Raw genomic sequence first — 72,089 nt, 5'->3', positions numbered from 1 at the left:
TATCTTCTTTATGTTCTTGTTGGCTGCCTCGACTGCTCCATTCGCCTTGGGGCGGTATGGGTTGGAATTTCGATATGTAATCTTGAACTATTGACACACTTCCTTCATCAGATGACTGTTAAGATTAGAACCATTATCTGTGATGATCACCTTTGGGATTCCAAACCGACAAATGATATTTGAATGAACAAAATCGACCACTACCTTCTTGGTCACAGATTTGAAAGTTTTAGCTTCAACCCACTTAGTGAAATAGCCAATGGCCACCAAAATAAACTTGTGTCCATTGGATGCTACTGGCTCAATTGGTCTGATGACATCCATACCCCAAGCAACAAAGGGCCATGGTGTGGACATTGTGTGCAATTCAGATGGCGGAGAATGAATCAAATCTCCGAGTAACTAGCATTGATGACATTTGAGCACAAAACTGATGCAATCTCGCTCCATCATGAGCCAATAATACCCCAATCAAAGAATCTTCTTTGCCAGAACATACCTGCTCATATGCGGCCCGTAAACTCCGGAATATACCTCGGTCAGGATATTCGTGGCCTGCTTACCATCGATGCACATCAACAGCCCAAGATCTGGAGTTCTTTTGTACAAAATTCCCCCACTCAAGAAAAATCCACTAGCCAAGCGTCGAATCATTCTCTTCTGATCACCTGTGGCTTGTATCGGATGTACCCTCATTCTGATGTACTCCTTGATATCATGGAACCACGGTTCACCATCAAGTTCTTCTTCTACCATGTTATAGTAAGCATGCTGATCGCGGACCTGAATATGCAAAGGGTCAATATAAGCCTTATCTGGATGATGTAACATTGACACCATAGTAGCCAATGCATCAGAAACCTCATTGTGGATCCTAGGGATATGCCTGAACTCCACTGATCTGAACCGCTAACAAAGATCCTGCAGACATTGTCGATACGGTATGAGTTTCAAATCTCGGGTCTCCCATTCTCCTTGAATTTGGTGCACTAACAGATTTGAATCTCCCAACACCAGCACTTCTTGGACTCCCATGTCCACAGCTAACCTTAAACCCAGAATGCACGCTTTATATTCGGCCATGTTGTCGGTATAATAGAAACGAAGCTGAGCTGTGACAGGGTAGTGGTGCCCCATTCAGAGATTAGTACAGCTCATATTCCAACGCCTTTCATGTTAGCAGCCCCATCAAAGAAGAGTTTCCATCCGGGTTTTTCATCCTTCTCGACCCCGTCAATATGCATTGCCTCTTCATCAGGAAAGTAAGTTTTCAAAGGTTCATATTCTTTATCCACCGGGTTCTCGGCCAAGTGATCGGTCAAATCTTGGGCTTTCATCGTCGTCCGAGTCATGTATACAATGTCAAACTCTATGAGCAAAATCTACCACTTTGCGAGCCTTCCTATGGGCATGGGTTTCTGAAAGATATACTTTAAAGGATCCAGGCGAGAAATGAGGTAAGTAGTGTAGGATGACAAATAATGCTTCAACTTCTGTGCTACCTAAGTCAGGGTGCAACATGTCCTTTCAAGAGGAGTATACTTAACCTCATAGGATGTAAACTTCTTGTTGAGATAGTAGATGGATTGCTCTTTCCTACCAGTGATGTCATGTTGACCCAACAAACAACCAAATGAATTATCCAGGACTGTCAAATAAAGAATCAAAGGTATCTCGAGCTCCGGTAGGACCAACACAGGTGGGTTCAACAAGTACTCTTTGATCTTATCAAATGCCTCATGGCACTCATCAGTCAATTTGACTGCAACATCCTTATTTAGCAACTTAAAGATGGGCTCACAAGTTGTCATGAGCTGAGCAATAAACCTGCTGATGTAGTTCAGCCTCCCTAGCAGACTCATCACCTGAGTCTTGTTCTTTGGCGGTAGTAACTCCTAGATAGCTTTGATCTTTGACGGATCTAATTCAATGCCCTACCGCTGACTATAAACCCCAATAGTTTCCCAGATGGAACACCAAACACACACTTTGCAGGGTTGAGTTTAAGATTGTACCTACGGAGCCTCTAAAAAAACTTTCTCGAATCTCTGACGTGGTTAGACTGCTTCCTGGACTATATGATCACATCATCTACGTAAACCTCAATCTCCTTGTGTATCATGTCATGGAATATGGTAGTCATTACCCTCATGTAAGTTGCCCCAGCGTTTTTCAAACCAAAAGGCATGACTCGGTAGCAATATGTTCCCCACGGCGTGATGAATGTCGTCTTCTCCGCATCTTCCTTATCCATTAAAATCTGATGATACCCCGCATAACAATCCACAAAAGACCCAATCTCATGCTTGGCACAATTATCAATCAAGATATGGATATTTAGCAGTGGGAAGTTGTCCTTTGGACTTGCTTTGTTGAGGTCACGGTAATCAACACACACTCTGGTCTTACCATCTTTCTTTGGTACAGGCACTACATTGGCTAACCACGTGGGATACCGCGTGACTCGAATGACTTTTGCATCAAGCTGCTTTGTGACTTCTTCTTTAATCTTCACACTCATGTCAGTTTTGAACTTTCTCAACTTCTGCTTAACGGGAGGGAATGCTGGATCAATTGGCAATTTGTGGACCACCAAATCGGTACTCAAGCCTGGCATGTCATCATACGACCATGCAAAAATATCCTTATATTCCAACAATGCTTTAATTATTATTTCCCTGATTTGCGGTTCGAGATGGACACTTATCTTAATTTCTTTGACATTATATGGATCCCCTAGATTGATTGCTTCTGTTTCATTCAGAATAGGCTTGGTTTTTTCTTCAAAATGACTTAGTTCCTTACTAATCTCTTCAAAGGCCTCATCCTCATTATATTCTGATTCATCATCACACTCTATTTCTTGGATTATTATTTCAGAATTAGATTGACTTTTAAGACTTGGCCGAAGATTTCTCATGCATGTCATGTCATTGAAACCAACATAAAAATAAATGTACAAAGAAGAAAAGAAAACAAAAATAAGAGCTATCAGGAATGATGGAAAAAGGGAAATTGCATTTCACTGAAAATAAAGGATAACAGGGTTTGTACATCAACAAGCGAAAAATAAAAAATCTGGGTCACAACCCTGGAATGACCCAGATAGAAAGGAAAACAAAACAAACTACCAAGACTCCTTTCGAGTAGGGAGGGGAGTAGCCTTCCAATTGTTAAGCTTTACATTCGGCCCGACGAACTGCATGTCCGCTTTGCTAGAACCTTCTCCGACTTCTACCATGTTTACATCATCAAACAACCTCTGGAACCTTTCAACTAACTCTTCATCAATGTTAACCACAGAACTTGGAACTGTCGTCACTGGGTGCTTCCTGGCACCGGGCTTGACAAAAGACCTGGAGAGACGCGGGATAGGCTTCGAAAGTGCCCACGCCGTCTGTTTCAACCTTTTAGCCCTTTTCACATCTGCCGCTGTAGGTTTGAATCCAAGATCGAACGTACCCAAGTTTTCAGGGAGGGACACTGGTTGTATGATACCCTGCAAGGATGCACCCAGACCTTTACCTGGCACAAAGCCATTTTTCAGCATTTCATAGGCCACCATGATGGATGCAGAGGTTATCTTTGGAGTTCGAATACATTTCTCTTTTGGAACCTTCTCGACTAGCATTGTTTCAAAAACTTGATAGACCCAAGGCCCTTTGTCATCTTCAGCCTCAATGAACGGGACAGAGGCATCACTGTGAGCACACAAATTCTCTTCACCATGCACGATGATCTCATGCCTATCCCACTCGAACTTGACCATCTGGTGCAAAGTGGACGGGAATGCTTTGGCAGCATGTATCCAAGGCTGACCTAACAGCAAATTGGAAGAGATAGCCACGTCTAGTACCTCGAACTCCATGGTGAATTCCACCAATCCTATTGTCAATTCAAGCATTATATCACCAACCGAGTCTTTCCCTCCACCGTCAAAACCTCGGACGTAGATGTTATTCTTGTGAATCCTCTCATCACCAACTTTCAACAAGTTCAGAGTAGAGAGAGGGCAGATGTTTGCACTGGAACCATTGCCAACTAACACCCTGGTGACCACAGAATCTTCATATTTTAGCGTAAGATAGAGAGTTTTGTTGTGTTCAGTACCTTCCACAGGCAACTCGTCATCATAGAAGGTGACCCTATTCACCTCAAATATTTTGTTGGCGATCTTTCCGAGATGGTTACTGAGATTTTGTCGGGGACATGAGCCTCGTTCAAAATTTTCATCAGGGCCCGACGATGCTCGTCTGAATGGATCAGCAATGATAGCAAGGAAATCTGAGCAGGCGTCTTTCTCAACTGCTCCACGATGGAGTAATCGTGTGCCTTCATTTTTCTCAAAAACTCCTCTACTTCTTCTTTAGTGACTGCTTTCTTTACCAGAACTGGATTATCCCTGGATGTTTTAGCTTTTCATAACTCTTCTGGGGCAAAGCATCTCCCCGAACGAGTTAATCCATGGGCCTCGTTGACTTCTTCTTTCATTTCTTTTCCCTTATAGGTCACTATCACCCTTTCATAGCTCTATGGGATAACCTTGGTGTTGACTACCGGTAACTGGGTTACGGACTTGATGATGACAGGGTCCGTACGGGAACCATCTACAATTATGATAGGCTTATTTGCTAACCTTGGCATGACCACTTTTGACTTTTCTTGCTTTGCTACAACATCACTTGGGGATCTTTTCTTAATTATCACAAATGGCTCACCGTTTGTCATGCTCAACTTGTTCACTGATCCTCCAACCATTGGTTTTTTGACTGACCTGGCCTCACTGGACCGAATCATCATGATGGACTGTGAAGGCTTCTTGGGCTCCCCCCCCCCCTGTGTACTATCTCGATCATATTTGTTTCCTCATGGTTTGGCAATGGGTTTTGATTGATGTTGGGTGCCTCTAGAGATTGGACTTCAATCTGGTTTGTGTCGATGAGCTCTTGGATGGCATTTTTCAAGTGCCAGCACTTCTCCGTATCATGACCCGGAGTACCATAACAATATTCATAGCTCAAGGAGTAATCAAGATTCTTTGGAGGAGGGTTTGGCAATTTCGACTCAATTGGCCTCAGCATATCCAACTGCCTCAATCTATGGAATAAACTGGTATAGGACTGCCCCAACGGGGTTAAAGTTTTCTTCCGCTGCAACCTCTCATTTTTGAATGCTGGATTGGGTTAGAAACTTAGGCCGGCAAGGTTTCAATAAGCTCGTGGGGGTGGGTAAGCATTCTGTGGAGCTGGGTAGGTGTTTTGTGAGGCTAGGGCACGCCATTGTGAGTAGGAAGGAGGTTGAGTATATGACTGGGCGTGGTGGACAGAAATCTGAGGGTCTGGTGATGGGAAGTAATGCTGGGGTGGATTATATGGGGTTTGGGTGTAGGTTCGGTGATGGGGTCGAGGCTGGGTATAATGGTGTGGCGGGACCCTCGGTCCAAACCATGATCCCGAATCAACTGTTGCAATATCTTCTTTCTTCTTCTTCTTTTCGATCACTCCCCCGGTACCATTCTGAATGTCTTGGGTAGTTTCTTTGATAGCCGAGTAACTCATGATTTTTCTTGATTTATGCCCTTTCTCCCACCATACCACCCATCTTTACTACCTCGTTGAAAGACTTTCCTATGGCCGATATCAGATGGCCAAAGTAAGTAGGCTCCAGAGCCTGCAGAAAGTACTCCACCATTTCGCTCTCCTCCATCGAGGGGTTAACTCTTGCCGCTTGTTCTCTCCAGCGAAACCCATATTCCTTGAAACTTTCACTCGGATTCTTCTCAATCTTAGTCAGAGACAAACGGTCTGGGACAATCTCAATGTTGTATTGGAAATGACGAGCGAATGCTTGGGACAAATAATCCCAGGTATACCATCTGCTATGGTCCTGACGAGTGTACCAATACAATGTCGAGCCACTCAGACTCTGGCTAAAGTATGCCATCAATAGCTCATCTTTCCCGCCGGCTCCTCTCATTTTACTCCAGAAACCCCTTAAGTGGGCCGCCAGGTCTCCATGCCCGTCATATAGATCAAATTTAGGCATCTTGAATCCCACAGGCAACTGAACATCGGGAAATAGACACAAATCTTTGTAGGCTACGCTCACCTGGCCTCCCAATCCTTGCATGCTTCTGAATGATTGTTCCAGGCTTCTTACATTCCTGAACATCTCCTCCTGCTCTAGGTTTTGAGGTGGTTTCTCGGTCTCAACTGGGAGGTCGAAACAAGGAGTGTAGAAGTAATGATCTAGGTCCTTGAAAGTATGCTCCGGGGGATAGTATTGGTTATCTTAGGTCTGGAATAAGGGCTCACTGGAGGACCGATGGAGTGTAGCGGGTGGGGGTGCCACAAAAATAGGGGTGGCTGGTGGAGGGGGGTATGGGATTGGTTTAGCTGGTGGTGCTTGTGTGGTTTGGGAAGTGGTGTCTTGGTAGTGATGGTAATAGGGGAAGCCTGGAGATGAATCAATAATGGGAGGTTCTTGGGATTGGGCCAGTGGCGGGATGAAAGCAGGGTTGGCGGGGTATGAAGGAGGTGGATGCCCTTTCATCCATGCCTGATACATCTCTTCCATTTGGTGTTTCAACTTATATATCTCCTCTTTCAGACTAACATCAGACTCCTCCCCCTCCCTTGACGGATCAATAATGCTTGCATCCAGTTCTTGGCCAGCCATGATCAACTTGTCTTTGGACCTGGTGTTGGGTGAGTTGCTAGAATGCCAAACAAAATAACCACCTGCCTGGACTTGATGACAACATGCAAACTTGTTAGCGATTAAGAGCGTAATGCACTTAAGCAGTTAACCATTTCTATTATGCATTTGAACGGCTGCTTACGTTATCCCGGCTTTCACTAATTCCCATTTTGCAATTTCTTTCTCTCTTTTTTTCACTCCTGCTTTTCTTTGCTTGATTCTTGTTTTTATTCTTTTACTCTCTCATTTTTTCCCCTCTCTTGTTTTGTCATTGTTTCCTTCCCACAGTTTTTCTTGTTTTCTCTCTTCTTCTTTTTTCATTTCATGGTTATGATCGAATCCTATGAGAATTGCCTACGTATCATGACGCCGCATGAATCAGACCAAGCGTAGTTATGGGGATAAGTGTAAAATAAAAGAAAGATACATTTTTTTCATAAAATAAAAGTAAAACATGCTGGTTACAACAACTTCTCCTACAAAATTTAATCATAAAAACTAACAGACTCGAAAATGTAGACTAATAGACTCCAACAAAAAAATGAGAATACAAACTCGAAAATAGACTAACAGACTTTGGCAGAAATATGAAAATACAGACACGAATGAAAATCATGAATACATAAGTGCCTCAATTACTGCTCTAAGGGCCCGCATGACATCAGTCGGTCTCGCTGCGGGCCTATGCGCCATATCTTCTTGAAGGCTAAATAGGTCATCCATGATCTGTCGGACAAAAATCATAACGGAAGCGAAGAACATGGACCTGGTCATGTCTTCACATTCGTTGCACTTCATCACAATGTAGTCTGCAATGCCCCTAACCCTTTCTCTGATAATACCCTTCTCTTGTAGCAACCGCCCGATCTACTGAGACCTGGCCCCAAAACTTATTCGGCTGTATGATTTTGCTCTTGAAGCTGCTGCGGGTATTTTTCTAGCTACGACATCAGTGCATTGCAGTGTTCTCTTTCTACTTTGGAGCTCTTTGTTTGTTTGGCCCTTTCGTTCTCGAGGGTAGTTAGTTTTTTCTTCAAGTTGGTGGCTTCTCCCTCATACTTCCTTTTTAATTGCCGGACAAACTCTGTTTGTCCCTCTGCGTTCTTTGCTAATTGTGCCCGTGCTCTCGCCAGATTACCCTCGAATTTTTCCAAATCATCCTCGCACTCAACTATTTTCCTCCTAAGACCATTTATGAATCTTTCATCCTTTCGGCTCCTTTCCTGATTCTCAGCAGCTATCTTCATTTTTTGGAAGGGCCTTATTTTCTTGGGCCAATTTATTCTTCTCCCCTTCATCAGCAGTAGCCTGTACACTTTTATCAAATTTAAGATCTCGAATTTGCCCCTCCAATTTGCTTATTGTGGCTCTGTAGCTTGCCTCTTTTGCCAACCAATCACATTGCTCCTGCGCTCCATTAGTGAATTGTTGGACATAAGGCCTTTTGGCGGGCCGTTCGGGCTCTTGATGGACTTAAGACCTTTTACCATACCAAGTTGGGTAACTAGGCTCCAACTCGCCTCTGGACAGATCCCGTACTTAATTCTTTGGCTCTAGGAACCTACATTGATGCCAAATTCGACGCACCCTTTCTTCCGGGAGAGCAGCTTTGGGTCCCAGTTCGATGACTTGTCGACTCAAATCCTCATCATGCGGGATAGTCTGGTACTTGCCTAGCTGGCGTAGAACTCTGTACGGGGCATAAGGCTAAATGCTCCGGAGACCCATCAATAGAAGAAAACATACTTCGGCCGACATGTAAATGACTTCACTGACCGGGAGCCACCCGAATGTCCATCCAATCTTGCTTGCAGTCAGGGAGCTCAAATGTGCAAACCATGCTTCTGTACTATCCGGAAACTCATAGCCTCCACCCGGTTTTCATGTTTTTTGATGCATTTAAGACCGGTCATACCACAGTTCATGTACCCCGAATAGTGGCATAGGTGTTCCTCCATGTAGAGTTGTAGAAGCATATTGCATCCCCCAAAAAACTTTCTTCCTTCTCAGCAAACAGTTAGAGCTCGGTAAATCTCTGCCAAGATCATCGGTACAATGGTTCCATTAGCCTTTTTAGTCATGAAGTCGGTTATTCCCACAAGCCCCAATTCTATGTTTCCATCCTTTCTTGGGCAAATTAAAACGCCCAGGAATTCCACTGTAAAAGCTAGTCCCCGCCGAGCTTCCCACTTATCTTTGTTCCCCGAATGAGTAAGACTGGTATCTGGAATCTCAAAATCGCGGGGATTCCCGTAACGTCGGTATAAGAAGTAGAATGTGCAGAATCCCTCAGCCAAATTTCCATCTTTAACTTCCCGACTGATGCTTAGAAGATCCAGAAAATATGAGGAGTCACAGTTCTAGGTGCCACTGGGTATTGATTTCTGAGATTCCCACTAAAACCAGTATAGCCCGCTATTTCCTCAAGCGTATGGGTTAGCTCAAAATCAGCAAAATGGAACACATTATGCGTTGAGTCCCAAAAGGGTATCAAAGCCTCAATTATATCCTTCCTCGGCTTAATCTTCAGAAGACCAACAAGACCGCCCAAAGCTTTTATCACAGTATCTCGGCTGACTTCCCCTAAATCATTCCACCACATATGGAGTTCTAACGGGATTTCCTCGAGGACTGTGAAAGGTTCATTTTCAATCGTGCTCATCCTGCACATTTATTTAAAGTGATCGGTTAAAAGACCATGATTTACTTTGACTCAAAAGAAAATTACCAATTTCGAAAATTGCAATTTAAAATAAAACACTTTTGCGAATACAGCTCTTCAGACCCTCAGGAAAGAAGATTTGAGGGCTGTGTTTGCTAATCAACCAAAATTTGAAAAGGGACCTTAGGTGGCTATTCTTGCAAAAGCAGCCTTCTGGTGCCCTTTTGGGGAATTTGGATATTTTGTACAAGAACAACATTACCTAAATGATTTATGACAAAATAGCGACACTTCATATTTTTTTGGGTTATTTTTGTAAAAATGGAGTTGGACCCGATGAGGGTTGCCTACGTATCCCACATCCGATGAGAATCAAACTTGCGTAGTTCGGTCAATTTTGACGCAACAACAAAAAAGAAACATAAACATTTTGAAATAGCTCTTTTTTTTCGAAAACTTTCGGCAGAGTTTCGGGATATTTTGGACACCAGGTTTTTTTCACAGGCGGGTAATTTCCTCTCGCTCACCTCAATTTGGTTTTTCTCAATTTTTTCTCCCCTATTCTAGAAGCTGGTCAACATGCAATCCAAGTCAAATAAATGTGTACGTAGCAGGTAAAATGCATCAGGATGGTCTTTTGATTTCGGGTGCACCTGTCCTAGACGGACCCGACCCGTGTGTTGAGTCCCCAAAGTCAAATGCACGTGATGTAAACAAGCGTTCCTACTAGGGATACGACATGAGGCTATGTTATACTAGGTTTAAAAACCTGGGTTTATTTGTTCTAGACCTGGCTTACCCGAGCGGACAGCTCGAGCTGAGGGGGGGCAGCGAACCGGGAATACAAAAGCTTCACTGGCTTTGCAACTTGTCTGAACCTCGTTCTAAAATTGGGATATGACTCTAACAAAAGAGAAGCTACATGAAGTGCACCCTTCCCAGATGATTTAGAAGACTCAGAGAGAGGAGGGTTTCGTAACAATTTATATACAGTCCAAACAATAACAAAGCGGTAAAAAGCGGCAATTAGCACATTAGGCTCAAATAGATAAAAATTATATAATAAATAAAATCTAACTATAACAGTTATTCTAAGCTCGAATTTTAAACCCTGAACCAGAGATTCTGGGTTCAATCCCCAACAAAGTCGCCAGAGTTGTCACACCTCCTTTTTACTACCCCCGAAAAGGTATAAGGGAGTTTTTTCCAATTTAAGTGACAATCGAAATGGGATTATTTATATTATTCAGATTCGCCACCTGGGATAATTTATGGTGTCCCAAATCACCGGTTAAAAATCCCGAATCGAGGAAATTTGACTCTATTTATGGTCTGCGAACACATAAATCCAGGTAAGAAATTTTATTAACCTAGGAGAAGGTGTTAGGCATTTCCGAGTTCTGTGGTTCTAGCACGGTCGCTCAACTGTTATTATTGGCCTAATTATCTGATTTTAAAATACTTTTAAACCTATGTGCATTTTTAACTTTAAAAACCCGCTTTTATTTATTTAAGGAATTATTTCAAGGTTATTTAAACACATCGCAAGCCACACTACATGAAATGCACACGTAATTCACGACACGTTCTATTTAACCTTGTTGAAAATTAGAACCTGGTCACATGAAACGTACACCCGAATTTTAGTAAAAGCCGTGATAATTATATAATTAACGCGCCTAAAGAAAACTACGAAATTTGTTTTTTTTTTAATATCTAAATTATAACATTTGTGAGGGCCATAAGTGATTTAATGGGGATGGCATGCCTCAATCCATTCATTCTTTAAGAAAGTGGTACTCAATTAAAGTCATCTAAAGATGTTTGGATTCTTATCTAGATTAAAAATTCAATTTAAAGCTGTTCAACAAACCTACATGGGATAGTACACTTAAACAATTAAGTATTTGGGTCAGGTTTTGAGGCTTGCGATAAGCCTAGAAATGCCCAGAGGTCCTAAGAGGGAAATTGGGCTTGAAATGAGGCCAGAATCAAAGATGAATCAGTAGGAGGCCTTGGGGTTCAACTGGGCCAAACACGCAGCTCAGTTATTTTTTTAGACACATTCTTAACATGAGGCTCATTACAATCGGACTATGAGCATGCTTAACAAAACTCAACAATGAAATTAATTCGAACCTTGAGCCAAACTCCACATTGAATTCCCTTTATTACTGAATTAATCATAGAATTAAGAAAAACAAACTAATGTTTGGACTCCAAATTAAGCCCACAACAAAACCAATCCGGCTGGTCAGGGGCTGCTTCTTTTGGGTCAATGTTAGGCCCAACAGCCCCCTATAAATGCTTCAACGTTAAGGCCTTCTGAGCCTAACTAACTCAATGCAAACAGCCTAACCATTTTGAGCATCACAATAACTGAACTTGGCGACCTGCAATTAATAGTGACAGCCCAACAAAAGACAATGAATAGGTGGACATAGATTTAAATAAACTGGAGCAGAGTGGAAATAATCAAAACACATGCTTAATCTCCAAATTTACAATATTACTCATATGAAGCACAAGATATGATACTAACAGGAGGCCTTAACCCAGATTTATACAATGCATAAGCTTCATGAATGAATGCAAAACTAAACCAACAAATTCACTCCATATTGAAGGACTTGTCGAATGAGGCAAATCCTCTTGGAGAAACTGAAAGCCATAACAATAGACCAAACAGAATTAAATCAAGTGATCCCAATGTAGACTAAGACTAAAATCGGTACACATTTCCACATAAAATCAGATCCAAGTCCTGAAATTCATTTATACAATGACAATTCTTATAGTCTAGCATCATTTACATCTACTGATGTATGAAGCAGAACAGTGACTTAGAAACTAATTACTAAAAGAAACGAAATCATATCAGTCTTAAAACATGCATTGTTTTATTCACTTCATCTTCCAGGGATTCAAAGAGGTACCTGAATACAGGAAAACAAGAAAACCAAAATGTGTTTGAAAATCAGCTCGCAACGACAATACAATAATAGGTACGGCAGCAAAGAAAAGCAATGATCAACAGCTCAATCAGCTTCGATATCCAGATACATTAGAAGACCAGAAAATCCAAGAAAAACCAACTCCAAAAAACTTTTCAACCAAGGAAATCAAACCCCAAACTAGAGTAGTATTTTCTGAAGATTTTTCAGCTATTTCTATTTTTTGGATTCTTAATCCCTGCCCTAGGAATGAATGAAAAGAGCCTTTTATAGAAAGGTTCTAGGGCAGCAAAACCTGATTTTTTCATTCAGTATTACCTCTCTTGAATTCCCTCTTGTTCATTTCAGACCCTAAATTTTAAACATGTGTATTAAACCTCCCAATTCCTACCTTCCTAGAAACTTCCTAGATAGTTAGGGAAGATTCCTTCTACTCAATTCTCCTAACTACCCCTCAAAAGATTTGGTAATTACTTTAAACATACCATACGTTTGAAACAAACTGCCCCAATGCCTTTAGGCTTCTGCATTAACAAGCTACAACAGTCTCTTTTAGGCCTCTTGCACCAGCAAGTCCGATCCCAAATCTAGGCAAAACAATTTCACAAGGAATCCAGACTAACTAAATTCTGAACCCTACTAACATTTGACTTTCTAAAGAAGCAGAACCAAAAGAAAAAGAGTAAAAGGAAAGGAGAAACTTAACAAGTACTAACAATGAGACTAACTGTACTTCTTAACCTATTACTACCAAATAAATCGATTGAAAATTTATGCTTTCTAAACCTAACTGAGATAAAGAAAAACACAAGCATACCGACTAGATCGATGGCTCAAAGATGACATCCAGCGAGAAAACCTCACCCATGGTGTGAGCTGTAATACGAGCACTGGTCGGAATTTCTTCAATGGCTTGTGCTCTTTGTCACAGCCCTCAACACGGGTCAAGAACGAAAAAGAAACACAACTTGAAGTAGAGACACATCGGGGATCGTTATCCCGGAATTCGGCTGCCATGCATAAATTGAAACTTCAACCAATTAGACTTTCCCATCGAAACTAATTGATCTGCACATGTTCAACATCAAAGAGAGGACGGATTGGGAGGAAATTACCAAAAAAAAAAAAAAAGACGAGAAGGATTTTATTGTTGTTTTCAGATTTTTATTTCAAGGAAACTGAGTGATTTTTGGAAAGAAATAGAAATTGATTCGGTATGAGAGGACGATGGGGGTTATATGGTCAAGATTTGAAGGGGTTTGGAGAACAACCGCCACCACTGGCGATTTTCGGTTGGCGGCGAACGGTGGTGAGAGATAAGGGTGAAAGAGAAGATAGAATAGGAGTCCTAAGTTATTCTTGAGGGTATTCAGACATTTTTAAGTAAATGGGATGAAGCCTTCATGGCTGTTAAATAAGAGAAGATGCAGGGTTGGGATATCTTTTAAAACACTTGAACTCAAAACGACGTAGTATTGCCCTCATACTACGTCGTTTCAAGCATTTTAGAAGCTGAGGACTTAAATCGTGAAAGTGGGCCGGACCGGTAGACTGCACGTTTGGGCCTGGTTCTTTTGGAGAGAATCCAGGTGTAATTGGCCCAAATTCAACATCTTAAATTAAACTCTCTTATTAACTCCTACTTTTCCTTTTCTTTTGCTTTTTCTTTTCTTTTTCTTTCTTTTTCTTAATTAATAAAGATCCCAAATTGAACCCTAAATTAATCTAATATAAAATTAAACTAATTATTTATTATAAAAATATGAAAAATCATTTAGTCCTAAATCAAAAAGAAAAATTACTATTCTAAAATTAAAAGCTGAAAAATGTAAAAGTAAGCCAATTTTTGTGATTTTTAAATTTAATAAAGCAAATAATTAACTAATTAATACTAATAGTGTAAAAATAAAACTTAAATTCAATGCATGGTATTTTTGGCATTTTCATGATTTTAACAAAGATAAACATGCACAAAAATGCAAATAATTAGCACAAATTCTCACAAAATCCTACAAAATGGAAAAAATTATTTCTCTTGTATTTTATGGGAGTGACTCCTATAGGGCAAAAATCACGTGCTCATAGGTGGAAACTGAGAGGGAGAATTTCTCCTCCTCTGGGGATCTGCAGAAAGGGGCGAATAGTTATGCCCCAAATTCCCATGGTCCGGGGAGGAGGGACATCCTCCTCTTGGGTGTCTGCGGCCGGTGGGATGATGTAGCAGTTTGTGGTGATGAAGGTATGGCTGGCATAGAAGGAGAAGAAGCTGATGGAGCTGTGGGTTGAGAAGCAGCTATGGCAAAAGCAGTGCTAGTTATTGGTTGATCATCCCGATATCCAGCCTCACAGTATCGGGAGCAGCAACTGGGACTCGGAAGCAAGAAGTAACATCCTCCCCTATATCACACTCTTCCTAGAGCGCTTGGATGTCATCCTCGCTTGGTGTTATTAGCTCTTCAGATTGAGCATTCTGTTGAGCTGATGAAGGTCGTCATCTTTTCTATAGGGAAGCCCCTTCATCATCGTCTTCCCCATCGTCATCAATCACCACAGTGGTTGCGGTTAGTTTGGGCGCAGTGCTCTTCATCTTTTTACTTTTGCGTTCGGCCGAGGAGGAGCGTCGCCTTTTTGGTTGCTTGCTCTCTGGCCGGGGACTCCAAGAGGAATCACCTGCACCAAAAGCGGGTCCGATAGCGCCTGCCATACCTTCTTTTTCCGAGATAATAGGAAGTTTTTTCCAATTAAAATGACATTAATCATAATGTAATTATTATTTAATTTTAGAGTCGCCACTTTGGATAATTATATGGTGTCCCAAGTCACCGATTTATTTTAGATCCCAAATCGAAGAAAATTTACTATGTTTTAAAGTCTGTGAAACCAGAAGACCGAGTAAGGATTTCTGTTAACCTGGGAGAAGGTATTAAGCATTCCCAAATTTTGTAGTTTTAGCACGGTCGCTTTAATCATACCTGGCTTAATCAATTTGTTTAATTACTTAGTTTTAGAACCTATGTACTTTTACCTTTTACCGCTTTTAATTATGGCGTTTATGGATTTATCTTGAAAATGGATTACATGTGTGTAAATCCATTTTATTTTGGGCGTTAAAATCATGTCACGCGTACGTGTACACGATTAATCACGCTTTATTAATATTAGATTGTTTGGCCAAAGTTGCACGAATGCATACTTTGATTTATTTGGGGAGAATCATAATTATGTTACGCGAACGTATACATAATCACGACGATAGGTTAGCAAACTATGATGTTTACACATTTTAGTCCTAAATTGGAGATTATTGGAGACAAGCCTCAGAGTTATTGTGGACAAAACTCTAATGCAAAGCGAAAGTTCGAATCTTTAGCAAAAAAATGTTCGTAATTAATTGGATTCAGTTACTGATTAAACTATAACGTTATAGAATAGATGAACACGTTCTATAATTTCAAGTCAAGGACAAATTATGTTACTAGTGATGATTGAATGAAATTGATTACCAAATTTCTGCCTAACTTATTATTAAAACGTGGGCTAATAACTAGAATAGCATTGTGGGCTTAATTGTATTAGCATAGAACCTCTGATGAGCAAAGCAAACTGCATATAGATTTTAAGGCGAGGCCCAAATGTGCTAACCCCTCTTAAAAGCATCAGCACATGAAAATAGGCTCGAAATTGAGCCCAAGTAAATGGGAAAACTCCAATTGCCAACTGGAGATGGGGTATTTTCAAGTTGCCAGACACATTCCAACAAAATTGACTTGACATGCGCCAGGCTTATAAAGGATAACAAACGGACACTTTTTAAAAATGAATACACAATTTTACGAACCTTGAAAAATACAGTGCCAATTTGTAAGAATTACAAGTTTCAATTAATCTAACTACAATTCAGAATGACCACATGGATCCGGAAAATAGAGTAACAATGACAATTGGACTAGATAAGAGCTTTTGGCATTATTTAAATCAACACGTCACTGCACTGGAGTACACAAACACTTCTGGTGTTTCCTTCTTTTTTGCTAACTATTGGTTTAGCCAAATCAGTTAAGCAATCTGAATTAGAGCTATGTGTGCAGTCACCACCACTTCGCCTACTAACAGTATTTTCAGAGAGGCTCTCTAGCTGGCATACAAAAACAGCAGTCATTACTGACAAATTTTACAAATTAAACAACCATCTTATCAAGTGTTAGCTATCACAGCCCCTAATTCTAGCTGGTAACAACATATAAACTTCATGGCTAAAGATCAAATTGTGTAGGCGATTAATTTCATATAAATCTACAGATAACTTCAAATATACTGATTTTAATCATTGTTTAACATGATGCATGCAATAATTTAACTCATAACTCAAGGTTGTATCTCAAACAATACACAACTTGATGAATATCAGGCACATTCACAAAAGAAAATTGAAAATTGACAGAGCAAACAAACCATTTTATATTTCAAGCAAGCTGGAAATTACATTATTTGATCAAGAGTAATACCTTTGTAGGAGCCAAAACTAAAGAAACAGAAAATAAATCTCTGAACATGAGAAACAGCTAAAAGCAAGATTCCACCACAGTTTGATGAAAACTCAACACACAGCAACTAACATCAGTAAATCCCAGAAGAAGGCCTCAATTTCAGTCCAAAACTAACTTTAGCAAAATCAAGAATCAGTGGAAAGAAATGACAGAGTCTTAGAAGCAACCCCTGAATTTTAATTTTCCAAATTTGGAATTCACTTTGAATTCCAGAATTTTCTTTAGCTTTTGCTTCAGCAGAAGATTAAAAGAAATCTCTATGTGGTATATTTGTCTATCCCTTCAGAATGCAGAATGAATCCTATTATATAAGCTTTGTGTATGCTAGGGGTGTGCATTTCAATCGGTTTATCGATAAATCAAATCATTTATTTGTTATCGGTTTATCGATATCGGTTTATCGATTTGGATTTCGATTTCGAAATTTTTCTTATCGAGTTATCGATTTCGATTTCGATTTTGTCCTCTTCGATTATCGGTTAATCGATAAACCGATAAGATATACTAAAAAGACAAAAAAATATTTCTTTTTTTTACTTTTTATTTTTACCCTTATTCTATAATACCCTTTCCTTTATCCTAAGTCCCTAACCCTATTATTTCCTCTACCACATTTAAGGAATGATCATATTTAAAGATCAAGGGAATGAAGTTCAAATTAATGGAAAACAAAATTAGCCGTGATGATGTATTTTGTTTTGTTTTTTTTATACCGTTGGAGTGTTGGTGACATACATTTGATCCCTTACTTTAGTTTTGTTGCATGTGCTTGTTGACATAATTTTTATGTTATAAACGGTGTTCGTCTTATTTTAGCTTCTTTTTGTCCATATTAGTTAGGCGTGTTTATAGCGATATACTTTCCGTGGAATCCCGCAAATTTTCTTATTGGTGTAATCGATAACCGAATCGATAAGCCCCCAAAATCGATAAATCGAAATAGAAAAAATCGAAACCTTATTAAAACGATAACGATAAACATATGTACAAATCTATAATCGATAAGTAATTATCGATAAGGATCAAAATCGAATCGATAAATCGAATGCACACCCCTAGTGTATGCTATAAGAGAGAATGAGAGGGAGTCTAGGAAAAGAATATGCCAGCTCCTAAATTTTAGGGAAAATGACATCTTTTCAACTGAATTGGACAACTGTCCTCTTATTCTCAGATATTTTCCTATTTTTCATCATCTTATCTTAACAATTTTGGACAGCTGTCCTATTTCCAGAAGTTTGCAGATTTTTTCACCCTTTAAACTTCTGAAAATTCATTCTTTTAAACCCCAATTTTGGCCTAATTCTTTCATTTTATTGCACTTTAATCCCTTTCTAGAAGCTTCCCACATAACCAACTCAGATTCTCTATTGTGTTTTCCCAATTATCCCCCCCCCCCAAATTTTCTGGTAATTACAATTAGCTAACCAAAGAGAATTCACACAGATTAAGAATAAGGGGAAAGAACAAAAAATGCAGAGATCAAACCGTTTAAACAAAGATCTAATTAATTCAAAAATTGATTAAACTAATTTAACTTGTGCAATTAAACCTAATTATCGAGTAATTAAACCACTAATCATGCAACGAACTAGTAATCCAAACATGGTCATGACAGGTTATCAGTAAGTAACACGTTCTAAACTAAAAAAGAAGAAGCAGATTCATGCAATACCTAGACTAATTAAAATACAATGTCGCAACCAAAAAGAAGAGAGGGGAAAAAAGGCTAAATACCCAGTAGCGGATAGATGCTAGAATGTCGACCTCGAGCCGGTCAATCTCGACCTAAATCAGGTGTCTTCGGAGTGAGCCAAAACCAACATCAATCGATTGTTCTTGTTAAGAACAATCGATCGATGTAAGTTTTAGGTCAAAAGGGGTTCTGCTCGCTGAAGACAAAGAACAAAACAAAGTTTAGGTTTTCTGGGGATTTTAGATATGAAAATCGAGCAATCTTAGGGTGTTTTGGAGGAAATTAAAAGGGGATATGGGATGAGGAGGAGGTGGGGATTGTGGGGGTGAGGATTTGGGGTGGTTTGGAGTGGTGGCCGTCGATTAAGGAGGTGGGGGATTTAGGGGCGGCTAGGGTTTTCTTGAGAGAGAAGGGGGAGGATGGGAAATGAACGAGGTCTCTAGGGTTCTGGGGGGAGGGGGGAGGAGTAGGGTCCGACATTTATAAAGGGGAAGGTTATTAGTTCATGGCCGTTGGATCAAGGGAAAATCAAGGGGTGGGATTGTTTTGGTTAATGGGGGAAGCTGGACCGGATTATGGAGACTGGGCGTTGGGGCGAAATTTGGACCTTGCATGGATATTGGGCTGCCGAAATTCGTTTGGCCCAAATCTAAAAAGCAATTGACAAAAAATTGCACGGGCGCCCAAATTGGTCGCCCCCATTTAACCTATACCCATGTTTTTTAAAACTTTTAACTTATGCTTATTTCTTAAATAACTTCAGCCCCCCTTCTCCTCCTTCTTCTCCTCCTTCGTTTTCTTCTTCTTCTGAAATAAATAGCTGAAATATGCAAACAAGCAATTGACTGAGTTGTCAAGCAAAAAGACGATCATCCCGTTGCCTTTTTAAATATTAGTTCTTCTATTGTCTTCCTATAAATCTGTGTTGTAGAATCTGAAGATTTATAGCAATCACAAATTATGGATATTGCAAAAAGAGTAACTGTTGCACAGAAGAGAATAGTCAAAGGACCGGTTATCCATCCTAATTGTGATATGCTCCATGCAAGTGATAGGAATCACCATGTCTGAAGCACTCATAGTGCTGGGTACTACATTGTTTCTCCTATATTCTGCACTATAGAATTCTGATATAATGGATCCACCACCTTTGCTCATAAGCAAATCTTCAGTATTTGATTGGATAACTAAATTAGATGTACTATTTGATCTCTTCAGCCTAGTCTTAGCCTCATATGCAACAATGGAAGAAGCATTGTCAACATTAGATTATGAATTTCTAAAACTTCAGCTCTAGAGCTGAAGTTTTCCAGTTACAACACGAAAACTTTAGCTCTAGAGCTGAAGTTTCCCAGTTACTATACGAAAACTTCAGCTCTAGAGCTGAAGTTTCCCAATTACTACACTAGAGCTGAAGTTTCCCATTTACAAGACAAAAACTTCAGCTCTAGTATGTAATATTAATAGGTGGTAAAAAAAACTTCAGTTCTAGAGCTGAAGTTCCTGGAAACTTCAGCTCTAGTATGTAATATTAATAGGTGGTAAAAAAAACTTCAGCTCTAGAGCTGAAGTTTCCCATTTACAACACAAAAACTTCAGCTCTAGAGCTGAACTTCAGGCCCGGCTACTAGAATGCTGAAGTTTTGCGTGATTGTCTTTGCTACTTCAGCCCCGTATGCTGAAATTATGCGAAAAAGCGGGTACGCTTGTAATTTTTTTTGCAAAGCGGGTACAAGTTAAAATGTGGCACAAAAAACGGGTATAGATGCAAATTCCCCAAAAAGCAAGCCAATGTAATCTATTTCCTTCTTTATTAGGCTTTTTGCAAAATTAACCACTTCAAACTCAAATTCTAATTAAATCCAATTTTTACATAAATAACCTATTCAATCTAATTTACCTAATCGTTAATTAACATTGAAAAATATGATGCAAGAATGTCTTTGGAATTTTATATTTTAGTAATACAATTAATATGCGATTAGATGCTAAAAATGTAATTAAAGTCTAAAACGTAAAAGATGAAAGATAAAAATATTTTTGACTTTTTATTCATGATTTTAAATGCTTATAACTATGCTAAAAATGCAGGTAAATGCCATAAAAATACAAATAACAAAAATAGAGAAAACTCTTTAATAATTCTATAAATCTTAAAAAAATTAATTAGAAAAAACCATTTTTGGGAATTTAGGAGCGTCTTTATGCAAGACAAAAATTAGGTGCTTACAGCGCCCGTGTGGGTGTAACCTCGCCTCCTCTGTGGGATCAGCCAAAACGTCCTCCTCGAGGACGGTAACAGATCCCTGTGGAAGATCTGAATTCAACGGAAAAAGAAGTTTGTCAATTTTCTTATATATGAGGTAAAAACAAGATTAGTTCGAGAATCAACTTACCATACTTTTTGGCTTTCCACCTATATTTAAGGGCCAGTTCTTTCCACCGGCGGGTCTCAGGCGTGGTAATATCCAAAATCTTCTCGACTCACTGGTCCAAGCCTTCAACCTTGGTGGTGTCCACCAAGTTGCTGAAATAGTGAAAAGAGAAGGATCAGTAATAACATAAAATAACCTTTAATCAGAGAAAAGATAGACATTGAACTTACGTGTATGAGTCCATAACTTAGGGAAATATGGAGTTGTGGCCGGGATGATGTCCCTGGTGGCAACTACAATGAACCGCTCCATCCATCCATGGCCGTTATCATCATCCATGCTGGTAAGCAAGGCATGATGACCACGTTTGCTAAAGTTTATTACTCCCACAGGAAAAATCTTGGGGGAGTAAAGGTTCAGCATGTGGGCCAAGGAGAGGTCTTCCCCCGTCTCCTGGCATAGTTGCTATAGACAGGCTACCGTCCGCCACACAGAGGGGTTCACCTGTGCCAAACAGACTTAATACCTGTAGGAGAACTCCAAGATTACGGGGTCAAGTCCCCCACTCAATGAGAATGACCTCAAAGTGAAGGGGTACATGACAACTACGGTACTCCTTTACAACAGAAATACTAGAAGGACGGATGGAAGAAGGGTACACACTAACAACCCATGTGTATAAGTTAGTAGAAGGAAACTTCTCATCAAAATCCTTGGCTGTACTGAGCCTTTTGGGATGATGCTGCTCACAGTAGGAGGGCAACATCATTGGTGCTTTCTTTGCTTTTTAGAGAGCTTGATTTCTTGGAGGAGGAGTCCATGGTTAGCAGAAGATAATGAAAGTTCTTTGAAGAAGAAGATTGAAGAAGGGTGAAAGCAAGAGAGAGTTGAGTGCAAAGAAGTTGATAGAGTTTGAAAAATTGTGAAGTGTAAAAGAAGAAGAATGAGGCGTATAAGTAAAGGAAAAAGCGGCTAAAATCATGGCCATGATTACCTCGAGAACCGGTGAAAGTATTGTTAAAATCATAGAGTGACGCATGTTCGGTGCATTAAATGCGGAGAAACGTACGTCTAATCAAGCGTTAGAAACTTTTTAGAGGGAATCAAAAACTTTTCCGCCAAAAAAGGTATCTTTACCAACTTTCTGATAACACAAGGATGTGCTACCGAAAAGCAGGAAGACTATTTATATATTGTAAAATCGGTTCGTACTAAATACTCGTATAATAGAACGACATGTGAAATCGAAGACAGACGGAAAGCGAGACGAGTGGAAACCAAGACTGGGGACAGTATCTTTGGTTGGCACCGGGAAGACCCGAAAGGAATATTGCTAATGAAGTTAAACGAATGTCTGCCATCCGACGACATTCAATGAAGAATATTCTGCAGTATTAAATACACAATCCGTTATAGAGATTTTTGACATTCATAGTCGAATGTTACACATTCATCAATGACCCTCATATATGTCATTTAAAATGGGCTTGATCCTAGGGCCTTATTCATTAGATGCAGCTATAAATAGTGCTTCAACAACCATTGTAAGGGACACAAATTTTCTAACAAAATAAGGGCTTGTGAAGTTGGTTGAATGATAATGTAACATTGAGTTGGGATGTCAGAAACTCTTGTGTGGGTAAAAACTTATCTGCACCATCAAATATTTACACCCAATTGAGTTAAATTAACCATGGAAGACAAACTAAAGTATTTTCGTATGCATTTGGACAAAAAAATTGTAATTTTTTTTTATAGAAAAAGTAGTATTTGGAGTTAAGTTAAAAAATAATATTTGAAATTTAAAATTATGTTTGGACATGTATTTCACTTGAAAAAATTATTGAAATTTTGTTATCAGGGAAAAAAATTCCGAAATTTTCGAAAAAATGGTCAAAGCCACTTTTTGGTTGTTGAAAAATTTATTTTTAGAAAATCTTCAAAAGCTTACAAAATTTTATAGACAAATACATTTTTGAAAAATAATTCCTAAAAAAAAGGAAAATTTTTTATGGACAAACGAGTCCTTAGAGTGCTATTTTTAATAAGTAAAAAATTTATTGCCTAAGTCAACTTGGCTTAATTTTTCAAAAGGCTCTGCCTTTCTTCAGTTTGATAATAGGGAGACAAGTTTTAACTCTAGCTCTTAAAACATAAGTTTGAGATTTTCTTGTCCAAATTTTAGTTTGATACTTTTTTAAGATTAAGTAAGATTGTGACTAAGCAAAGCCAAGTGCAATTTTGTGAAGCGCGTGAGTCTATTAATTTTTTGATGTGTTAAAACAAAGGCAAGTGTTTTTTTTGTTAATGTTAAAATATTTATATTGCTAAAAAAAGTTGATTGAAAATACTTAAATAAACTATTGAACAGTCATTAAACTTGGTTTGTCTAAACTAGGGGTGGACATAAAATCCGAAAAATCGAATTCCGAACCGAACCAAATTAATTTGGTATTTCGGTTTCGGTTTTTTCGGTATTTCGGTCTAATTCGGTACTGGATTTTCGGTATTTCGGTTCGGTTTTCGGTTTTATAATTGTACTATTTCAGTAAACCGAAATACCGAAATTTGGTAATATACCATACAGCCCAAACCCAATTACCTATTTTATAGGCCCACGCCCAGCCGCGTCCCACTCCCACCCAGGCCCATCTCCCCCAACTCCCAACCCAAGCCCAATCCCAATCAAATAATCGATTACCCAAGTCAGACACTCAAAGTCTCAGACTCAGTTAATACACTAGGGCTGGGATGTTTACATTAGGGTTTGCTTACTGTTCAGTGCTTAGGAGATATCATCGAGAAGAAGAAGACGAGAATCGACTGCGAGTCTAGGATATCAGTCTGCGAGTCGAGTTACGACCAGTCGACATTCGAGCTCGAGTCTCATCTCATCTTCACCGGTTAACTTCACTACTTTTGTAAGTTTTGTAAGTCTCATCTCATTCTCATGATCTCATCCCAGTACTCGACTACTCTCTGAGGTTTTTTTGAGTTTTTATATTTTTAAGTTTTGAGTTCTACTCTCGACCAGTCGCATAAATTTTTTAATTTCTGATTTTCTGCATCAAACTAATTTAGGGTTATAGGCGGCGATTTCCAGCTCGATTCGATTCCTCACTCCTCACAAATTCCGGGCAAACGAAGTGTCGAAGACGCTGCTGTCCTGTTCCAGTGTTCCGAGCTCGATTCAATTTCAATTTCAAAGGTATGTTTCACTTTCTTTTGGTTGTATTGCTGATTGAATGAACTGTTGTTCCGAGCTTTTCCCTTTAGTAGGAAAATATCATCTGTATCACATTCATACTGTTTAATTCATTTGCTTGTATAATAACAGTTGTGAGTACACGACTATGTGTTAGGCTTACCATATGATTACTTTGTTTAGGTCTGATTTTTAGAACTTTACCATATGAGCAACTAACAATAGCAGACTGCTCTCTTTGAAAATCATAAAATACAGTATCTTCTAGTATGTTGGCTTCTAGAATTTCAAGAAAAGATTTAGTCACTCTCTTATTCTTTAACCCAGGATCATTTGTTGAACAATAGAGTCATTGAAACCTTCAACTTTTTTTGACTTTGGGCTATGAACTACTTGAACCTTTTCCTGTATTCAATAAAAATTAATGGACCTCAAATTTGGCCCCCTCCCTTTTATGTAGATTTTGGTTTCAAAATAACAGTTACTGGGAATTTATGTTTGTATTTGTTTAATTTTGTATGGTAACAAGGTAGTTAATTTGTTGATTGTTACTGATAGCAAGGTAGTTAATTTGTTGATTGTTAATTTATGTTTATATTTGTTTAATTTTGTATAGATGGAAGATACAAGTAAAGTAAGTGATGTTGGTTCTAGTGAAAGTTTACCTATTACGGTAGATAGTAACACCAACACCATTGATAGTCAAGATTCCAAGAAAAGGAAAGCAATGCAACCTAGGTCTGACGTTTGGAACCATTTTGATAAATTTGAGGTTAATGGGGTTGGGAAAGCACGGTGTCGATATTGTAAACAAGCTTATGCTGCTAATTCATCTAAGAATGGAACAACAGGATTGAAGAATCATTTGCTTAGATGCAAAGAATACCCACTTAAAATTGCAGAAGATAATAGTCAAACAAAGATAAATTTTCAATCTTGCCAAAATGATGAAGGATCAATTTGGAAATTTGATCAAAAAGTGGTTAGGAGGGCCTTAATTGAGATGATAGTTACTGATGAACTACCATTTAGCTTTGTAGAAAATGAAGGCTTTAAAAAGTTTATGAGAAAAACTCAACCACTATTTCGTATTTCTTCTCGTAGAACAATAACAAGGAATTGTTATGAAGTTTACGGTGAATTGAGGCAAAATCTAAGAAGTTCTTTTAGAGAAGCACAACCAAAAATTTGCCTAACAACAGACACTTGGACTTCATTACAAAGAATAAATTATATGTGTTTGACAGCCCACTTCATTGATAGGGATTGGAAGTTGCATAAAAGAATACTTAATTTTTGCCCTATCACTAGTCATAAGGGTGAAGAGATGGCTAAAGCTATTAGGGATTGTTTGCTTGAATGGAAATTAGACAAGGTTTTCACTATTACTGTGGACAATGCTTCTTCAAATGATGTCACTGTCAAAGAATTGTCTAAACAGTTAGATATGTGGAAAACTAATATGATGAGTGGTAAACATCTTCATGTGAGATGCATGGCTCATATACTAAATCTAATTGTGCAAGATGGTTTGAAAGAACTTGATGCTTCTGTGACACGTGTTAGAAATATTGTGAGGTATGTGAGATCTTCGCCTGCAAGGACCTTAAAGTTTAAACAGTGTTGTGCACATGTAAAGGTAGAATGTACCAAAACGTTGTGTTTGGATGTTCCTACCAGGTGAAATTCCACCTATTTGATGTTGGATACAGCACAACACTTTGAAAAAGCCTTTGACAAGTTGCATCTTTTTGATGATGGATTTTCTGCATATCAATGTTCTCATCTTTGTGAAGATGGTAGTAATGCAGGTCCTCTTGAATCTGATGATTGGGTGAATGTGAGGAATGTGATAGAGTTTCTTGCAAAATTTCACGATCTAACTAAAAAAGTTTCAGGTTCACGTTATGTCACTTGTAATTCTCATTTTGAGGATGTATCTGAACTTTATTGTCATTTGAAAATGTGTTTAGCTAGTGAGGATGGGCATTTGAGAAAAATGGCTCAGCAAATGCAAGAAAAGTTCAAGAAGTATTGGGGTGAGCCTGAAAAGATGAATAAAATGATTTTTATTGCTTCCGTCTTGGATCCACGTAACAAATTTGAATATGTTGAGGGAGCACTTGAAGAACTTTTTGGGGAGGAAAAAGGGAAGAAAATAAATGCTGAGGTGTATGCTTATATGAATTCTTTGTTTGGAGAGTATCTAAAAAAGTATTCAACCGAATCTTGTCCTCAATCTCCATCTAGTTCTACTGCATCTAACAACACATCTAATACACCTAGTGGGAGTGTTATAAGTGCATCAAAAATAAGGACTAAGCTTAACTTAAAGAAACAAAAGGAAGACAATGGAAGTGGGGGTGCTAAATCGGAGTTGGATAAATACATTAGTGAAGAACAAGAGCCTTTTAGTGAAGAATTTGATATCTTGAGTTGGTGGAAAACACATGCTCCTAGATTTCCTATTCTTTCGGAGTTGGCTCGTGATGTGTTGGCAATTCCAATTTCTAGTGTGGCGTCGGAATGCGCGTTTAGCACTGGTGGCCGTATTCTTGATTCATTTAGGAGTTCATTGACTACTAAATGTGTGCAAGCTCTTATTTGTGTTCAAGATTGGCTTAGAAAAGAGAAGAATCCTATTAGTGTTGAAGAAGACTTGAAGTATCTTGAGGAACTCAAGCTTGGTAAGCTTTAATATTTTGTGTGTATTTTAATTCAAAATAATATATCATGCTTTTTCATTTGTATGACATATTTGATCGTATTATCTTTAGATATGGAAAATAATGGAAGCACTACTAGCATTGTTTGATGTATAGTTGCAACTTGCATCTTGAGTGGTAAGTTTAATATTCTATTTGTTTGGTGATAATGATATACTTAATAGTTTGTAGTTTTGTTTTATTATCATCAAACTATAATATTCTAACTTATGATTTATATTTTTTTAGGTTCAAGTGCAATCATGCCCCGTGCTACTGCTCAACACTCCGATATTTGGGAATACTTTGTGGTGAAAGAAGATAATAGAGAAGTTCGCAAAGTAGAGTGCAAACATTGCTCTCTCTATTTTTGTTGCACTATGTTTAACTATTTAAGACTTTAAGTATTAAGACTGTTAAGACTTAAGACTTAAGACTGTTGCAGTTGCAGACTTGCAGTTGCAGTTGGCCAGTTCAGTTGCCATGTGTTTAAGTGTTAAGACTGTTTTTGTTGGACTGTGTTTTTATTGTACTGTGTTTAAGTGTTAAGTGTTAACTGTTAAGTTGATTGCCAGATCTGGCGTGCAAGTTTGCAACTGCAGATTGCCAGATTGTGAAGTTGTTGTCTGGAGCAGAATAATATGTTATTCTTGTTTCAGGCTTTTAGCCATGATCCATGTGCACATTGTGCAGTTGTGCAAACACTTTAGCATTGATTATTCATTGATTGTTAGCATTGATTATTTGATTATTCATTGATTCCTGCAGTTGTGCAAACACTTTAGATCGTGCAAACACTGCAGTTGTGCAACCACTTTAGAATTTAGATTGTGCAAACACTGCAGTTGTGATTCCTCTTCCAATTGTGCATGTGCAGTTGTACATTGTTAGGTTAGGCGTTAGCATTTAGCAATTTAGCATTGATTATTCATTGATTGTTAAACCGAAACCGTACCGAACCAAAATAATAAATACCGAACCGTACCGAAATATTTTGGTATGGTATTTGGTATACACAATTGATAAACCGAATACCGAAATACCGAACCGAAATTCTTACATACCGAACCGAAATACCGAACGCCCACCCCTAGTCTAAACTGAGAGAAAGGTATAATTTAGGGAATTTTACACCCTATAGAAAACCTTAGTACCCTATTTATTTTAAATAAATACCATTTTAAAATATTACATCCTATAAATACCTTTTATCCTTTATAGCAAACTATCTAATTATAGTTACATCCTATATTTAAGGCACCATATATGCTAAATAATATTTTTCTCTCTCCTTTTTAGTATTTTCTCTCACATAATTACCGTATATCTACTCTAAACACGTTCTCTCTTTCTTTTTGCATACACTTTACTCTCTTCTCCCACAAACCCACGTTTCATAACTCTTCTCCCACACAAATTCTCTATTTCTCCGCCATTATCAATCCCACATTCAAAATATATCTTAAAATTTGGTAAGTTTTCTCCTGGTAAGTTTACTTCTTCGAACTTTGATATCATTAATTTGGTTCTCTAATTTTTATACAGATTTTTCATAAATTTCTGAAACAATAACCATTGGTATTGTTTGATCACCAGGAAGCTTTGGTTTTTCTCTTCAATGGCGAATTCAATGCCACACAAGATGATAATCAGAAGTATACCCACCAAAATTCTCAATTTTGATGGGCCCTCTTTCTCGTTGCAAATAACTCAAGGGGAGTCGGATTTTGCAGGTAAGTTAGCAACTACAGTTTCACAGAGAAGAATTAAATTACACAATGACAAGTCGAAAGAAGTCCAAGTTGAGAAATCTTCAAAAGAAACAAAAAATCCAGTTGTTTCAAAGATGAAAAGACCTATGAATGATTCTTCATGTGTCAATGTAAAGGAAGTCGCTGCAAAAAAAAACATCATATACACGACACCAAAAGGTAATTGCTATTGTATCAATATGCATTCAAAGAAACTTATATGTATTCATAATTATTCAAGTTATTTTACATGTACAATGTTGTATTCGTATGTATCTGGTTGTATTTAAATATATTTAGTTTTATTCAGTTTCACATTTTTGTACTATTTGGTATTACTGTATTCAGTTGTATTTATAAGTATGTATATGTATTCTTATGTATTTTGATAGTTTGTAACTGTTCAATTTTCCAGTATGTTTTTAATTGTATTCATATGTATTCATCTTAGTTATTTTTTGTTTGCAATTGTTCAATTTTTCAGTAAGTTTTTAATTGTATTCATATGTATTCTGCTTACTTATTTTTTATGTCATGTGTGTTGTAGCTAGTTTTTTAATATGTATTTAGCCTTGTCAATGTATTTAGTTGTATTTGTAAGTATTTATGTCAGATGTACTGTAATATATTCTGTGTATTCAGTTATATCTATACTTCTAAGTGTATGTAGTTGTATTCATATATATTCATGCAAGATTTACTATGAAATATGCTTTGTATTCAATTGTATTTACATGTATTTATTCTTGTTAAATGCAGGGAATTAATTTTTTTGTGAAACACCAGCCAAAATTTGCACCCCATATCAGTGTTTATACTAATACTGATATAGTCTCCCAGCTAAAAGAGAACCTTACTCCTGATCAGTACCAACAACTTGACAATACTTGCTTTGGCTCATTTCTTCAAATGAAGCGCTGTGAAGTTCAACATCAACTCTTTAGATGCTTCATGGCTCTCTAGTTAGAAGGCACTCCTAACGATGTATTTGCATTACACGTCAATGGTACTTCATTACATTTCACATTAAGGGAGTTTGCGATTGTGACTGGCCTCAAATGTGTTGGTAATAATGAAGATTTTGAGTTTAGTGAAAAGTTTCCTAACCGGCTTATTGAGACTTACTTTGGAGGTGCTAATCTTGTCAAGAAGGAACAATTGATGAAATGCTTTGCTGACAAAAACTGGGGTCCCGACAATGATGGTGATGCCTTGAAGATATCTTTGTTGTATTTCATACACACCTTCATTTTTTTATCCGAGAAGAATAGTACAACTATACCAAGGCTACATTTTGACTTGGTAGAGAGTGGGCGCTATTCTGAATATCATTGGGGTTTAAAAGCATTTGAAATGCTAACAAAATCGATTAGCATAAAGATGAATGCTGAGAAGAAGTATTACAGGATAGCTGAGATGCCACTGGCTATGCAAGTATGGTTTTATGAGTGTTGTTCAGTTGTTGATTCCAAAATTGCACTCCGAGTTGATGACGTGGTCCCCAGAATACTCAATTGGAGAACCACCGGATATCAGCCAACCTTTGCTTATCTGATGAACGACATATTCAATGACACCGAGAACATGGTAATATACAAATTGTATTATTGATAGTTTATATTTTAGTAATAATTAATAGGCATACATTTGCATATAGAAGTATGCAGTTGCATTCAGATACATTTTTGGTGATGTAATACCTGTTGTAGTTTCAGTTGTCATATTCCCACAAATATGCTGCATACAAATGCATCCAGATTACTCATACATTTGCATACAAGAGACTGCATTCATTTTCAGGGGATGCATACAGCATAATACATTTGTATACAAATACATACAGATAGAAAATATTTGTATTATCAGCTGCATACAGACACAAAATACAGTTGCATACATTTTTAGGGGATGCATACAACAATATACATTTGTATACATATGCTTACAGATATAAATACTTGCATACAGATTCAAGATACATGTATACAAATGTATAGGGACTAATAAACAGCAGCATACACTTGTATACAAATGCATACAAAAACTGTATACATTTGAATACATCTAATGCATACAAATGCATTCATATGCATACAACAATATATAGTTGTTGTAGCCTTCATTATTAATTTTTTATACAATTGCATATTATTTCCAAATCATTAGTGCTGCCAGATCTGCATTTGTATACAATTGCATTTTATATTCAATACAAATTTCAGTTTGTATTCCAGATCTGCATTTGTATGTTTCTAGTAAGACTTTGATTGTATTTCGTTTTTCAGATTGTTTACAAGGACATCAGTCCAAGCAATATAGAGCTTGTCATTATTCAGAATCCTCCTGTAGGCGCCGATGTTGAGAAGAGACCTTCTCCTGCTCATTTAGACAAATCGGGAGATGATTCGGATGACTTTTCTCCTACACCCGAGCTTCAATGTAAGAAGAAACATGTTACAAGTGTTGGTCCATCTTCATCACCACCCCATAAAAAGCGCAAGGAACACGAAAGGCATCCTAACGAAACAGAATATCAACCCAAGATTCCTCTTGTTTGTGTATCCGAATTTGGACATAAAGTTTTGCATGACAATCAGCTACAAGATTCCCAAAATGACGAAGTATCTTCTTTGAGGAAAGACCTAAATTCATTCAAAGAATACGTGAGTATTTAACCACAAATTAAACATTACAGTTTAATGAATAGCATTCATATATTTTTGGCGCAATCTTATAATTATTTTTGTATTGTTAAGGTTGTGGGAGAGTTCAAGTCTTTAAGAACATTGATCAATGATAACTTCAAGAATCTTTTTGACCATCTTCAACAAAATCAGCAAACTGAAAGTTTACACCAGAGAAAGGAACCCATAGGGAGACGTGATGATGGCACTGACACAAATGTCAGAGATAATGTTGAGGTATACCATTCTTAACATATTGAGCATTTGTTTATATCTCCTGCTTGTTGTTATAATTAAATAATTGTATTTATAAATGTTGTATGTATTCGACTAGCCTTTAACTGCCTCACTAAACTGATAAATGCATCGGCCAACACATGTATTTAGTTGTATTCATATATGTGTTAACCTTAATATGTAAATGGAACTAACTACTGTATTTAAACATATTCAGTTGTATCTTGATGTATTCTGATTTTTATTTCTTGAATATGTGTGATGTATTTCAAACTCCCATTTACATTACCAAAATCTATTTTCTTACTACACTTATATGTATTTAACTGTATTGTAACATTAAGTTAATACACTAACAATGAAACATACAACTAACAGAAACAAGTGCTTAATGATCAATGTTTGGAGTATAGAGGAGAGGGGAAAACTACATCAGAGGTGCCGTCCAACATACCATCTACTGGTCAAGAGGGTGTATCTACAGAATTCTATGTATCTCAATTTGAGCTGGACGACAAGTTTCTTCCCGGTCAAATTCCAGAAACTAGAATTGTGATTCACAATAATGAAAAAAAGCTGAATCAACCCCAATACCATCTCATAGGAATCGGCGACCAAGTAGATGGTACTCTTCGCCTTATGAGTCTAACTTCGACTCCACAGGTTAGTATTTTTGTAAAGTAAAGATTCAGCTTTCCTCAAGGTTTTTAAATTTAAAAGTCTCTAATCACGAATTCAATGAACAATAGGTACCTCAGTAAAGTTGACTCCCATTTTTAAAAAAAGACACCCTTTTGAGGATGATTCAATAACGGGGCCACATCCTACGTTAATCATTCAGGAATATGACAAATGGGTTCGTGATGGTCTTCTCGCTAGACATGATCAGAGGTGAGTTTTCCCCCGGTATGTGTATTAAGTTTTTATATTTTAAAAAATGTATATAATATTTTTTATACCATACTTGTAGAAGTAATTTGGAAGACCATTACAAGAAGAACAAGTTAACACTTCATATACCATTGGATTTTGGAGTTGATCAAGTTAATTCAAAAAATTGGTTTTACCTTCTATCGTTTGATGGGAAGCTATGGGATGACAACGTAAGTTTTTTTCCCATAACTGACTAATTTTATTTGAATAACAACATGCTGTTTTATTCAGCTATATTCAGCTGTATTATTCATTTGCATTCAACTGTATTAAGCTGTATTCAACTGTATTCAAGCTATAGTCAGTTTAATTGAACTGTATTAATCAGCTATAGTCAGCGAATTCAATTGCTATATTCACCTTTATTCAACTTCTGCATTTAGTTGTATTCAGCTGTATTTTGGTGTATTCAGATGTATTCAGTTATAGTTAGTTGAATTGAACTGTATTAATCAGCTATAGTTAGTTGTATTCAATTGTTATATTCAGCTTTATTCAACATCTTTATTCAGTTGTATTCAGCTAATTTCAATTAAATTCAACTGTTTTAATCAGCTGTAGTCAGATGTATTCAACTGCATTTCTCTGTATTTAGCAGTATTCAACTGTAGAAAGTCATATTGAAGTCTTTAAATCATAAGTAGTCAATTGTATTATTCAGCTATATTCAGTTGTTTTCAATTGTTTTAATCAGATGTAGTAAGTTATAGTCAGTTGTAGTCAACAGTTTTATTCACATACAATATGTTGTATTCAACTGTATTTTTCATATGTATTTCTCTGTATTCAGCTATATTCTTTAATAGTTTGATTAATTGGACTCACACCATGTACTTAACTTTGTGTATAGCATATTGAAGTCATATTCTACTATTTGAGAAAGAAGGGAAAGTACAATCAAACAAGCAACTTCAAGTATACAACTGTTGATTGTATATTCAAGACAAGAATCGCTGAAATATTCGACAGGTATGCTGATACAGATAGTAATGCTAATGTAGCCAAAGAAGAGGATGTGGTATGTGAGTACATGAGAGGCTACAGATTGCATGCAAATGTACATTGGCATACTGTGGATAATGTCATGATACCAGTCAACTTGAAGGACAAACTAAACTGGGTATTGGCTGTTGTCTCATTCAAGGAGAGATGTATCAAAGTGTATGACTCGTATAGATCTGCAGGTCATGATGCTTATGTAGTTTCTGAGATTGATAAGCTAGCTAAGCTTGTACCTCTATATCTATCAATCAGTGGCTTTTACAGAGATAGTCAAGGCATAGATTGGTCTACTTACTCAGCATACACTGACAAGTCACATAATGATCCCTTTGAAGTTTTTTTCATTTCAGATCTACCTCAACAGAAAGTTGGTAGCATGTAAGTATTCAAGCATCATTATTGTATGTTATATACAAATCTAATTGTATGCATTATTTTTAATTGTTTCAATTAATTATTTTTTAGGGATTGTGGGGTGCATGTTGCAGCATACGCAGAGTTTCTGAGCACTCTTGGAGAGATTCCACAAATAACATTTCATTCCTCTCTACTTCGTCAAAGATATGGTGCTCTCCTCTGGGACTATGCTATGCGGAAGATAGACGTTGATGCCATAAGCGAGAATGGAGCACCTTCAAAGATTGCTAGGCAAATCACGGAGTCAGATTCAAGGATGCAGATAGTGTTAGAGTAGCTTTAGGTTATTGTAGTTTTGGAGTGTAGTTTCAAGATGAATACTATTTTGAGTAGTTTTTGGTGTAAATGGTATTTAGTTTGAAAAACTTATCACTTTATCAACAATGTTCGTGTATGACAATTGCAACTTTTCAATCATTGTTTCACTGATTTGTTCATAAGTATTCATGCTTATTCTTCAGTTTGGATACATATTTATCTTACAGGATTCACGTATGTGTTAATACCAAGCAACTTTACTTGAACACGTTTTAGTTAATGAACATGTTAATGTCAAAGTCAGAAACTTTATGTATGCTGATGGTAGGTTATATAAAAGAATTCAGATGTATTTTTTCTGGATTCAGTTGTATTTAACTGTCAAGTTCAGTTGTATTCAGTTGTATTAAGTAGCATCCATTTAGATGTATCTTCCAAGTTCAGATAACACATATTAAAAAACACAATTTCAGATATATTAAACAGGTTTTACGTAATCAGTTGTATTCAGATGTACTCAGTTGTATTCAACTTGTTTTATTCAGCAGTAGTTAGTTGTATTTAAGTGTATTATTAAGCTGTATTCAATTGTATTTTGATGTATTCATTTACATTCAGTGCTACTCAACTGTATTATTCATAAAAATACTTCAGTTGTATTTTTTAGTATTCATCCATACTGAGTTATACTCAACTGTATAGTGCATATGTATTTATCTGTATAAAAATATTTCAACTATATGTATTCAGAAACTATTCACGAAAGTCATTTCAGAATATATTAATTGACAATGAGAATTTATTACTTGACAATGTTAACATAAGTATTGACAAATCGTTGAAGCACTAATACATGTCAGAGTGTTAACTATTTATTACGTGGAGCATTTCTACACGTTCGCTTGTTATGTCCTCCCTGCCCACATATGCTACATGAATGTTGATTTTTCGGCTGCAGCAATTCACTTAATGTTTTATCGCGCTTCTTCTTTGGCCTTCCAGGAGGTCTTTTCCATTTGGGCGGTAATACAACCTCCTCTGCAACATGTTCTGGTATATTCCAGTCATTTCTGTCCGGTAGCGGGTACACTGGCAAATCATATGTCATTACAATTGTATTTGGTTTGTAATAGTTAGAGCAATATTCTTCTGGCATTAGAAACTTGCTCTTCAATACAGCCCAAGCATGTGGGCATGGCAATTCATCAACTTGGAACCTCCCACAAACACATTTTCTCTCTAACAGGCAGACTGTGTAATTCCTCCCACCATCGTTTTTCGTATGTAAGTATTCAATTGATGGTACCACCTACATTTAAAAATAGAAATATAAGTTTTGAGCACATATATCTAAATTACCAAATGTATAATGCTGAATTAATAAGTTACATACAACTGAAATTTTTGCATATAGATGAATACATCAAATATTTAGACCAGCACAATACCAACTGCTATTAGTGCAGAACTTATCAGAATTCTGTTGTACTTTAGGCAACATGATGCTAACAAAAGCATTAGAATCATACTTTAGAAGCATTTGAATTGAACTGTATTAATCAGCTATAGTTAGCTGTATTCAATTGTTATATTCAGCTTTATTCAACATCTTTATTCAGCTGTATTCAGCTAATTTCAATTAAATTCAACTGTTTTAATCAGCTGTAGTCAGATATATTCAATTGCATTTGTATTCAAGATGTATTTAGCTGTATTCAGTTGTATTCAATTAATCAACTGTTTTAATCTGCTGTACTTTAGGCAACAGGATGCTAACAAAAGCATTAGAATCATACGTATTGACAATACATATTAAAATTACATATAATACAACTTTGTTAGTTATATTCTGATGTATTCCAATAGTTTTTGCAGCATGCTTTTAGTTATATTCAGTTCTACTCATATCAGATCTACAGAAAAATATATCTTTTATGAGTTTGAATATAATTGTATTCATATGTATTAATGGTAGTTCTACTTAAAAAATCATTGTATTCAGTTGTATTCATGCCATTAATTCAGTAACAATTAAGCTATATACAACAATGACGTTAAAATATAACTTACAGTCATACGTGTAGACATTTCCTCATTCAAAGTCAGCATCTTCTGGTATTTTTTTTCAAGCGTCGTGTATGTCTGTGTAGCTTCTTTGCGGTTACTACAATTCCAACGTCCAAACATCTTCCTAACTTCTTCGAGGAAGTCGTATATTGGCAATTCCCTTGCTGAAACTAGTGCAGCATTGATTGACTTAGCAATATTTGACGTCATTGTCCATCCCCTGTTAACAGGTGCATACAACCTAGTCCACTTTTTGTAACCAGCTAACTCTAAGTATTCTTTCACCCTAATATCTACCTTCTCCATCAGATTGTCAAATTCAGCTTGTGTGTATGCTTTTGCCATAGAGAAGTATATCTCGCTCAACTTGGCATGACTCTTTTTGAATTTCTTATATACGTTGTTCCATAGATGCCATATACAAGCAAAATGCGGTACATCTGGATACACTCTCGATACAGATTTAATGATACTCTCATTTCTATCTGAAACGATGCACATGTTTTCCCTTTCACTGTATGCTATCTTGAATTGCTCAAAGAACCACGTCCAAGCAACATCGTTCTCTGAATCAATAACACCATATGCTAGTGGCAATATATGACCTGTAAATACAATTGAGTATAATTATTTTTAAAAAATGTATTTCAATATTTAAAAATATTAACAGATTGTATTATAAATTCAGATACTCACCTGCACCATCCAACGTGCTTGCCGAAACGAATGTCCCGGTGTAGTAAGATTTTAGGTGACTTTCATCCACAACAACAATGGGTCTACAATGATCAAACCCCCTTATAAAGGCATACAAGGATATATACACGTACATGAATTTATTTTTTGGAGATTTTACCATTCTTATGTGGGAACCTGGATATGTCATATCCATTGTATATAAGTATCCTGGTAATTTTTTGTATGAATCAGCCGGTTCACCTCTCAGAAAATTCATTGCCTTTTCTTTAGCCCTCCACGCCAACATGTAGTTAACGTCTACACCTAAATCTGATTTCACATCATCAATAATATCCCTTGGAGTGTATTTCCTCTTATGGTTTGTAAGCTTAGGCCTTATCATACCACCTATAAGGCTGCTACTAGCCTGCCGCTGCTCATACACCTTGTCCTTCAGCGGACATGTATGGTTATCATTGAATTCTCTCACTTTGAATAGTTCTGATTTGTTAATACTTGAAGCCTTAAACCTCCATTCACAATCTTCTGAAATGCATAATAATGCATAGCTGCAAAGAATTAATTATTTTACATTTGATTAACATAAGTGTTTACAAAAAATGCAGCTCATATACAGACAAATATAATCTGACATAGATACATCCTGACATCTATATATATAAATTTTTATACTACTGAATTCCATTATAGTTATATGCGTTTGAATACAATGAATACAACTGAATACACTTGTTTGTATATGCATATACTTAATACCACAGTAGACATAATAAGAAAATAATTAGAGCCACTGTTGTATATTTATACCAGTAAAATACATATGAATACATGTATTTAAATTCCCTAAACAAACATATGTTTACTTCATCTGTGATCATCTAGATGAAATACACAAATACGCATAAATACAACGACGTTAAACTTACAGCTCGAACAAATAATCGAAAATACAACGGAAAAAAAATTTAAATACATGCAAAACTGACAACATTAGACCTATCAACACGGAATTGAAACCTTTGAGCTATAGCATAATTCAACGGAAATTTTTTTTAAATACATGCAAACCTGACAGCATTAGACCTATCAACACGGAATTGAAACCTTTGAGCTATAGCATAATTCTCCATCATCTCTTTCAATGTAGCCTTATCCTTATAAACTTGTCCAGCCATAACCTCCTTTTGATTAGTTTTTGAAATTATCAAATCCTTGTGGAGTTCGAACACTCCAATCGCTTCTCCGGAATGACAAAATCTAGAGCCAGTGTATCATCTGTATCGGAATCGTACCTTTGAACTCCTTCGTCTATTTGCACAATGTCACCTTGATTTAAACTACCTCCGGATATAAGATCTTTTTCGATAGTTTTTATGCACAAAGGATACATCCCAAATTCTCTGTTCTCTTTTTTCAATTCTACATAAACTCTGTAACCCATATCATTGTGTATTTCCATTGGTGTGCAATTTCCTTCTACTTTGTATTGTATTTTAATGGTCTTGGAGCTCAAATCGATACCCAGTTGATTTGAAATTGAAACAACCAGATCATTAAAGGAGGCATACTCCTTTATCAGTATTCCCTCAATTGAAAAATCGATGTAATTGCCCTCATCGTTCCACTTGCCAGAATGACGCAACAAAATTGTTAAACTTGCCGTATGTATAGAAGATGAATACCTTATTTTGTATATAATTTGTATCAATCGAAAAAAAAGAGAAGAGAATGGAAGAAGTTCGATCAGATGTTGCTCTGTTTTTTCGCTGTATTCACGTTTCTAAGATGCTGTCTTTGAGCAGAATACAGATTAATGTGTACTAGTTTTAGTTCGTTGAGTTAATTTAGGAGAATATCATGTGATTTGATTTCCTTCCGTTTTTAACGAGTTTAACCTTCCAGATTCTGCGTAGATACGTTACTGTATTTTACGTTAAAGCCGCTTAAATACAGTTAAATACATATCAGATTTAGCTGGAATTCCTGTTTTTACGCCTATTTTTTTGGTTGTATTAATGAATACAACATCTCAAATACATGAAATACATTGTATAAAAACATAAAAGATATCTATAACACGTAATATAGCAAAGGGTATCTATAAATGGCTAATTAGACCTAAAAGATGGTGCTTGATGAAAAATTCTCTGGAGATAAACATACTGAGTACTAATTATGTATTAAGCATAGTTTTTGGATCTTTTTCTCCTTTTCCCCCATATCGTGAATACTAACTTCAATTGATAGTAATTCATAATCCTGCTCGATACATGACTGTAGGAGTGTTCAGGGTTCGGTTTGGGTCAGTTTTTTCCTAAAAAGAAATCAAATCAAATACGTCGGTTTTTTAAATATTGGAACCAAACCAAACCAATTAAGTCGATTTTTTATCGATTCGGTTTTTGTTAGTTTTTGTCGGTGGTTTTTTCGGTTTTTTCGGTTATTTATCGAGTTATTTCTTAAATATGAGACATATACTACCAAACACATATTCCGGCGACTACATTTTCAACGTAACACTATCAAATCAATTGCTCGATGAGAAATCTATCATTTACCAAGATATATTGGTGATAATTGAATCAAAATAGTGATGAATATTTAAGTACTCAACTAAAAATAGATTATTTTTAACATGAAATAAATTCTTGTATTTATCAAAAGAAAACTACCAATCAAACTAAAATGTAAAGGCAAAGAATTAGACTATCATAATAGCAAAGAACTAGACTAAAAATACAAATGACTAATATATACTATAAAATTTTAGAAACTTTATATAAAAATATACATAATATATATATAATAAATTTAAATAGCTACTTTTATACTCGGGTTGGTTCGATTTTTTAGATTATTTTTTTATTAAAACCAAAATCAAACAAAATTTGATCGATTTTTAAAATTCAAAATCAAAACCAAACCAAATCTAAAAAATAGCAATTTTTTTGATTGGTTTGGTTCGATTTTCGAATTTTTGAAAACACCCCTGCATGACTGGATAGGCAGAAAAAGGAACACAAAAAAAACCAAAAAAATTGAAGTTGAAGAACTCATTGTTATAGCTCCATTGACCGTGGCAAAGCCGAGGCTATAGAGTTCTTTCTTTCCTTTTCTCTTTCCATTTTTATTTTCCCTTCTTTTTGGCTTTTCAATAATGGCGAATTTACGGTTAAAATTCATATGTATTCGACTTGCATCAAATAAATTGAACGAAAGTAGTAAACTTTAAAATATTGGCATATCCATTGATTATACCAAATACTAGAAATAGATAAAAAAAATAGAAAAAATACATATCTAAAGTTTCGATATAAATCTTTTCTTTTTCACGATGTTAGTTAAATCTAACAATGAAAATATGTTAAATATTCGACAAAGGAAAAAAAAAAAAAGCACTTTACAAGACTATAAAATTGCTCAATAATATTATTTAAATGATTACTTTAAACTTATCCTAACATAGAGATAATTTGTGCCATTAAAGTGCACAGACAACAGTCAAACGGCGTCGTTACCCCTTTAGAATTTCTAGAGTGTTCCAGCAAAGAACATTTCATTACCGTATCCTCGATTCCACCTCTCTGCTCAGCAGCTCATCGTGGTAAGCTCCCACTTCCTTCCTCTGTTTTTTTCTTGCTCTATGTATATCTGAGAAAGAGAAATGACTAAAATGTTACGGAATTAACCTTGGTGTGACTGTACAGACAGACGGATTTAGGCTTTCAAATTTATATCAGTTGGTGCCAGCTTAGTTAAATATATTTTTTTTTGAAAAATTAACTGTGTTTATATACTTCTGTGTCCCAATTTATGTGCCGCATTTTTCGTTTTAGTTTCTTCGGAAAAGAATGACTATCTTTCTATATTTGGAAATAACTTAACCTTAAACTTTCTGTTTTGGCCTTAATGAAATAATTTATAATTACACAAAATGTTCATTTTTGGTTACAAGTTTTAAAAGTTTTTTTTTTTCTTAAACTCGGTCAAACAACATTACATAAAATGGGATGGAGGGAGTAGTTTGAGTTGATGGTTGTGGGTGCGGCAGCACGCCCATTGCCTACGTGTAAACTGGACACACTTGGTGGGGATTGGGGAGAGTGAATGATTTGCTTAGATCTTTGTAAAAGTGTGCTTAAATTGCTAAAGCTCCTTGTATTATAGTTGGAAAGAAGCTTTATTGTTGTATGTTTGATTTGTTAAAGTTCACTCGGTTCTGTATACTATCACATTTTGAAAAATATGTTCTGGGTTTTTGGGAAATATTTCTAATTGTCTTGCTTACAGAAGCTTAATATAGATTGGAAATATTGATCTAGAAGGAATTTTCTTCATTAAGTAAATATTGATTTGGTTGGACAACATATATGTCCCACTTTTCTGTTTTGAACAACAGTCTTTGAACTAAAAAAGAGGAAAAACAGAAGTTTTTGCAATAAAATTTGACGCTGTTTAGTTGATAGTATGAGGTGAATCCTTGATGAATAAGCACTGAATCCTAGAGTTGTTATGCCATTTGAATATAGAAATGGAAAAAGAACGTGAAAGCTCTTGGTCTTGATGTGAAGTTTACATTCTTAAGTTTTCTGCTACTTGATATTGGAATTTCTTTTTGTTGCCTTTGTTCTCCTACGGTCAACCACAAATGTATTGTACGTGGACAAGTTAACTGTCTGGAATGAGCATCATTCTTTGTTCTGATAGCAAAACTTACACTTCGTTTGTTGCGGTGGAAAGTAGGGGTATTAGGAGGGGACAACGAATATTTCCCTTACTTGGTTAGGTAAGATATCAGGGGTACGCGAAGCCTTCATTAATTTAGGCGGAAAAGAGGAAATACATGACTCTTACTTCCCTGTCAGTTGTACCAAACACATGACGGGAAGCATGTATCTTTTCGGGAGAAGTAGAAACAACAGTTTTACGAGCCCCTAACATTCGACTCTCTTTTCTTGATCCAAACAATGTATTAAACTGAAACTAAAAATAAAGTTTTTAGGTCATATATACAGCTATAACTACTCATTAGTGTTCTGTCCGAATTTGTGGTATTTCATATGGTAGGTCGCCGATCGTACTGAACTCCTCAAAATTATTCATATGTTCCTTGCAATAAACTTTAACATAAATGCTTCACCACATTATGAAGCTCAAGATATTATGATCTTATGATTTTAATTAACTCTTTAAATCTAATGTGGCGACAGTGTTCTGTTACAATGCTGCTGTTAATAGTTCTTTTACAACAACAACAACCTAGTAAAATCCCACTAGTGGGGTCGGGATGTTAATAGTTCTTTTGCTGCACTAAAATCAGCTTGATAATGTCATGAGTTCTATTTGCTTTTGAAGTAGAGCGCCAAGGGCTCGGGCCTTTCCTTTCCTAAGCGCTCAAATTTCTGTCTTACCGGATTTTAGGTTATCTTTCAGTTGTTGGAGTTCAACAATGGCAACAAAGTACATCATTGGTTCAGTTTTGGGATCATTTGCAATTGCATATGTTTGCGACGTTGCTATTGCAGACAAGAAGCTGTTTGGAGGCAAGTACGGACTATTCTTTTACTTTGATTTTGACTTTGGTCTTGCTAACAGACATTCATGTCATTTCATACAGGTACTACTCCACATACTGTTGCAAACAACGAATGGTGGAAAGAGACGGACAAAAAATTCCAGGCATGGCCTCGCACTGCTGGTCCCCCAGTGGTTATGAATCCCATCAGCCGCCAAAATTACATTGTCAAGTCTTGACTGATGATATTCGCTCCCGTGCTGGATTAAGTTGCTTGGTCTCAGTTTCCTTTCAAGCAAAGTTGTGTGATAGTTCGGTTGTAATAAATGTTTCTTCAGTTTGTGCACCTATGTGTACTATCTTGTATCAGTTGAATCAACTATGAAGGATACATGATCAAATGGATAAGATTAGCTACTTATGTCTTGACTTATATATATGTTGATTCTCTGCTTTGTGTGTAACTTTGTTTCAGGCTAAACTAATAAAATATTTATAAAAGGTGCATACAATAGACGCTTGTGTGGTCTGACTTTTTCTTGAATCCCACGCATAAGGGGGGCTGCCCTTTTTTAAAAGGCGCATACCCCTAGTGTTATAGTTATCTTGCTTGACAGTGATCCCAAGTTTTTTATAGCAGCAATGCTCTTCTTCTATTTGTATTAATGCCTCTATGGGTTATGATCACATAACACTAATTATGTTTACACCATATTTTGTCTATAGGACACAAACATTGTAAAATTCAAAGATAGGAATTTTTCAGTTTGTGATTTCCAATTGATATATTTGTATCCGGGTAAAGGTATATGCCTAACCTCCTACCACAATAGTGGCTTTTGATTAAATAAAATTGACGTAATTGTATACTTTCTTTGGTCGACTATGATTCCCTACTATTGTTTGAGCAAAAGGGGAAATATTATCAGTTAATTAGTAGGAAAGAGTCCAGAAGATTAGAGCAGCAGATTGATACGCTACTATTATGTGTTTTTGTCAATCGGATGTCCTCTAAGGGTCAACAAAATTTTGACCATTTCCTGATTTGTTTGTCATCTTTGTGATTATCCATATCGTTCAGCGGCGAAGCAAGGAATTTTGCAAAGGGTGTTCAACATTTAATATATATCAATAAAAAGTAATTTTTGACTATATACATAGTATGATTTTCTATATCCAAGTATAATTTTCTGATGAAGGTTGTTCAATTAAACGCCCTTCATTCTACGTAGCTATGCCACTGATATCATTCCACATTAATTGGATATCCATGAAGCTTCCAAATTAATTGATTGATATGTGGAAAAACTTTGTATTAGCATCAACCTCATTATGCCAATTTATTCTGGATTTGGATCTTCAACATGCCTCTTCTTGTTTAAATGTTTCATTAAAATCTTCGGTGAGTTCCTTATTGAGATTTAATAAGAAATAGCTATGTTTCTTTGAAGAGCTCTTTGAATGCCTTCAAGTAATATATTTTCCTTTCCAAATTTCCATCCTCTCATATTTTTAGTAAATTATCTATTGCGTCAATAATGCTCGTCTGATTTAGCGAGGACTCCTGGATAACATTTGGAAAATTTGGGTGGATCTTCCATATTGTTTCGAATCTAATAAGTGTGTGTTAGTATTTATATTCTACTAGTCTCCGGTAACGTGTGTTGCACGTTTGTTCCCTATCATTATTGTAAAATATCGACAAATTTAAAAAAATATTAGGTTATGAAAAAGGAAATGCTGCAACTAATAAAAAAATATCAATTTTACCGTTTAAATTTTATTCATTAAATAAAATTCGTAATAGTGGAGTGGCGTATTTTTAATTTAGCAAGAAGTGTTTGAAGCTAATTAAGATGATATAACCTCTAACGGTACAAATATGTTGATGAATTCCTGCTTTAACTTTAATAAATGCATGTAAATAGTCTTAAAATAATTAGGAAAGACATGAAGAAATATACATTTCAACCAAACCTGCAAACAAAGCATAATGGCTATACATTTATCTTCGCCCCATATGCCCAAGAGTAAGATTGTTCGTTCAGATTTATAAATATTTTTTCATAAGTAGAAATGAAAATAAAATTATAATAAAATCTTATTTGCACTCACTAATTAAATATTTCACTTTACTCAGCCAAGTACTCACAATTATACATCAAAATTTGAATCTCGAAGTCTCAGAAGATAACAACAAAAGAAATAAATACAAAAAACATAGAATGAAACTAAAGTTATAACACCACAATGGCAAAAAAGAATACATATTTATGTACTAAAATTGCGATACCTCTAAATACTATAATTTAAATGAATTGACAACTGAATGGTTAATTATGACATAATACAAGAATTATGTATACAAACACAATTAGAATTTAATTATATATTTCAAATCCCAAACAATAATAGAAAAGGCACCTGCGTAAACAGAAGACAAATGAACAAAAACAACAAAGAGAATACATGAAGCCCCGTTTGGCCATACATTTTGGCAAGTTTTTTTCAAATTTTTTTTGAAAACATTGTTTGTCCATAGATTAGTGATCTGTTTTTGAAAAATTTCTGAAAATATTTTTCAAGTTTCCAAAATCTAGTTTATGGTAGATTTTGGGTGAAAATCAAGTTCCTACTCACAAAACTTCAATTTTTTTTCAAATAAAATGCATGTCCAAACATAATTTCAACTTCCAAAAATTATTTTTCAAAACTACTTCAAAAATTATTTTTTCAAGTTTCAACTCAATCTATGTCCAAACGCTAGCGAAGAGTTCATCTGGCAACATAATAATGTTGCCTTGGCCTCGACAATAGTGCTAGGTAGGGCTGTGCACGGATCGGATTGGATCGGATTTAGCCTATTTCGGATTCGGATTTCGGATTTCGGATTCTGAAAAGGGCAATCCGAATCCGATCCGAATTAACATTGGATTGGATCAGATTTTAAACTTTGGATCGGATAATTTTTTGGATTGTCGGATCGGATTGTCACAAAATTTTTCAACAATTTAAAGTTCATTCGGTGTCTCTATCTCATCTTCCATCTACCAAAACAAACAAAAAAATCAAAATAAAATCAAAAGTTGAAGAATAGAACATGAAATAGACATAAAAGACAGAAGAGAAGAGAAGAGAGGCGGAAGAAAGAGACATAAAATCAAAGTAAAATCGGAAGTTTGAGTCATTGAGACTCTTTTAGTCTTCACTGAAGAGAAGAGAGGTGCAAGAGAGGCGGAAAAATCTAAGTGAGTGAGGGGGTGTGTGAAAAATGAATAAGCATAACCCTAAAATTTTAGTGTGTATTTATATAGGTACATATAATTTCGGATATCGGATCGGATCAGATTAAAATCATACCAATCCGAATCCAATCCGAAAATCCGAAATTTCATAAAACACAATCCGTATCCAATCCGAAAATCCAAAATTTGAAATCCGAAAATCCGAAATAAAGTGGATCGGAACGGATTTCGGATATCCGATCCAAATGCACAGCCCCAGTGCTAGGACTCTAAACTCGGTAGAAAATATAGAGCATATACAACAATATATGAATAAGGCCTTTTGAATTTTCATTGCCCAACACCTCGATACTCAAGATGATTACTCACTTGTCATTGTCAGTAAATAGCCAGTAATGTTATTTATATATATATATATATATATATATATATATATATAAAGCTACGAATAGAAAAAGTGATGTGACAACTCTTATAGCTCAAAAAAGTCCTCTATCTTTTTTCTCCTCTTTTTGACTTTTTCCCTCATATTTCCCTTTATCTTAGTTAAAAAATTCAAACATACTACGCATTTATTTCCCCCTTCTGCCATAATGATTGTGATTAATGTGTATTAAACATTTGTAAAGGAAAGAAACGTTTTCTTTCCCATGTCTAAGGAGTTATATTTTGGAGAGTTACAAAATTTTAAGAGAACTATATATATATATATATATGCAAGAGGAGGTGGTGTCGGAATGCACTTTAACAAGGCATTGAAATGGCTTCTCTTTGCTTACTATGGTTTGGGTCATCTCTATGTCAAAGTCATTAGAGCAAAAAAGATCTACGCTAAGGTATATTAGAAGAATGGAATTTTTATATTCCTATGCCATATAGGAAACTATATTACCCTCAATATTTAAGGTTTGATATAATTACATAAAGTATACCTAATTACCAATTATATATCATTAGTGAGTTTTAAGGGTATTAATTACACTTCTAATTTAATGATACCGTATATTCCTTCTAATACCACTCCCCCACGTTTCTCTCTCCAATTCCCACACCTTCACCCAACTTTCTATCCCACACTCACGATTTCTGTATCAAAATCACATTATTTCTTCCATAGCCAAGGCACTGTCGGCACCTCTGCAATCTTGTCCCAATGTTTTAGTGCCCGAGGAAGATGAGCACAAGCCTGGTCGATTTGATGGTTATGATTTCGAGTTCCTTCACATTAAGGTTTATCTCCCAGAGTTTGATTCTCAATATGTTCTGAGCTCGAACAGATCTTTTTATCTTTTTCTTTTGATGCTTTAATTGTTGGCAAAAGTCAATTTTCTTGTAACAGTTCATGGGAGGATTTTGCTTAGGAAGATCTATCCCTTTATCATGTTTTTTTGGATTCCATATTTAGCATAGCAGTTTCGTAAGGAGTAACAAGAGCATATAGGAGAATCACAGAATTGTAGCATAATTGGGATTTTCGACATAATTGTGTTTTTTGTAGAAGATTTGTAGAAGTTTTAGTCGTTTTTTATTTGTGAAAACAAAGCATCTACAATCAGAATACAAATAATCTACAATTTATCTACAAAATATCTACAAACTGGGTACATTAAATTTTAATATCCCAATTCCCATTCAATTGTAGCATAATTGGGATTTTTGACATAATTGCCTTTTTTTCCAGAAGATTTGTAGACGTTTTAGTCGTTTTTTATTTGTGAAAACAGAAAAGAAAGCATCTACAATCAGAATACAAATAATCTACAAAATATCTACAAACTAGGTACATATTTGGATTCGACATGCTTCCCTTGAAATGTATGTTTCACATTTTAGATACATATTTTTGTCCAAAACAGTACTAAATCATCCACCTTTTTCTTACTAACACGCATCTGCAATATTGTTACGTTAGACGTAAGTGTTGACAACCTAGAACAGCTTGTATATTTTTAATTCTTTCAGTTGAGCAAGGAATTAAATATTTTAAAAAGATGAGATCGAATCCATTAAAACCAGACAACTAATTATGGAATTCCCAATATTAGCGCGCCTAAATAAGGACGTCTACAACTACAATGATTCCTTATTTAATGAAATATCTAGAAGAATATTTACTTCCCCAATTTTAGCGCACCTAAATAAGGAAGTCTACAGCTACAATGATTCCTTATTTAATGAATTGTCTATTTTTTGTAGAAAAACTATTAACATGGCGGGTAATTTTCATACTATGAACATATTTGGTAATATAATTTCCTATATGGTATATGAACGAAAATTTCCCTATTAGAATTCTATCCTTTAATTTTATTTTTTGGACAACTAAATACTCAACATGTTTTAGATCCCTGAAATACTTTTATTTTAAAGTTCAGAATTTCATAATTGTTCAAAGAGAACTTTGGAACTGACATGAAGGAGTTCATTTTTTTCATTTTTTTTTTCTGCTTCCTTGATGTTTCCTTATACTTCTCAGAAAATACTTTAGGCCTCTCAAATCTCTGAAGTTCCATTGCATCCTTTGCTTTCTATATGTATTACTTTAACACATGGATATTTTTCAGATAATACTATGATTTGAATCTACAAAATAGTTTTACAATTCATGCATCAACAAGAATAAAAACTAAAATAAATGAAATAATAAAAATTCAGAACTATTTCTACTCAAATCTTTCTCATTCCTTGTAATAAAAAACTTAAACCAACATATTACAATGTCAACTTTTCATATTCCTTATTAATAGAATAAAAAGAAAATTTTGAGTCTCAAAATTCACTGTTGTCCATATGTATTTATGTGCAAGCAAAAGATTGCAACTTAAATTGTCATTCTTTTTCTTAAATTTCTTCACTTTGGACTTATGAGTGGTAATATTTGATAATATTTTTCTATATATGTGACGTTGTAGTTAAGCACTCTGATGGGTATTTAAAATTTAAGGACATGTCAAAAATATGTAAATTTTTAAGAGCCAGTATTATTCACATTCGGTAAAGAGATAGGGTGAAACTCCAAAGTATGCATTTGTTAGTTGGAAGATGACATAGATGAACATATAACAAAAGCCATGTAACAAAGATATTATACGGTGCCAAATACCGTGCATCGCTTCCAAGGTAAAGCTTTCCAAAATTTCAATTGGGAAGATTCAGATGATTGTATTGGGACCATCAGTTGGGTATAAACAAGAATACGATAATCTTCTCCTTTTATTTTCCTTTTTAATAAAGCTTTTATTTTTATTATCATATTAGTTTTACTTTCTTACGTATTTATGTTGTAAATGTATGAATTAATTTCTTTTTACTTTTATTTTACTTATCAACGACTAAAAAAAATTTGTATATTTCTTTTTTTATTTATCAATGAATTTACTAATTTTACCTTCCAAAAAATATTTTTTATGATCGCGCGAAACGTGGTCAAATTCACTAGTTGTAAATAAATGGAAAAAATATTATTTTCACATGGCACAATTCACATAAAATTTTTGTAAGTATTTGTACTTATAAGCCAAAAAGTACACTCAAGGATAATGCAAAAATATCAAAAGTCACTATAATGAAAAGTTAATTAGCTAGTTTTCTTCATTTCCGTTACAAGTGAAACAAACACGGCACATTAGAGAGGCTTTAATTGCAGAATAACTATTTAATTAGTAACTTTTAAGTATGTAATTATTTCTAGAAGTTGCGCAACTCCAAATGCCAAGAAAAATGTGAAAACGTACATATATATAATTAAATAGTAGTAACTCTTTATTGTCGTGTTAATTGTAACTTACAATTGAATATTAGTCCATACAAGAATTTATAACGTATATTTACATATTTGTACAATAATAACAAATTGAATTTGTGTAATGAAAGCGTAAAATGGTCAATCAATGTTTGAAGGAGATTTTAGTAAAATAACTTCCACTAAAAATTTTCATACTTATAATATAGTATGATAATATGATTATTATTAAAATTAAGTGGCAAAGGACAATGATCCAGGAAGATGCTTAGGGTGGGATTCTTGAAAGTTGAAACATTTCAACCCATAAATGTAATTACTTTTCCTCTTCGACCAACTGTATTTAGTATCAGTATAACGTAAGTCTAGTAAGTTTGCAGCATTTATATAAGTGGAACTAGTGTCGTCTACAAGGAACATTAAGGAAGCACGGTGTCACGATCCCAGTTCGTCTTCCGTGAACTATCGTGACGATATCTAGTCTCTACGACTAGGTAAGCCTAATAAATGCGGAAAATGAACTAACTTGCGAAATAAATAATCAAAAGCTGAAAATACTAAAGGAAACAATATTTAAATGCCGCTCGGCATATACACATAACTTCTCAAAATCTGATACACAATCCCAAAACCTGAAAACTCACGGATCCACAAGCTGAGAGAAAAAAACACTACATAGCTCTAACCTCCGAAAAGTCTAACAAGAACAAAAGTACAGAAGGGCTAATTCTAAAATGCAGGAATAGAAAGAGACTCCTCGATTTGCGGACGCGGCAAATATACCTTGAAGTCCCGTAGAATCGCCTCGCCTCAAGAATGGTAAGCCTGAGTAGAGGTACCTGGATCTGCACATGAAAAACATGCGCAGAAAGGGCATGAGTACACCACAGCGGTACTCAGTAAGTGCTATGCCTAACCTCGGTCGAGTAGTGACGAGGAAGGTCAGGGACCTACTGAGGTAAATAAATAATAAAATGATTGGATAAGATAAGCAGTAAAATTGAGAATATATATTAAAAATCTATACAGTATAATAAGAGTACAATAACGGAAACAGAGATAAAAGCAAACCGTAAGGAAATACCACTCGCAACAAGGATAATAACCGGGGATCTCTTAGTATCCCGAGGACCTCTTGGTATCCTCAATATATACTAGGGATCTCTTGGTATCCTCAATATATGCCAGGGATCTCTTGGTATCCCGAGGATCTCTCGGTATCCTCAATATACGTGTCAGGAATCTCTTGGTATCCCGCACCTCAGTCCAGATCATAATTTCGTGCAGGGGACCTCCCGGGATGCCGTCCCGTAGTCCCAAATTAAAATACACAGCAGCAACACAAGAATATTAAATTAAATGCTAGTTCCGTACTAAGTAAATAATTAATTTTGCCTAACATGCTTCACGTAATGCAATTAAGGCAGTTTAAGCAAATAAACAATTAAGTCAACTAAGCATGCTTTTCTAAACTAACACAGGCTAAGTTTGCAGGTAGAATAAAAACAGGAAAGGAAAGAACTCAGTTTAAATACTTAAAGTAAAACCGAATTTTCAACAATTAGCTTAAGTACGCACTCGTCACCTCACGTACAAGGCATTTCAATTATCAAATATCATATCCTAAGGGGAAGGTCCCCTACACAAGGTTAGGCAAGCCACTTACCTCGAACCAGCTCAAAATCAACCCGACACCACGTCTTTGCCACGAGTACTCAACTCCAAATGACCCAAATCTATTCAATTCAATTGTATAATGTAAATAACACTTCAAGTACTGATTCTACAATTAAAGTCTAAGCTAATACGCGAAATTATGTAAAATAACCAAAATGCCCCTCGGTCCCACGTCTCGGAATCAGGTGAAATTTACATTTTCAGAAACCTCATACTCTTACGAGTCTATACATAACAAGAACATTGAAATCAGAGTCCAAATGACCCCTCAAATCCTCATTTAAAGGCCTCTTAAACTCAAGCCCTAATTACCCATTTTTCCCAAATTTCTCATCACTAATTAGGTCTTTAATCACATAAAAATGAGTTATGAAGTCAATGACGTTACCTCCAAGTGATTCCCCTTTGTTTCCCTAAAAAATCTTTCTCAAAAGCTTCAAACCCGGATGAAAATGGTGAAAGAATGACTCAATTTTACAAAGACAACTATTTATATGTTCTGCCAAGCGATTCTCGCATTTGCGGCCCTGGGACCGCATCTGCGGTCCCGCTTATGCGGAAACTACATCGCATCTACGACTTTCATTTAAAAACCAGATTCCGCATCTGCGGAACTCTAACCGCAGGAGCGGTTGAGCTTTTGCGAACAACTCACAGCATCTGTGGTTCCTGAGGAAATCCCAAATTCCGCTTCTGTGGCGCCGCATCTGCGGTCTCCAAACCACAGATGCAAAAATACCAGAAGCAGCAAAAAAAACAGCTGCAACATCTTCTAAATTTCTCGTTAACTATCCGAAATCACCCCGAGGCCCCCAGGACCTCAACCAAAGGCATCAACATATCCTAAAACCTTATTCAAACTTGTACCAATCTTCAAAACACTTCAAACAACATCAAATCAACCAAAACACATCGGATTCAAGCCTACGTTTTCTAAAATCTCCCGAATTTCGCTTTTGATCAAAAACCCAACCAAACCACGTCCGAATGACCTGAAATTTTGTACACACATCCCAAATGACACAACAGAACTACTGCAACTCTTGGAATTCCATTCCGACCCACAGATCAAAATCTCACTATCGAACCGGAAACTTCAAAAATTCAACCTTAGGCATTTCAAGCCTAAAGTAGCTACGGACCTCCAAAACACAATCTGAACACGCTTCTAACCCCAAAATCACCCAACGGAGCTAATGGAACCACCGAATTTCCATTCCGAGTTCGTCTTCATATTGTTCCGACTATGGTCAACTTTCCAACACTTAAGTTCTCATGTAGAGACTAAGTGTCCCAAAACTCTCCGAAATTCAAAACCGAATATCCCAACAAATCACATTAGCAGAAATAAACTTGGGGAAAGCAGTTAATAGGGGATCGGGGCGTAAATTCTTAAGATGACCGGCCAGGTCGTCACACACGGTTCTCGAAGAAAATGAGATCCGATCTCAGTCAAAGGGATCCTAATTTATGGTGCGATTATCACGGGACAACGGCCATCGGACTGGGGACTGCCGATATCTGCATGAGGAGGTGGCAACATTGCTGAAAAATGGACATCTCAGATAGTTCTTAAGTGACCGAGCTTAGAACAACTACGGTCGCGACTGGGATAATGCGGAACCCTCGAAAGTAGGAGAAGATCCCCCTCGGCTGACGATCAATATGATTTTTGAGGGGAACGAGATTAATGGTGTAACTTTTTCGGGAGCGAAAAAGATGAAGGTATCGGTGACCCATACCCAGAGACTTCGGGAAGTCGCTAAGGACGACATCACCTTCATGGAGGATGACGCAGATGGACTCGTATTACCGCACAACGATGCCTTGGTAATCTCTCTTAATATTTTAGATTTTAAGATTAAACGTGTTTTGGTGGACCTAGGGAGTTCATCCAATATTATCCAGTGGAGAGTGTTGGAACAAGCAAACCTATATTATTTCGGCCACAAAGCTCCTCACCGGGTTTAATTTAGCAAGTGTAACAACTCGAGAGGAAATCCTGCTGCCCACCAATGCCGAAGGGATAATGAAGACGACCCTTTTCGAAGTAGTATACATCAATATTGGTTACAATATAATTCTTGGAAGTCCATGGCTGCACGAGATGAAGGTTGTGCCATCAACATATTATCAACTTCTGAAATTCCCAACTCTGAAGGGAATTAAACAGATAAGAGGAGATCAACCGGCAGCAAGGGAGATGAACGCGATCTCAGATTCCAGTAGCAAAGGGAAGGAGCATGCAACATAACACGTCACCTGCTCTCGAGCCTAACAAAGTCAACAAGGGGAAGGAGTCATCAGAATCTTATCAGTTACTAAGATATTTTCAGGCAAGAAATAAACGCAACTAAATCCACGGCGGAAGAACATGAGCAAGTCGCATTGTTTGAGAAATTTTTGGAAAGGAAGTTCTACTTGGGGACAGGACTAAAACCCGAGCTCGGGTCAGGATTTATTGAATTTCTTAAATTTAACATTGACTGTTGTTGGCCTGAGTAAGCTTGTTTTGATGATTGACAAAGGAACACATGCATGAACCAGGCCTATGGACAATATACATAGGTGATAGACAGAATCAAGCAAAAGGCTTGTACGTGAATGGGATAAGTATAAGTGGTTATATCTGATATTTCCTGAACGAAAAGGTTGCACATTTGATAAGGAGCATGACTCCTTACTTGAAGAGAACTCTATCCAAGAAAAGGAAAGAGTTAGAAGTTGAAGCTGACTAGAACTCTTCCACCAAGGAAGAGTAAAGCACTAAAACTCTAGTTAATCTTTATTTACTAACTCGATATTTAGCAGTTGTGTTCTCTTTTACAGGTGATGCACACATACTGAAGTTAAGCACGAATTGAGAGCAAAATAACAAGGCACTTTGTGAGCAATTCCTGTGAGATTTAAGAGTGCAATCTGAAGCTACACAAACTAGATTGAAGAACAAGCTCATAAAGAGTTTTGTGTGTCTTTTTTTTTATTTCTAGTTCAATGTGTAGTAGGCATTTTGAATTGTACCTTTCATATTTCTTATAAGCAAATTGTACTAGGTACCTGAGTTGTATCTTTCAAGTTAGAGTTAACTTGAAGTAGTCGCAACAACTTGTGGCGTGTTGCTAAGGGTTAGAGTTAATCCTTAGGTTTGCAAGAGGTTGCAAACTCGAATTGTATTGTTCAAGTTAGAGTTAACTTGAAGCAGTTGCAACAACCTGTGGCTGGTTGCTATAAGGGTTAGAGTTAATCCTTAGGTTTGTAAGAGTTTGCAAACTTTATTGTTGGCTTAGAGTTGTAGTGAAGTGTTTGGAGAAAATCCTACTGGGTAGTAGGTCGTGATTTTTCACCGTTTGAACCGGGTGTTTTCACGTAAAAATACTTGTGTTCTTTACTTTTCGCATTTATTATTTTCGCAATAGTAGTTTAAGGAACACATAGAAGAACCAGGTCCTTCTATAATCTATGCACGCGAAAATTGGACACCACATAAATCACCCCTATCTTATGTGGCATTGAAGTATAAAACATTAATTGGTATTAGAGCAGGTTATCCTTAAAGAGGCTAACACCTTAGGAAAAAATCAAGATGAGTGCACTACCTGAACACTATAAAGAGCAATCCACCACTAGGCCACCACTATTCAATGATCACTATTATTCTTTGTGGAAGGACCTGAGAAGAGATCACTTGCAGATGATTGAGGGATGCTTCAAATGTGGTAAAAAGAACCACATGATAAAAAACTGTCCTATGTGGAAAGTCGAGTGGAAAAAGGAGAAATCTAAAAGAAGGAACAAGTTGATGACAAGAAGAACTACAACAAAAGGTCATCCAAAGCAATGTTCGCTACTTGGAAAGATAGTTCAGATAAGGACACTGATGATAATACTGAACAAGCTCTCGTAGTAATTTGAGAATCTGAAGATGAACCTGATGAAGAATATGAGATAAATTTTCTGGACCTTAAGGATAAAATTAAACTCCTTTCTAAAGATAGACTATTAGAATTGTTGCTGACTTAATTGATGAATATAATAATATAAGTTCTGAAGAAAAAAAAAATAGTTTTCAAAAGAGTGTAAATTTTTAAAAGAAAAATGCAAAAACCTAGAAATACACATTTGTAAAACTGAAAAGGAAAATAATGCTTTGGAGAACCAGGTTTATGCACTTGATATATCTGTCTTAGAACTTAGATCTGAAAATCTGAAATTGGAGTTAGGAATAGGTAAAGAAATAGCTAGTGACACACAACTCTTACCAAAAAAGGATCTAGGAAAGGTAAAAGATGAGTTTTATAAAAGGTATGAACTGGTAAGAATCCTAAATGAGGACTTGACTAAGGTTAAGCATGAGTAAGATAGAACTGGTCCATAAGGATATGTGTGAACCAATGAAGACGATGATCATAAGGTGGTAAGAGATATGTTACTGTGCTTGTTGATGATTACTCTAGATTTACTTGGATACTCTTTTTAATATTTAAATATGAAGCCTTCGACGTGTTCACTTCATTTGTTAGAAAAACTCAGAAACAACTAAGTAATTAACTTGCATCAATTAGGTCTGATCATAATACTGAATTTGAAAATTTTAAATTTGCTGAATTTTATGATGAGCATGACATAGATCATAATTTTTCTGTTCCTAGGACTCCACAAAAATATGGAGTAGTTGAAAGAAGGAATAGGGAATTGAAGGAAATGGTTAGGACTATGCTACTTGCTAGTAAATTGCGGCATAGCTTCTGGGAGAAGCTGTGAACACTGCATGCTGTATCATAATAGGTGCATCACTAGATCTCTAGTTGAGAAGACTCCCTATGAGTTACTTAAAGGGAGAAAGCCAAATATCCCACCTTAGGGCATTTGGATGCAAGTGCTTTGTGCATAATAATGGAAAGAATTCCCTAGGTAAGTTTGATCCCAGAAGTGATGAGGGAGTATTTTTGGGATATTCTTCACATAGTAAAGCTTATAAGATTTATAACAAAAGAACTATGTGTGTAGAAGAAAATGTATATGTGGTTTTTGATGAAACTAACATTCTTTCTGTAAGGTAGGAACATAATGATGAAGCAATTGGGCTGGAAAGAAAATTAAATAAAACCACAGCCCAGACTAAAACTGCACCAGAGGAAGGAACAAGTGATGGAACGGGTCTTTCCATCCAGGGCAACCTGACAGGGGGAACTGAATAGAGAGGAATTGATCCTCAAACCTCGAAGGAATCTGTCTACGAACATATTCCTTAACAACAAAATGGGAAAGGAACATCCAAAGAAATTAACACTCCTATAGCAATATCCACAAATTTGGATATGGATGAACCTGGTTCATCTATTGATCAGAAGATGTATATGGGCATGATTAGGTCTTTGTTATATCTCACGGCTAGTAGACCTGACATTGTTTTCACTGTAGGCCATTGTACTAAATTTTAGGCAAATCCAAAGAAGTCTCACTTAACTGTTGTCAAGAGGATCTTGATATACCTAAAAGGCACCACTGATCTCTGCCTATGGCATCAAAAAATTAGTAATTTCAACTTAGTGAGATATGTTTATGCTGATTATATAGGTTTTCTTATGGATAGAAAGAGCGCTTCAGGTATTGCATCCTTTTTTGGCTCATGTCTTGTGTCTTGGGCCACCAAAAAGCAAAATTTTATGACCTTGTCTACTGTTAAAACTGAGTATGTGATTGCTACCTCATGTTATGCTCAATTGTTATGGATTAAACAACAATTAATGGACTTTGAAATTGATATAGGTTGTATCCCCATCTTTTGTGATACACCAGTGTAACCAGTATGACCAAGAACCCCGTCCATCACAAAAGAACTAAGCACATAGATGTTAGACATCATATTCTGGGGGATAACTTTGAAAAGGGTTTGATCATTGTGGAATTTTGTACTACTGATAAGTAAATAGTTGACATATTTACAAAAGCTTTGAGTAGGGATCACTTTGAAAGGACCATGTTAGAATTAGGGATGATTAAGATCACCTAAAAGAAACCGGTTCTAACTCAATTGTTAGTTAGATAATTTGTGAATTTTGTAAATAATTAGATTAGATATTGCTCAATCTCATGCTTTTATTAATATACTCTTTTTCCATGTGCTAAAATGTCTCACTAATGACTAATGATATTAGCCTTATTTTCTTGGAAAAAATCAATCTTACACAAGAGAACTTTTAGTGAAGACCTAGTTCATCGAGTTTGTAAGGTATGTATTCTACACTCCACATAATTTGAAATAACTGCATATGGATCACGAACTGAAAAGAGTCCCACTTTATCCTAAGCTACTTTTGAACCATTTAGTTACTAACGAACCAATTTCATTAAAAGTCTCACACACCATAATTGCTGAAATATTTGGGAAAGAGTCGAACGTCTTTTCAAACTAAAACTTCCAATGTGATTAGACTTCTAGACTTCAAAAACGTGTCAGTACACACTCAACCATTCTCTTTTTAAATTGATCTGACCTTACCCTCTTATATCAAATCTTTTTGAAAGATCAAAATCTCCCAAACCTTAAAACTCTCTCCATTTATCTGAAGTTTCTGGACTGATCAAATGGAAATATCCATGAGAATCCCAAAAACTCTGAAAACCCTTCCTCACCACCCAAAGAACCTTCACCCACACTTTCAACCACCCAATACCCCCAAAAAAGCATATCAAAATAATTGCATGAAAAACAGTAGCAAGCAAAGAACAAGTAAAGAAATTGAATGATAAGCTACAAGCCAGTCAAGTAGAAGAACCACAAAATTCTTATGATCTCGCGTGCGACTGAGCGGGAAGAACCAGTTTCATCTGAAACTAAACAGGTAACTTTTGGGCTAAAAGCTTCTGATGTTGCTTCTAAAATTGCTGAGAGTCTCGAAAATAGATTTGTGTTTGTTGGTTCGATTGTTGGGACTAAAAAATTGGTGGTAAAAATTAAAAAGGAAAAAGAAAATGAGAGTGAGGGTGTTGATGCATATGTGAGAGGAAGGGAAGAAGAAAGAGTGGTTGGATCTAGTTCGCCCACTCTTGTTGGTTTGAATGAAGAAACATGTGCAATGGTGGTTTGGAGTGAAGAGATTAGTGATATTAAGGAGATAATGAATGAAAGTATGAGAATAGAATCACAATATATATGCGATGGTTCTGGTGATAGAAAAGCAGCAGATGGGCTGGTTAGATTAAGGAAACGGTTTCATGAACTAGTTCATTATCTTGCTAAAATAGACAAGAGTCCCAATTTTCTGTAAAAAGGTGTCAGATAGTTACAATCAAAAGAAGAAGAGCAAAGTTAGAAAAACTGCAGGAAAGGGTATGGGTGGTACTAAGAGAAAGAAGGCTTCTTCTATCACTGTAGCAAATCCTCCCACAAGAGGATGAACTACAAGGATCCAGAAGAAACAGAGTAAGGCGAATGTAAAAAGGCTTAACTGAGAGTGCCAAGAAAATCGCTTCGAAAGAAAAAAGCCGGTAAGCCAAATGGAGTAGTCCAGATTGAGGAGATGAACCTGGTTCATGAGGATGAAGATAAAGATGTGGAAGTAACTACATCTAGTGCCAAAAAGAGAAAGATTTCTCAAGAAACAAAGGTTGTGGCAGAGGGTTTAGTTGTGATTAAAATAATCACATCTACCAAAAAGAGTAGAAAGACTGAAATAGTGGAAGAAAATGGTTAAGGATATTGAGATTGAACGATTAAAGACTAAATTGGCTGAAATATAGGCTGAGAGAGATTATCTCAAGTGTGAGCTTGCAAAGTAAAAGGAGAAGAATGGTGGTATTTTTCAAGATATGATGAAGCTACTTCAAGCCAAGAACCAAGAACCTGGTCCTTCCTAGTCCTAAATCCTTCCTAGCCCAGTTGTAACCAGTGACCCAAGTGAGATTTCTCTATTTTTTTGCTCATGGTTCTATGGTTTTATTTCCTCTTATGCCTTGCGGTAGGATCTTATCAATCAATGAAATTCACCGTGTTTGCTCTAAATGTTTGTTGATATTTCTTAGATGTCTAATATCCATATATTCAAAAAGAGAAAATTGAATCCATGCTTGAATTTGAAGTAGCCCTAGTGGCCATGAGTGATATCTGTTAAAATCTGGTTACTTAACTTAATTATGCAACTTTTCGATGATGCCAAAAGGGGGAAGATAAGATGTGCTTTTGCTTTGGACAGTGATGTTTATAACCTAATGAACCCGGTCCCTAATAATTTGTGCTTTAAATTGGAAAGTGTTCTAACAGTATATTGATGTTGAGCTGAGTTGAAACAGGTTTCATGCTTATGAAAAGCATGAAGTTTGTCATCATAAAAAAGGAAAAATTTGTTGGCCTGAGTAAGCTTGTTTAGATGATTAACAAAGGAACACATGCATGAACCAGGTCCATGGACAGTGTACACAGGTGACAGACAGAATCAAAAGAAAGGCTTGCACGTGAAAGGGATAAATATAAGTGGTTATATCTGATATTCCATGAACGAAAAGGTTGCATATTTGATAAGGAGCAAGACTCCTTACTTGAAGAGAACTCTATCCAAGATAAGGGAAGATTTAGAAGTTGAAGTTGACTAGAAATCTTCCACCAAGGAAGAGTAAATAATATTTATTTACTAACTCTCTCTATATTAGTTGTGTTCTCTTTTACAGGTGATGCACACATACTGAAGTTAAGCACAAATTGAGAGCAAAATAACAGGCATTTTGTGAGCAATTCCTGTGAGATTTAAGAGTGCGATCCTGAAGCTACACGAACGAGATTGAAGAAACATCTCCATAAAGAGTTTTATGTGTCTTTCTTTATTTCCAGTTCAAAGTGTAGTAGACGTTTTGAGTTGTACCTTTCAGCTTTCTTATAAGCAAATTGTACTAGGTACCTGAGTTGTATCTTTCAAGTTAGAGTAAATTTTAAGTAGTTGCAATAGCTTGTGGCGTGTTGCTATAAGGGTTAGAGTTAATCCTTACGTTTGCAAGAGGTTGTAAACTGGAGTTGTATTATTCAAGTTAGCGTTAACTTGAAGTAGTCGCAACAACCTATGGATGGTTGCTGTAAGGGTTAGAGTTAATACTTAGGTTTGCAAGAGTTTGTAAACTTTGTTGTTGGCTCAGAGTTGTAGTGAAGTGTTTGGAGAAAATCCTATTTGGTAGTAGGTCATGATTTTTTCACCTTTTGAGCTGGGTATTTTCCACGTAAAAATACTTGTGTTCTTTACTTTTTTGCATTTGTTATTTTCGCAATAGTAGTTTAAGGAACACATAGAAGAACCACGTCCTTCTATAATCTGTGTACGTGAAAATTGGACACCACAAAAATCACCCCCCATCTTGTGTGGCATTGAAGTATAAAACATCAACTGTTTTACATAGTCACATGCAGATATGACAAGTATTCCGCTAGAAGTGGACGTGCACAAGTTAAGCTTGGATCTTAACATCCCTACAGTAAGGCACCCTATTGCCAAGGTCAGAAACAAATTCGTCAAAAAAGGTAACTTGATTGCTTGATATCGGTTCAATTCAAAAGGTAAATTATCCTAACTAGCTAGCTAACATAGTAGTTGTACCAAAAAGAATAACAAATTTTGCATGTGCATAGATTATAAGGATTTGATAAGGCGTGCGCAAAATACTCGTTCCCATTGCCAAACCTCATCGATCCAGAATATCAGAGCATTGGTTGTGCATCTTTTCTTTAGGAATCATGTTTTCCTCTCCATTATACTCTTTGCTTGTAATATCTGATGCCGTTGTTCACGAAACCTAAATAAAAATAAAAATTTAATTTACTCGCGTGTATCATATTCGTATCTAAAGATGATGAAAAGGACGACACATCCAATAGAATGTTCTGGGGTGTATGCAATACAAAGGTGAATAGCAGCACACTAGGAACTAAACTCAGACAAATTGGCGGGTCTTAAGTTTGTTCGTCGTAGTGTAAATTTCAGATAATCGAGTTTGAATTTATCCTGTTGCAGTGTTAACTTCAGACAATATACAGTTCATACTTCAACCAATCACATCTTAAGTTTGTTACAGTACAAAACTTTGAACAATTGTTACTGAAGTTCTTCTTTGGCAGTGCAAACTACATTTGTGTCTGAAGTTGGGTTGATAAATTGGGTACTACCAAGCTTATGAACTTCCGACTATCGAGTCTAAAGTTAGCCTATTGTAGTGCAAAATTGATGTTAGGTTTAATAATTTAAGGATCGCCAAGCTTATGAACTTCAAACAATTGAGTCTGAAGTTAGCCCTTTGTAGTGCAAACTTCAGACAATTCGCACTTCAAACTTCTGACATTTGGGTTTGAAGTTAAGTTTGATAACTTAGGGACCGCCAAGCTTATGAACTGGACAAGGTATCATTTGATTTCTGTTTGTGCAAGTGTATTATTTCAGTTCTCTCAAACCCACATGTAGATTCTATTAGAAGTTAGGAAGGTAGAAGTTAGTTATTATTGGGGGCCTTAATATAATTACCAGAAGTTGAGGGTCTCTTTTATTATTTTGGTTTTCCTAATTAGTTATATATACAGAGTTAGTTAGTACAATAATAATCAGTTGGAAAATTTCCCAATTTCCTTTTCTTCTTCCTCACGCTCATGATGCTCTCTAATGGTATTTTGACATGGTATCAGAGCCATGGAGACTGATCCGTGAGATTGTGAAATTTCTCCAACTAGTTGACTGTTTAATTCAATTCACTCAATGTTTGCTTCAAATCATTTTTTTAAGTTTGAGAAAAATCGCTCTAGAACTGGTGCGTTAATGAAGACGGAGAAAATCGATCATACGCATCCACGTTTTCTTCAACCTTCAGACACGCTTGGATTGATTCTAATTCTAATTCATCTTACAGGATCAGAGAACTATGGATTGTGGAGCAGATCGATGCGTCTTGCTCTCAAAGCTAAGCGAAAGCTAGGGTTTGTAACAAGAGCTTGTGCCAAGGAATCGTTCCAGGAAAATCTCCATGAGGAATGGGAAACTTGCAATGCGATAGTGCACAGCTGGATTATGAACTCTGTTTCGAAGGATTTGCTTAGTGGGATCATTTATGCATCAGATGCATATGCAGTTTGGGAAGACCTACATAAGTGATTTGATAAGGTAAATCAAGTGCATATTTTTCAATTACACAGAGCTATTTCAAGATTATCTCAAGGAGCAGATTCTGTAGCTGTGTATTTTACCAAATTGAATGAGCTATGAGCAAAGTATAATGTATTGGTACCATATCTGAACTGTGGTTGTCCAAAATATAAAGAACATATGACTCATTTATAGCAACAAAGAGTTGTGCAGTTCCTAGATGGACTAAATGATACATATGATTAGGCTCGTAGAAAAATTCTAATGAAAACCACTGAACCCACACTTAATCATGCTTATGCGCTTATAACACAGGATGAGAGTCAGCAATGTGTAGGAGTGATAAGTCATAAGACAGATCCCTCAGCCATGCAAGCAGGGAGAGGTCAAGGATTTCGTGGAAGAAAACCATATCTGAAATGTGTACACTATCATATGAGAGGGCATACAAAGGAAAATTGCTACAAGATAGTAGGATACCCTGAAGATTTCAGAAGAAGGAAAGTTTTTCATCCTAAGGGGATTCTAACTGCTGCAAATCATGTGGAAGGTTCTATGAATCATGAAGAAGGATATGTGGCTCAAAGCTCACAAGGAGTATCAGGAGTATCACAGTCTAAATGAGGAGATCACTTTTTCACAGAAGCACAGTACCAGCAGATCCTAGACTTGCTGAACAAAGACTCACCACCAAGTGGTATTAAGACTCAAAATCAAGCAACTGCTGCAGGTATGATCACTGCATTATCTTCTAGTATGCATATTTCAAACAAAAGGAATGATGATTGGATTGTAGATTCAGGAGCAACACATCCCATATCATCTGCTTTAGATTTAATGAGTGGTGTAAGAAGAGTAGATGACATGATACAAGATAAAGTAACATTGCCAAATGATGTGACTATAAAAATTGAGCATCTGGGAAGTTCATATTTGTCAGATTTTGATAAGCTGGAGAATGTTCTACATGTTCCTGATTTTAAGTTTAATCTAATGTCAGTGTCCAAGCTAACTAGAGATCTAAAATATGCTGCCACCTTTTTATTGTCACGACCCTAAACCCGAACCCAGTCGTGATGGTAGACAAGGCCAGCCGACACATTCCCATTCCAATTTTAAGCAAATAAAATAACAAGTATTAAGTCTTAAACATAATAAAATCCCAAAATAAGCAGTGAACATTACAGTTTGCGGAAACAAGACCAACACAGCCTGATACTGGGGTGTCACCATTCATGAGCATCTATCAATATACTACAAATTTGAAGTGTCTACAAAGCTATTACGGAATAATTGAAAGAGAAAGAAATGAGATAAAGGGGGAGAAGCACGGGGCTGCGGATGCCAAACAGCTACCTCGTGAACTCCGAAATCTGCCGGGAGCTCTCAACCCTCGCAAGCAGGTTCAACAACACCTAAATCTGCACACTGGGTGCAGGGAGTAAAGTGATTACTCCAACTCAGTGAGTAATAATCATAAATAAAGACTGAGAAATATGAAATCACGCAAGGCACATAACATGCTATAAAGAAACAGTAAAAGCCAGTAGAAACAATGAAGCAGTAAAGAGGTGTAAAGTCACTGAGTTCAGTTTAAACTTCATAAAAATGCGTTTTTAACAATTAAGCAAGTAAATGATAGGCAAATAAGAAAGATAAACACATAAAGGATCGCCCCTTGGGCACAATGTCAACAAATCCGCCCCTCGGGCAAAATCTCAGAATAATACCAGCCCCTCGGGCTATATCTCACATCACAATGGGTACTCACGCTCACTAGGGGTGTGCAGACTCATGGAGGGGCCCCTTACAGCCCAAGCGCAATATAAAGCCATCTCGTGGCATCATCATTAGGCTCTCAACCTCATATCAACATGCCACCTCGTGGCGTACAACTCTCAGGACCTCGGCCTCATAATCATAATTAGTATTTCCTCACAACATAAGCTCTCGGCCTTACTCAGTCAGAATCACATAGCCACTCAGGCAATAGTAAAATATGGTGCTCGATCCAAAATATCATTTAAGTATTAAAGTAGAGTAGGCATGGCTGAGTGATGAAACAGTAGAATATAGCATGACTGAGTACAAGTATAACTGAGTGCAAGTATAAAGTCAAAACAGTGAGAAAATATCAGTAAAAATCTCCTAAGGGTTCAAATAGTTGGCACGAGACCCAAGTATGACATCCAGCCCAAAACATGATGATAGCAAATAGTTTTCAGTCAAATACGCGGTAAAAATAGTTATTCGGGATGGACTAAGTCACAATCCCCAATAGTGCACGACCCCACACTCATCATCTAGCGTGTGCGTCACCTCAATATAGCACAACGATGTGCAATCCGGGGTTTCATACCCTCAGGACGTCATTTACAATCATTACTCACTTCTACCCGGTTCAAATCTCTAGCTCGCGATGCCTTTGCTCCTTGAATCGGCCTCCGAATGCTCGAAATCTAACCAAAATCAGTGCAAAACTATCAAAATATGCTAAGGGAACAAAGCCCACTCGAAAGAAATCAAATTACAACACAAATCCCGAAATTGGTCAAATCCGACCCCCGGGCCCACGTCTCTAATTCCGATAAAATTTACATCAATGGACTCCTTATCATTCCCCGAGTTCATTGATACCAAAAGCATCAAAATCCAACCACAAACGACCCCTTAAATCCCAAATTTTAGGTCTCCAATTTCAAGCCCTAGTCTTCAATTTTTGGCTTAATTTCCATGATTAATTAGGTAGAATTTACATAAGAATCGAGTATTAAGTCCATGAATCTTACCTCTAAGTGTTTACCCTTGAATCCCTCTTCAATTCTCTTCAAAAATCTCCAAAATCGCTCAAAAATGATGGAAATAAACCCCAAAATCGCGGACAAGACGACTATTTAAACATTCTGCCCAGGCCTCAATTCCTTCTTCGTGAATGCGGTCAACGCCTCGCGTTCGCGAAGCACAAACCAACTTTGACAAAAAAAAATCCTCTACACGAACGCGACCAGCCACTCGTGAATGCGATGGCTCCTCAGCTTGACCCTTCGCGATTGTGCTACCTCTCTTGCGAACGCGATGACCAAAACACCTTGAACCTAGCAGCCCAATCTCCTCTACGCGAACGCGCTCCCCTTCTCGCGAGCGCGATGCATAATCATCCAGCCATTCGCGAATGCAGAGCCTTCCTCACGAACGTGAAGGCTAAAATCTCAACCTTCACCAGCTAACCCTTCGCGAACGTGAGGACCTACTCACGAACGCGAAGGTCTAATTTCTCTGCAACACTCAGCAGTTTTTCTACAATTCATAACAACAAGAAATGGTCCGATTGACCTCCCGAAACACATCCGAGGCCTCCTGGGACCTCAACCAAACATGCCAACATATCCCATAACATCATTCAAACTTGTTCAAACCTTCGGAATGCTCAAAACAACATCAAAACAACATCAAAACACCAAATTCACATCGGATTCAAGCCTAAGAATTCCAAAATCTTCTAAATTATGCTTTTGATCAAAACCCCAACCAATTCATGTCCGAATGACCTGAAATTTTACACATACATCCCAAATGACACAGCGGAACTACTGAAGCTCTCAGAATTCCATTCCGACCCCTATATCAAAATCTCACCTATCAATCGGAAAACGCCAAAAATCCAATTTCGCCAATTCAAGCCTAAATCTACTACGAACCTCCAAAACACATTCTGATCATGCTCCTAAGTCCCAAATCACCTCCCGAAGCTATCCAAGCCATCGTAACTCACATCTGATCCCTCTAACACATAAGTCAACATCCGGTTGACTTTTCCAACTTAAGCTTCCTCAAAAGAGACTAAGTGTCTCAAACCTTACCAAATCCTTTTCGAACCCAAGCCAACCAACCCGATTACATATATACCGATAGACAAAGCAATAAAAAGCAGAAATGGGGGGAAACAGAGCAGCAACTCATGAGGCGACTGGCTGGGTTGTCACATTTACCCACACTATATGTGTTTCAGGACCTTTACAATGGCAGGTAAAGGCGATTGGTAAAGACGATGAAGGTTTGTATATATAGAAAGGAAGAGGAATCAGACTTTTAGCAACTAATATGGATGCGAAAGGTTCAAGTGGTGAAATAGCATGCTTGTGGCATGAGAGATTAGGCCATACTTTTGTTCCTTTTATGCATCATGTTTCCTTTTTGCATAATAAAGTAGATGATGATGATATGCAGAATAACTGTATTGTTTGCCCTTTAGCTAAACAGTCTAGACTTAACTTTTCTAATAGTGAAAAAAGGAGTACTAGAGCTTTTGAATTGGTTCACATGGATGTATGTGGACCATATAAGAAGAGCACTCATGATAAGAAGCATTACTTTCTTTCAATTGAAGATGACTTTTCTAGAGCAACTTGGATTTTCTTGATGCAGTTTAAGAATGAAACAATTGTTTTCCTGAATCAATTTGTTTACATGATTAAAATACAGTTTGACACTTCTATCAAGGTCTTGAGAACAGACAATGGTAAGGAATTTTTCAACACACAGTGGAATGAGTTCTTGTTGTCACATGGGATTATTCACCAAAGTAGTTGTGTGTATACATCCCAGCAGAATGGGGTAGCTGAAAGGAAATACAGACATATATTAAATACTATCAGGGACTTAAAGTTTCAAAGTCATGTTCCAGACATATGGGGGGAGTGTGTACAAACTGTTGTTTACATAATTAACAAATTGCCTACCAAAAAATTGAATGGAAAAAGTTCTTATGGAATGATGCAAGGTAGAGAGCCCTCAATAGCACATCTAAGAGTATTTGGATGTATATGCTATGCCACTAATTTGGTAATAGATGATAAGTTTATTGCCAGAGCAAGAAAAGTTGTTCACATGTGATATTTAACTACTCAAAAGGGCTATAGATTATATGATCTAACTACTAGAACCTTCTTCATTAGCAGGGATGTATCTTCCAGGGAGAATGAATTTCCATTTAGGAAACTAGAACAACAACATCTATTCACACTAAATGACTTTGGTGCTAGTTTTTTGGAGACAGAATTGCAGGTTCAAACAGGTGGACTACCAAAGGTGACCAATCTTGAGGAACCATTTCAGGTCCCTAATACAGCAGAAACAACAAGTACCAGTTCACCAGCAGAGGGAGGCAGTAATGGAGATCATGATGCAGCACCACCAGCAGAAGATTTGGAAGAATCATTGGTACCAAATGAAGATCATGGTGTTGCACCACCAGAACAGGAGATAGAAACAGATGTATCTCCAAATACACATGGTGTACTGAACAATGTTGAAGATATGCATGCTGATTCACCTATTCAAGGTTACAAGATGGTGTCCTGAAGATGCTCAGGATGTGCAAGATGCACCTATGAATGAGTCTGGTTCTAATGCACCAACTAGACAGTCACTCAGGGGCAAAAATCTACATATATGGCAAAGGGACTACGTACTACAGCCATAAAAAGTCCCCAAAATGCAACTATCCAATCTCAAACTTTCCGTCTTATGAGAAGATATCCTCAAAGTACAGAAGTTATGTATCAGTTTTTTTAGTCTTGAATGAGCCTTATAACTTCAAGGAAGCTATAAAGGATGAGAGATGGATCACAACCATGAAACATGAGATATAAGCATTAGAAGATAACAAGACTTGGGAGGTTGTTAACTTACAACCAGGAAAAAATTTTATTGGGTCCAAGTGGGTGTACAAAATAAAGTACCAAGCTAATGGAGAAGTTGAAAGATTCAAGGCATGACTAGTGGTAAAGGGATACAATCAACAAGAGGGATTAGACTATCATGAGACTTTTTCACCAGTTGCAAAGATGGTGACTATTATATCTATGATCGCCCTTGCAGCCTCAAAAGATTGGTCCTTGTATCAAATGGATGTCTTTAATGCTTTCCTTCAAGGAGACCTATTTTAAGAAGTATACATGGATTTGCCACAGGGTTTCCAAAGGCAGGGGGAGCAAAAGATGTGTAGGTTGCTTAAGTCTTTATATGGTCTCAAGCAAGCATCAAGGCAATATAATTTGAAACTTACAGAAGTATTGGTGGGAGCAGGTTTCATACAGAGTACTCATGACTATTCTATGTTCACCAAGAAGTCAGGCAAGGATATTGTCATCATTCTCATCTATGATGATGACTTGGTACTGACTGGAAGCAATAAGGACTAGATTGATGAATCTAAGGCAGCTCTACATCAACAATTTAAACTCAAAGACCTAGGAGAATTGAGGTATTTCTTAGGCATTGAGGTATTGATATCCAATCATGGAATATTGCTTAATCAAAGAAAATACACCTTAGAGCTCATCTCTGAGCTGGGCTTAAGTGGTGTCAAGCGAGCATTAACACCACTTGAAGTCAATCAGAAGCTCACCACAGTAGAATATGACAAAGCCAATAGAGTAGAAAGTGCAGATCCTTTGACAAATGCAAATAGCTATCAAAATTAATAGGGAAATCCTCTACCTGATATCACTAGACCAGATATCAGCTATGCAATGCAGACTTTAAGTCAATTTATGCAACTGCCTAAGAAGTCACATATGGAGGCTGCATTTAGAGTGATCAGATACTTGAAATCTACACCAGGAATGGGAGTTCTATTGAAACGAGGACATATTGATACATTGACAGTGTTTGTGACTCTGACTGAGCAGCTTGTCTAATGACAAGGAGATCTGTTAGTGGATATACAGTTAAACTTGGTGATTCTTTGATTTCATGAAAATCAAAGAAGCAACACACTGTCTCACGAAGCAGTGCTGAAGCACAATATCGCAGCATGGCATCAACAATTTCAGAAATAGTGTGGTTGTTGGGGCTGTTTTCAGAGTTGGGAGTGTGTATTCTTAAGCCTGTCACATTGTTCTGTGATAGTAAAGCAGCGATGCAAATAGCTACAAATCTTATATTCCATGAGCAGACCAAACACATAGAGATAGACTGTCATTTTGTTCGTGAACATATCGAGGATGGTGTCTTTGTTACTCAATATGTTTCTACTAAAGATCAACAAGTAGATCTCTTCATCAAAGGGTTATCATCTGTACAACATCGGTTCTTACTACACAAGCAGGGAATGTTGAACATTCTCCACCCTCCAGCTTGAGGGGGAGTATTAGAAGTTAGGAAGTTAGAAGTTAGTTATTATTGGGGGCCTTAATATAATTACTAGAAGTTGGGGGTCTCTTTTATTATTTTTGGTTTTTCTAATTAGTTGTATATACAGAGTTAGTTAGTACAGTAATAATGAGTTGGAAAATTTCCCAATTTCCTTTTCTTCTTCCTATGCTCTCTGATGGCTGAATTTTGACAGTTTCTTTAAAGATTAAATAGTTCCTGACCTGTTTGACTCCATAACGGGTTGATGCTATTTTCGTGGAAATTCATCCACCTCTGTAACCATTGAATGTTGTAAAATTCTATCATATTGAAACAGTCACTTGTTGTGGTTTTAGTTTCAGTGTTAGATCTTATTGCATATTGCTTCATTTCCTCATTGCCTCGAATCATGATGTACCTGCTACGTTGCTTTTGATAAAGTTAATTGATGGGAAACTACTTGCATTATTTGATAGCCCCAACAAAGCACGTAGAATTTGCCAACCTTAGACATACATGTCTGAAGTTAATTAGGCTTTGGCAAGACAACTTAGGTCTGAAGTTTTAAAATTTTAGACTTGTGAGCCTGAAGTTTGTGTTAGGATCGAAAACATCAGGTGTCATGCGGAAGCTAGCAAAACAAATTTTGAATAACGATAAATCATACAACAAAGAGAAATCTACCAAAAGAGACACAAACATATAGCGTGGTTTGGTCAACTGACGTACATCCATGACGGAGATGAGCAATCCACTATATAAAAGAGAGTACAAAATATCGAGAGAACAACCTCACGAAGAGGCAAACACAAGTGACACACTAACACTTATCCCGTAAAGTCTCTCCCTTAACACGACTCTCAAACCTCATATGGCTACATTGTGGATGCTACTGAATGAGAAGGAAGGATCCTCAATTTATAAAAGTCCAAAACTTTTCCTACCAGAAAAAGGACTAGCCAAATATGAGAGATTTATAATTTCCTTCTACAAGAAGGAAAATCCAATTATGGTAAACATGTTGCCCTTTCCTTCAAAAGATAGGAAAACCAAATATGGTAAGAAAATTAGAACAACACCTAACAATTCTCTCCCTTGGCCTAAATTTTCTGACAAAACAAACTTGATCCACCTTCTTCTCATAGCCTTCAACAGGTCACATCTCCAAATCTCCACCACAAAGTTTTTCTCAACGTGCATAGCACACCAATCAAATTTCTCAGACAAAAATTACAATTATCGTCAAATATGTTGCAACTAGACCTAAACCCACCAAGATGAACCTATCTTGATTCTCGCTCTGATACCACTTGTTAAGATCGAAAAAATCAGGTGTCATGCGGAAGCTAGCAAAACAAACCTTAAATAACGATAAATCAAGAGAAATCTACCAAAAGAGGGCACAAGCATATAACATTTCGCACTTCTGCTAGGTTACTTTTCATACTCATCACTTTTGTTACGTTATTTGCACACGCTTTCTATTTGTTCTGTTTATTATATATTATACAAATATGGTATCTTGCATTATAACAATCTTATGATTGTGCTTTACTTTGCTGATGTAATCCATTGTTTCCATGGTAAGAACTAAGAACTGGTTTTTTCAGTATGAAAGATATTGCACAAAGCGTGCATGAGTATTTACAAATTTAATCCAACATTCACATCAGTGTTCTATCTATAACATTACGGATTCTAATATGTCTCATCCGGATTCTGTATCACTATTTAATTCCTCTATACAGCAAAAAGAACCACAGCAGGAAAAATATATAGAGAAATGTCCGTGTAAAATAGCACAAAGTGGAGGGGTTGGCTTCTTTCTTTATGGTATATCTTCTTCTGGTGTCTTGTCGTGATGGTTGTTCTTTTATTTGTAGCGTGAAGTAATCCTTTGCTCATATGATATTCTGGCTTCAAGTAGAAAAAATATAGTTTATCTTCTCTAATTCGACACCCTTGCTTTCAACCTGATGTTAGTTTAGTTCAGCTACTCGACATCCATTAAACGCTACACTGATGGCTATAAATGAGGCAGTACAAGGATCAGATGACATAATGGTAGACAGTTCTGTAGCAGGTTTCATGTGTCTGTGGACAATGATCAGAAGTGTGATAGTAGTTCTACATCATGCAAACCTATCACAGAAAAACCTGCAAATCGAGTGTCAGTTTCTGGAAAGCAAATCCCATATAGAGCTTCTTGCAATTCTACAGATCATGGGGACAACTTTCAACAAAGTAGAAGAATGCCGTTCATGTTGTTTTATTAACCCTTCATTTTTTTTTTTTTTTTATGTTAACCATATTCTACATGTATGTGACTATTATGTAAGTATATTCTGATATGCATATGTCCATAGTTTGGGTTAGGATTTATTTTTGTGAAGTGTCTTTTCCTTTATTTCGATTACTGCTCGGTAATTCTTAGAATTTAGCTGACTGTTTTAAATTTTATTAACAACTAAAATTCTTTTGTTTGTAAATAAAGTCGACTTAATTGAATAGAATGAAGTTTTATGTAATATTGACATATATTCCGGTAAATTTATAATTTTATAATCTTTACTTACTTACACATCATCATATATTAGAAATATTAATAAATTTTACAAAATTATTGATTATATTGGAAAAGACTTCATAAAAAAAAAGATTCTAAAAAATGAAGGGCCTTCGGCCTGCTTAAGGCTAGGTTGGAGTAAAAATTGCACGGGGCGCCCTATTTGGGCGCCCCTTTTTAACCTGTAGCCGCTTTGTCTTTCTGT

General features: G+C 36.4%; 3 protein-coding genes and 2 long non-coding RNA genes across 6 annotated transcripts; 2 read left to right on the top strand and 3 right to left on the bottom strand.

Annotated features, from left to right (window-relative positions):
- Positions 1 to 5,571: 5,571 nt before the first annotated feature.
- Positions 5,572 to 6,678, bottom strand: LOC138883437 (uncharacterized). Its single transcript, XM_070164125.1, has 2 exons — positions 6,315 to 6,678; positions 5,572 to 6,212 (listed from the first exon to the last, which is right to left on the bottom strand). The coding sequence occupies exons 1-2, from the start codon at positions 6,676 to 6,678 to the stop codon at positions 5,572 to 5,574; spliced, it is 1,005 nt and encodes a 334-aa protein (XP_070020226.1).
- Positions 6,679 to 16,098: 9,420 nt separating this feature from the next.
- LOC104210123 (uncharacterized) lies at positions 16,099 to 19,012 on the bottom strand. The gene is made up of 2 exons (XR_706791.2): positions 18,600 to 19,012; positions 16,099 to 16,450 (listed from the first exon to the last, which is right to left on the bottom strand). It is a non-coding gene; the product is annotated as an uncharacterized lncRNA (long non-coding RNA).
- Positions 19,013 to 23,823: 4,811 nt separating this feature from the next.
- Positions 23,824 to 24,836, top strand: LOC138884331 (uncharacterized). Its single transcript, XR_011404502.1, has 3 exons — positions 23,824 to 23,854; positions 24,015 to 24,141; positions 24,755 to 24,836. It is a non-coding gene; the product is annotated as an uncharacterized lncRNA (long non-coding RNA).
- A 10,157-nt stretch (positions 24,837 to 34,993) lies between these two features.
- Positions 34,994 to 38,066, bottom strand: LOC104218614 (uncharacterized). Its single transcript, XM_070164124.1, has 4 exons — positions 37,960 to 38,066; positions 36,889 to 37,439; positions 36,196 to 36,797; positions 34,994 to 35,434 (listed from the first exon to the last, which is right to left on the bottom strand). Exons 1-4 carry the CDS (start codon positions 38,064 to 38,066, stop codon positions 34,994 to 34,996), a joined length of 1,701 nt encoding a protein of 566 aa, XP_070020225.1.
- A 2,264-nt stretch (positions 38,067 to 40,330) lies between these two features.
- On the top strand, positions 40,331 to 42,839 carry LOC104232498 (uncharacterized). Of its 2 annotated transcripts, none has more exons than XM_009785722.2 (3): positions 40,331 to 40,495; positions 42,325 to 42,434; positions 42,509 to 42,839. In XM_009785722.2, exons 2-3 carry the CDS (start codon positions 42,341 to 42,343, stop codon positions 42,643 to 42,645), a joined length of 231 nt encoding a protein of 76 aa, XP_009784024.1. In that variant the 5' UTR covers positions 40,331 to 40,495; positions 42,325 to 42,340; the 3' UTR covers positions 42,646 to 42,839. The 2 variants fall into 2 exon arrangements, with proteins under 2 accessions (XP_009784024.1, XP_009784023.1); XM_009785721.2 differs by having other exon boundaries at positions 40,411 to 40,495; positions 42,313 to 42,434.
- The last annotated feature ends 29,250 nt before the right edge of the window (positions 42,840 to 72,089 follow it).

Source organism: Nicotiana sylvestris, chromosome 12 (assembly GCF_000393655.2).
Source record: "Nicotiana sylvestris chromosome 12, ASM39365v2, whole genome shotgun sequence".
NCBI lineage: Eukaryota > Viridiplantae > Streptophyta > Magnoliopsida > Solanales > Solanaceae > Nicotiana > Nicotiana sylvestris.
Note: the sequence above shows the minus strand (reverse complement) of the source record. Positions and strands in the feature narration are given on the sequence as shown.

Coding starts and splice junctions, on each gene's coding strand:
- LOC138883437 (XM_070164125.1), bottom strand. CDS start 6,678: ATGGCTGGCCAAGAACTGGATGCAAGCATTATTGATCCGTCAAGGGAG. Junction 6,213..6,314: donor TACACTCCATCGGTCCTCCA/GTGAGCCCTTAT, acceptor TCGACCTCCCAG/TTGAGACCGAGAAACCACCT.
- LOC104218614 (XM_070164124.1), bottom strand. CDS start 38,066: ATGGCTGGACAAGTTTATAAGGATAAGGCTACATTGAAAGAGATGATG. Junction 36,798..36,888: donor AAGCACGTTGGATGGTGCAG/GTGAGTATCTGA, acceptor TTGTATTTACAG/GTCATATATTGCCACTAGCA. Junction 35,435..36,195: donor AAATGTCTACACGTATGACT/GTAAGTTATATT, acceptor TTTTAAATGTAG/GTGGTACCATCAATTGAATA.
- LOC104232498 (XM_009785722.2), top strand. CDS start 42,341: ATGGCAACAAAGTACATCATTGGTTCAGTTTTGGGATCATTTGCAATT. Junction 42,435..42,508: donor AGACAAGAAGCTGTTTGGAG/GCAAGTACGGAC, acceptor CATTTCATACAG/GTACTACTCCACATACTGTT.